Source organism: Brassica napus, chromosome C9 (genome assembly GCF_020379485.1).
Source record: "Brassica napus cultivar Da-Ae chromosome C9, Da-Ae, whole genome shotgun sequence".
Lineage (NCBI taxonomy): Eukaryota > Viridiplantae > Streptophyta > Magnoliopsida > Brassicales > Brassicaceae > Brassica > Brassica napus.
In genome coordinates, this window is record NC_063452.1 from 9,307,827 (window position 1) to 9,379,734 (window position 71,908).

A 71,908-nucleotide genomic window follows, 5' to 3' on the forward strand; every position below is an offset into this window, starting at 1 on the left:
AAATTTAAATCGTATTCGGATATTTACAAATTTTAGTTTGGATTCTGTTCGAATAATTGCGGGTTCGATTCGGATTTGAGTTCAGATACCTATTTTAATTATGTATTTTTAACAAAATTCCAAATATACTTAATATTAAAATAAACTAATATAAAAATATAAATTAGAATAATGTAAGACTAAATATTTAAATTTACATAAAAATTAGTTCAATTTAAATATTTGGATGGAGAACAAATAAATATTTTCAGTATTTTGAATATTTTATGTTATTTTAAAATATTTACTTGTGACTATGTTGATAATTTTTAGATATTTTCATATTTTTAATATCTAATAGATATAAAATTTAAAATAATTAACATATTTAACTATATAATTGTGATTTAGATATATTTGGTATCCAAAATATTTTAGCTGGATCAGATTCGTTGGGCCTGGTTATCTGGATACTAAACGTTTCGATCCATCTGAGTAATTAATGAGTTTAATTTGTGTTTAGTATTGCTTTCAAATCTAGTTCAGTTCGGTTCTTTCGATCCATATGTTTTATCCAGACTTACTTTCTTCTACTAATATAAAGCAAAACAAAATAAATGTAAAACAAATATTCTCGGTTTATTTAACATACATAATTATTGGACTATACTTTAAAAATACCAATAAAAATGATTGAGAATCGTGTTAATATTTTTGGGTATGTTGCAAAATTATGTAGTCTAAAACCAATAACATGTACTTTCTTATAATGTGATCTCTTCACCCAACACCTAAATTCTATTTTTCAGTCGATTTCACGAATTTTCTTTTCTATTAAAACTTTTCTGATTTCTGATTTCTGATTTTTTCTTGCAATATGATTATGTTTCTAATTTTTTGTCTGATACGAAAACTCCGTAAAGAAAAACAATATTTGGCTTAACTAAATATCATGTTAAGATTTGAGAGAAGATTTGTGAAAATGTGTTGTATAATTTTTATTGCTTACACCACTATATATAGTGGTTCATACAAGGTGGAGTCAAAGGGAGAATTGATTACAAAGATACTCTACATAATGACATGGTCAAACTCATAAAGACTAAGGTTGAATGGGTCTTCCATGTGGCTGGATGCAAACCCCCAATGGACTCTAGTCTTGAACTTGTATGGTCTAGGTTATGGACCATCCACTTCATGATTCATAACACTTCCCCTTGGATGCCATAACCATATAGGGTTTGTAACATGCTAATGTTGCCTCATTAAAACCTATCCCGGAAAACCCAAAACCCAATGTGGTAAAAAGGGAAACCAGAGAAAGGAAAAAGAGTACAACACACATTACTCCCCCTGATTTGGACTTCACTGAAGGTCCTTGAGTCTACGCGTGCCAATCTTGTTGCGTGAACTTCCTGAATGTGCAAGAGGGCAATGATTTGGTGAAGAGGTCGGCTGAGTTTTCACTAGACCGGATCTGAAGGACGTTGACCTCTCCAGCTTTCTGCAACTCATGGGTAAAGAAGCACTTGGGTAGAATATGTTTAGTTCGGTCACGATATACCCGTCTTTGAGTTGAGCAATGCAAGCTGCATTATCTTTATATATGATGGTCGGACCCGTTGGGTCGCATATGGACGCATAATGTGGTCCTATACCTTTTGTTCAAAGATGAACTTCGATCTTATAGCTTATCTTTATGATAGCTTATTCATTCATACCACAACTTGGTTGGTTCATGCTGAGAATTCGACCAACCATAAGTATTACCAAAATTTGGCTAATTTGTGGTGATGGTCTATAACCTTTTCTAAGGTTTAATGAATAACCATTTAACCTATCTTAGGCTGGTTAGTATAAAACACAAGGAATTTAAAATTCCTCTATGGACTGGTTTGAATTGTTCCTATAGAACTCTTCACTTGCTTACATGTAGTAATTTAATTCAGTCCATGAACAACTTTAGGAAAATGCTGTTCAAGAGAACTTCTTTTCTCATCTTTTGATTCTGAGCTCAATACCGTTTGGTAAACCTTTTGGTACCAATAATATTATCATCATCATCCAGTGAGTCATATATAGCATACTACATCTTTTGAATTTCTTCCAGACATCATATGTAGTGAAATATGTAGAAGTATCCACCACATTGGATTATATAGACATTTTCCGGTCTGTCTCACGATTTATCCTTCTTTCAGGATTTATATATTCACTGGGCATCATATGGCGTTTACATATTCATGGCCAATACAATACGCCTTTTATATATCACTTTAAACCCCACGTTTCTTTCATTATTCATTATAAGTACTCTTGTGTGGGTTTATGATCCTCGATACATATCTTTGTATTCATGTGCTACATACTTGCGCAATTTCTATGAATGTATGTGTCGACACACTTATATATATATAGTTCCTTTTAGTTCCAGACATGGTATAAATCAATTTGAGATTTCATTATCTAGGACCTTAATAACCTTATAACTTGGCGTCCCAAGCTATATGGTATGGTACCTAGTTGTTCAGCTGGCCAGCCTTATATCTCAATGTCTGGAATGGTTTTCTTAAATAAAACTTGGATTTTATCTCATGCATCTTTCTTTCTTTCCGAGGTTCCTTAGAATTTATGGAACTTTATTTGGAACATTTATTTGGTCTATCTTATATAGACGTTGTAGCAACTTGGTTGTGTCTTTAAGACATCAAAACCGTGTGGTGCTAAGCTGGGATGACATAGTCATTCTTTCTCTCGGGTCAATGTGTCTGGCATTTTATTTTGCTATCATTGTAGCATATGGATGTCTATAAATTATTTTCTAGTCCGAAGATCTTTTTTTTTTTTGAATGAATGTAAAATTTATTCAAACAAAAACAGTATTACATCAAGTGCTTCTTTGTTTTTATGAAATATAAACTTCCCTACTCCAAAGGAAATAGAATCTACTTCTTCATAAATCTAGTCTTGTCTCAAACCAAGTAATCAGCCCTTCTTCTAAGTAATTTCCCTTCCCTTTCACTGCAAGTAGCTTTAGTCTTATATTTTTATCTACAAGCTGTGTCAGAGTAGCCATGGTTTTAGGATCTTCCCCATGCCTACGAGCATTCCTCTCCCACCAAATTGTGTGCATCGCAGCCTGTAGAGTGTATCTGAGGAGGAAAGTCATGATAGGCGTTAGCCAAGGCTTCGAGACAATCCTTATCAGGTTACTCCAATCAGTAGTGAACATGTCTTGCATAAGACCTCCAGCCAGGTTCCTCCAAACGTTCTCTGAAAACCGACATCCAAAGAAGAGGTGTGCACATGATTCAGATTCCTCATTGCACAGGACACATTCTGTATTTATAGAATTATTCCATCTCATCATTCTATCAGTTGTCTGCAACCTCCCCTTCAATGCAACCCACATCATGAACGAGTATTTCGGAGTAGAATGAGAGAACCATGATCTTAGATGGCATTGATGATTGATACCAGATGGTAGATACCATTCTTTATCATTCTTTATACCAGCTTATTACTTTTCTCCTTTAATTGTTGGATATTTGGATTCATAAACTTTATGTAATCCTTGCTCCTTGGTCTATAATTAGATCACCCATTTTGCCTCAAGGTTTCTTTTAAACTTATGGAGAAAGTATATTCATAATATATATCCAACATATATTCCCAATCCTCTTTATGAGATTCTAAGATCACATGATCTTAGATGGCATATATATTTGTGGTGGATTCTTTCATAATATCTTAAGATGATATATGTCTGGACTCATGACCCGTATCAGTCTGAGGTGGGAATATCTATGATCACTTATATGGCCTGATATAATTACTATGGCCTGATGCTGGTTCATTCTTTTATAACTCATGGTGTCCCCAAGCATATGGACTTTTAGAATTTGAACCTTATAGGTAATGGCCTTTATATCAAATTCAACCAATATGTAATATGGTTGTGGACCATGTTTCACGGATTTTAGTATGGTCATGTATCATGGGATTTGTCCTCACTCCCCTTCATGAACATACTCAAATTCGTGGTGCTTGGGACAATAAATTCTCTTCTGCATAGATATATTGCACACACGTGAGATCTTATGGGATAACATTTGTGCCCTTTTAAATATGTGCATCATAATCCGAATGGCTAAGTATGGTAATGTCATCTAAGTGATAAATTTCGTGGGTTAATCAAACATGATTGCCCTGGCTATTTGCCTAATATCATATTGATCACTAGATCAATAGAGAATGTAGTCTCGACCACTTAGGCGATTTTAATTTAGGTACTCTTATTCCCTTTTGTCCATTGTTGGAAACCATTTTTTCTTCTTAATTCAATGGACCTTATAGGGTGAATATAATGCCATTTAGGCAAAGCCTTGGTCGAGCTTCTTTTCCTTTCTTTCAAGGAATGTCCAGTTGAGTTCAATAGTATTTTATAACTGAGCCTGGATGGCAAAGCATGTCGTGCCATTTGTCAAAGGCTTCTTTGAACTCTTTGGAAAAGTGAGTTGGGGTATTAATCCTCAATCATATTTATCTTGGCACAATAAAGGCATATAGATATAGTTTCTTATCAAACAACAGTTTGAATAAGATAATGATGAACTCAAAGTAATTCATTTTATTAATGAAGTCGTGTATAAAGCAAAGTATCAAAGCAATTCATGAAACATAAACTCAGGAAACATGAAAATGAGAATGTCAAAAGACAATTATATAATATGGCCTTCACAATGCATGTGTTGCCATATGGCGCTCAACTTCAGCTTCATCAGCTATAGGAGGCCTCATCTCATTATTCTTTAGCTCAATGTATCTTTTCTGAAGCTTGTCAAATCTGTTGATGGTATCTTTGATTTTCTGCTTTCTTTGTTCAGAAGCCAAAAGATATGACAAAAGGTCATTATAAGTGGTGAACTTCTTAGCCGTGTGTAGCAACAGCACATCCTTTGGATGGAATGTGGAGTAGGTCTTATATAATAAAGAATAATATGTTATCCTTTCACCACATAGTTCAAGACTATAAGCAATATCCATCAGAGCAGAATTATATTTGTCCACGGATTCAAAATCCTGGAATCTGAGGATCTCCCATTCATGGTTGGCCTTTTGCCACGATACCGGTTTGAACCTTTTCCTTAACTGTAACCAAAGGTCACAAGGATCCTCAACATGGAGATACAGGTCTCTTAATTCCTCAGTGAGATGATAACGAATAATCGTTATAGCTCTCTGCCTTTCACTGTCAATGATATCATTGTACTCATTGATGCATTGTCCGAGTCCTCTGGATCTCAGGGCAACAAGAGTATTCTTTAACCAATCTAGGTAATTATCTCCAGAGAGATTTAGGGCAGAGTAATCTGAGGGTTCAAATCTCGACATCTGAATATTTAACGAGTAATTCAGGCACTCAGAATTCTATGTAAGCAATAGAATAAATCAATGTATATGATTTCAATAAGGCTTTCCCCCAAATCATATAATCTATTTTTTTAAGCAATCTTAGTATGAGAATGATCAATTGATCATTGCATCTAGTAATCCTTTTAATTATAATTCAAATTGGATTTTGATTATATATACAGGGTATTAAGGCCCTTTAGAATTTGAATAAGGATCAATCATCATTTTATTAAATGAGATCAAGCAAGATGGATGAAATCAAGCAAATGCATGGATCAAGAAATAGCTGAATGCATGTTCAGAACTAAGCATTGGACTTAAACAATCTATATGTGATTCCTAATGCATGAGGATATTTGGTTTTCAAAGATCATAAAGCAAAAACCGATTTCTTCCCCCTTTTACAGGGTAAACCAAGACAAGAAAATTTTATAATTTTCAGGATATGTCTAGAACAAATTCAATTAGATTTTCAATCAATCGGTTTCAAAGCTGGTTTATGTTTTCATATTAAACAAACATGTTTAACTTTAAAAATAACCGATTTAATCTAATTAGATGCAAGCAATATGAACCAATTTAGATTTTATTTTAAATGCCCCATGATTAGAATGATCTATTATATGTATGCATGCTCAGTTTTAATAAAACTATATGACAAGCGGATGCATGGAAATGATCAGTTCATGATATGTGTATGTTCTAACAATTTACTAATTCATTTTTGATCTAATAGATGCTATCAGGTATGTATATATGATCAGTATATAATTCAATCATCACAAAATCAGTTTTTAAGGTTGGTTTTTAGATCAAGATAAATTTATATCATATGTTCAAACTATAATGAACCGATTTCAAGGCCGGTTTAGATTTAGATAAATTTTGACAAACAACTATGTGATCAAATGATTTCAACTTAGTATTTATTTTAGCCTATGTCATAACTATTTAAATCAAGACTATATGTTATAATATTTTGATAAATACTACCTAGTCAAAGATATGCATTTAAAACAATCATAAAAGTTTTAAATTTTGATCAGTTACAATATAAAACATCAATGGTCAAAAATATGCATTGATTACGATTTAAGTTTTGATATCTTTGGGTTTGACTGAAAGATTATGGCTGAAAAGATTGTGGCCGGAAAATGTCATGGGCGGAAAAAAAATTATGGCCGGATTTGGATTTAGGGGTTCAGCCGATTATTGCTTAGAGTTTAGGGGATTGATAAAAATCAAGCAAAAAGGATTTAGGGAATTGATATGTATAATGGCCATCAAGATACATATCCGGTTATAAAACAAACAAGGGGAACAAACAAGGGGATTTGAGATTTTGATGTGGATAAGGGCCGATTTGGATTGGTAAGCACATCGAATGGGATTAAGATTTTGATGGCCAGCTTATTCATCCGGCTATACAGCCGGTAATACGGCCAAACAAAGATTATGGGTTTCAATCCTTTAGTCAATCCGGATTTAAGGCCGGATCAAAATAGGAGAAAGGAGAACCGATTTTAAGGCTTGCTAGCTAAAAGGGGTTTATGATTTTCTCTAATATCTTTTATAATTTCAAATAGTTCTTAGAAACAAGATTCATATAGATCTTAGATTATTAATAAGTTTTATAAGTTTTTAGAGATTCTTAGATCTTTAGAGATTCAAATAATTTTAGAATCAAGATTCATATAGATCTTAGATTCAAGATTAATATTTGTGATAATTTTAGATCTATTGATTTTTATAAGTTTTATGATTCAAATATATTTAATAATCAGGATTCAGCTATGTGGTGTTCTTAGATTTTATGGATAGATTAGTTTACCTTTTAGAAAACACCAAATTGATCTGAATGGACCACCGTGAGAGAGAGCTGATCCGCGGATGAGCTGGTTGAGAGAGAGGTGGAGGAGCTGGCCGGAAAACCGTGAGAGGGATAGACTTGGCCGGCGGAGCAAGGCTGAGGGCCGGAAGAGATGGCCGGAAAAGAGATGATCGCCGGCGGATGAGATTGCTCAGGTGGAGAGAGTCTCGTGCTGATAACATGTTAAGATTTGAGAGAAGATTTGTGAGAATGTGTTGTATATTTTTTATTGCTTACACCATTATATATAGTGGTTCATACAAGGTGGAGTCAAAGGGAGAATTGATTACAAAGATACTCTACATAATGACATGGTCAAACTCATAAAGACTAAGGTTGAATGGGTCTTCCATGTGGATGGATGTAAACCCTCAATGGACTCTAGTCTTGAACTTGTATGGTCTAGGTTATGAACCATCCACTTCATGATTAATAACAGATCCGACTTTGTGTGTGGTATTTTTTACCTCAAATTTCTTAATTCATAACCAATCACAATTATTTATTGCCTTCTTGTACAAAAACCTCAACCATGGCTAAGTTTGGCAAGATACAAAACTTTCAATTTCTAAAAACATTCTCATTCCATCATTTTAGTTGATGTGAATCTTAATCATTTTTTAATTTCTTTCTTTCGAAATGATATTATTCAGTAATTGTGAGAGAGCTTTTGTTCACTAATACAAAGGTTAAAAATGCAAGAACTAAAAATGAGATGATTAAAAGAAATTAGTGTGAACACATTAAATTAAATTGTTTGCGGTAGAATTAAAAAAAATAGTATGTGAACATATTAATTGTTAAATGATTGTGAAGCCGACATGTCAGCAAACTCAAATTGAAATCGACATGTCACAAAAATTTTATTTTTTGTAATTATCAAAAAAAAAATCGTATGAATCCACTATGTTTAAACTTGGATTTAGAACTAGAGAGTCTTGGTTTATTTTTTTTCCATTTTTGGGTTACTAATCTAGCCCATGCAATCTGAGGTAAATTATATTGAGAATGACTTCGTAATCATTTTTTCCATTGATTTATTTCGGAATTTAAAAGGGTTTTATCTTTTCATTCATAATGAAAGATTCCTTGTTCTTGAAAAAAATCTTTTATTTGATTCTTAACAAAAAAGGATGTTATGTATATGTTATATTCTTTCGACCCTCATTTGAAAGAAAGCGTCCACTAGATGTATAATCAATCATATAGCCATAGTTTTGTACGGGCGGATATTAGCATTATAAAAGTTTTACGAGGACCAAAAACGAATTTTAATAAACAGCTTATATCTGACTCGGGTTATTGATTTAGGGTTTTAGGCTCCGAATGGTGACTGCGGTTTAAGCGGTGCGGGACAAGCGGTTTAACTGCGGTACGATTTTAACAGTTATAAAAATGTATAGATATATGGTATATGTAGAAATTTTTGTTACTGTTAACTGCGGTGCGGGGCGGTTGTAAACATTCGAAGCCTTAGTGTTTGAGAGAGAGAGAGAGAGAGAGAGAGAGAGAGAGAGAGAGAGAGAGAGTTTGAAAGGTCGGAAGCAATGGCGAGCACAAAAGTTCAAAGGATTATGACCCAACCTATCGTAAGTTCTCTGTTGTTTCGACTACTTTCCTCTCTGTTCCTTGACTGAGTTTTGCTTTTGTTTTCCGGTGGCTGCTACAGAACTTGATTTTTAGGTTTCTTCAAAGCGTAAGCTCCCTTCATCTATCTCTCAGTTTGCAATGGATTTTCGTGGGTTTAGCTTGATTCGTCTTGTCTATATGATGCAGAAAGCTAGGATCCAGATTTGGCTGTTCGAGCAGAAAGATTTGAAGATTGAAGGAAGAATCATTGTAAGTTATTATACATTCGCCTCTCAATACAAAACTAGTTCTGATTCTTAGGGAAAGTCTAAGTTTGTATTGCTATACTTTTACTTTTCTCGAGTTAAGGTTCAAGCTGACTCTCTACTCATGATATTTGTGATGGTATCAGTCTCAGGCTTCGAATGTTTACAACCGCCCCCCCCCCTTCCCCCGCAGCGTAGTTAACAGTAACAAAAATCTCTACATATACCATATATCTATACGTTTTTATAACTGTTAAAATCATACCGCAGTTGAACCGCTTCTCCCGCACCGCTCAAACCGCAGTCATCGGAGCCTCATTCTTTAAAATCTTAGTGTTGCTTACTTAGACGTTGGGTGTTCCTTGTTTCATTTTGTATTACTATACTTTTGGTTTAGGGTTGACGCTTTTTGTAGGTCTATGGTTAATTAGGAGAAATCTCAGATTTGTTATTATGACATTCTCATTGATTTCCTTGTTACAATATCTCTCCTTTTTGCAGGGTTTTGACGAATACATCATACATGAACCTAGTGTTGGATGAAGCTGAGGAAGTGAGCATCAAGAAGAACACCAGGAAACCACTTGGTGAGGACTCATTCTTTTGTTAACAAGTTTCTCATTTGATTTGTTTGCTTTTGGCTCAGTAAACCCGAATGTAAATGCAGGAAGGATTCTACTTAAAGGAGACAACATAACTCTGATGATGAACACGTAAGTAATCACATCCTTCTCTACTCTGTGGCCTTTCTCTTTATGATATGTGTAACAACTTGGTTTGTCACTTTAAAAAAATAATTGAAAGCATAATCATCCATTTCTATGTAAACAGGGGAAAGTTATATTTTTTTTCTCAACGCAGTCTCTTGAGGATGCTTTAGATTATCTCCAAAGCTTTTCCTAAAGATATGTTGAGTTGAGTCTTCTTCTTCTTGAGTTAGCTGACAATACTTTCTTCTCTTCATTAATGTGTAAAATTGCAATGTACTACTGACAATTTTGAGAAACCTTGGTTGAATCTAATGGATGGTATTGTCCAGTTTGGTTTGCTGTAATGTGGAGTTTTCATTACTTCAATGAATATGCACATTTCTTTTTAAATTAAAACTCAATATTTTGCTGGACTTTTCAATAATTTTTTTTACACAAAATATTTAAAAATAAACCCATTTGATTAAATTAAATTGCTGTCTGTATTTGTATCATTTTATATGTTTGGTAAACCTAAAGAAGATTGAAGTTAATTATAGTCCAATCAGAATATGTAAATGTTACAAACAGTAAAGATTGTTTTTAAAAAATGTTGTGCAAGTTAAAACATATAAATAAAGAAATCTATGGACCTGATCTCTTATATTGCAGGTAGATCTTATATTCATGTAATCTATATTATAAACCCATGTTGAATCTTATCCCTGGTGATGTGATGATGTGTTTTGTACTTTTGCACTATTATAATCGTGTAAAATATGAAATAATTAGACTTTATATACAAACTCCAAAGTTTTAATTTTTATATTTTCAACTAGAATAAAGCATGTGCTAAAAATACATAACACTAGCCGCCGGCCCAACAATGTCAACCAATAAACGAACAACAAAGTGGCGGCAATTCAAGCCTACGGTGGTCTCGCCCGCACCAGATATTTATCTTAATTTACTACAACCAGTCAAAGTAGTCGACTAATCACATACCAAGACAAGTGCTAGAAGTAAATTAATTAAGACAGAACATTGGTGTTCAAAAAAAAAAAAGACAGAACATAACCTCTTTTGATTTTCTCTCTCTCTCTCTATCCAAACCAAACACCATTTCTGAGGTATTCTTTTTGGTCTCTCTCTCTCCTTCAAATCGAATCACAGTTTCTAGATTGGTGAAGTGTCTTTACTTTAGCTTGTCTCGTTCTTACAGATCTTTTAGCTTTAGGGGAGAAAAGATGCAGACAAGATATATGGAGAGGACTAATAGTATGAGAGAAAAGAGAAAGCTTGAGGAAGATGATGATAACAATAATCAGCAGCAGCAGCAGCCTGAGCGTAAAAGACCCGCTCTTGCAAGGTAATCTATGCTGATACTTGTCTTAGTGTCAAACCCTTTTAGTTTGTGTTGTGTTCTGAGTTCAGATTCTCGCTTTTCAAATCTACAATTGATTGATTATTTGTGTGAAGTAGAAAGTGTTGTTTAGATGTTTTGATTATTGAATTTGAGAAAGCTTGTGTATGTTCTTTGCAGTGTAATTGTGGAAGCCCTGAAGATGGATAGCTTACAAAGACTTTGCTCGTCTTTGGAACCTATTCTTCGCAGAGTGGTAAGCGAAGAGGTGGAGAGGGCACTGGCGAAACTAGGCCCCGCAAGACTTAGTAGTGAAAGGTCCTCTCCCAAACGAATAGAAGGCATCGGTGGAAGGAACTTGCAGCTGCAGTTCAGGTCTAGACTCTCTGTTCCTCTCTTCACTGGAGGGAAGATAGAAGGGGAGCAAGGCGCTGCCATCCACGTTGTACTGTTAGACGCCACAACGGGACATGTATTAACAGTAGGACCTGAAGCTTCTGCTAAGCTTGATGTTGTTGTGCTTGACGGTGATTTCAACAACGAAGATGAAGAAGGCTGGACCGAGGAGGAGTTCGAAAGCCATTTGGTGAAAGAGCGTCAAGGAAAGAGGCCGCTCTTGACCGGCGACGTGCAGGTGACGTTGAAAGAAGGCGTGGGGACGTTAGGAGAGCTTATCTTTACGGATAACTCGAGTTGGATAAGATGCAGAAAGTTCAGGCTGGGGTTAAAGGTCTCTTCTGGTTACTGTGAGGGGTTGCGTGTGCGCGAGGCGAAGACAGAAGCTTTCACCGTCAAGGACCATCGTGGAGAGTGTAAGTTCTTGCTTTCTGCTTTCATTTGAGTCACATTGAAAACATTTTTTGTTACTCTCTTATTAGGCCCGGGCATTTGGGTACGTATGGGTACGATGAGTATCGGTTTTGGTTTTGAAAAATGGTCCCATTCGGATATTACAAAAAAACAGGATATTACCAAAGAAAAGGGTCGGGTTCGAGTCTGGTACTCCTGGATCCGGGTGGGTTTGGGTTTTAGCTAAAGTAACTAAACTACGGGTATTTATATCTAAACTACTCAAACTTATCTAAAAATGATTAAAAAACCAAAAATACTCAGATATATGGTTTGAACGGGTTACAATGTTTTTTTTCTGAAAGCAACCATGGATACAATGTTATTTGGGTGTTTTGTATCCAAAACAAATAACTAATATTTGATTTATAATTTTAATTTTAGGTATTAATATTAGTATTAGTATAATTATACATTAGGGACCCTAATGGTTATTTTCCACAGTGTACAAGAAACATTATCCACCTGCTTTGGATGATGAAGTGTGGAGGCTGGAGAAGATCGGTAAAGACGGAGCTTTCCATAAGAAGCTGAACAAAGCAGGAATCTACAACGTTAAAGAGTTTCTACGTCTTATGGTGAAAGACTCTCAGAAACTAAGGACTGTAAGTGCACCATCTCCACTATCCATTGTATCTTATCAAGATGTTGAAAGATTCTTACTTACTCATCGAGTTTTTTTTTTAATCAGATTCTTGGGAGTGGAATGTCGAACAGGATGTGGGAGACACTTGCAGAACATTCCAAGACATGTGTCTTGAGTGAAATGCTTTACGTCTACTATCCTGAGGACTCGGTTGGTGTTGTTTTCAACAATATCTATGAGTTTAGTGGTCTTATTTCAGGGAAGCAGTACTATCCTGCGGATTCTCTTTCTGACAATCAAAAGGTTTGTGCTTCTTATAGATATACACTTGTTTCTTCTCTCTTACTTGGTAAATAGTAAACTGTTGATGTATTATATGCATGGTTCTAAAAATCGGTCTAGGTGGCAGCGCCTAGGTGCCCGCCTAGACGACAAATCGGTCCTAACCGAAACGATTTTCTTAAAATCTGATTCAAACCGGTTTCAACCATTCTAAATCAGTTTAAACGGTTCTAAATCAATCAAAATTAGGTTAAAATTTTAAAATTAAATAATAAGGTTAGTATAAATCCAAAAATTTGTTTAGTTTATTTTGTTATGTATATTTAATTTTGATAATTCATCAAAACATTTTTATAATTAAACCCAATAACTAAAAATATCTTATATAAATGTAAAATATATTAAAGATAAATAAAAACTTTGTTAAAGCGCCTAATCCTGGCTTGGACCCCGAATAATCCGTCAAGTCGCTAATTCTTTATAGAGCGCCTAGTTACAGCCTAAGTAATTCTTAAACATTGATTATATGTATAGGGTTATGTTGATGCATTGGTGAAGAAAGCATATGAAAACTGGGATCAAGTTGTTGAGTATGACAGCAAGTCACTGATGAACTTCAACCAAGTTAACAAGACAGCTGAGATAGATTACTCAATGCCAGTTTCTGTTCCAAGCCAACCTTCTACATCATATTCAGACATAACTGGTGAAGGTGAGTTGATCGTAGAATCCATCTTCCTTTTTTTTTTGTTGTGAAACCGAATTAACAGTCATTCGTTGGGTTTTACAGCATCAGTGTACAATCAGATTCCGGCTTCAAGCTTCCCAGCTCAGTCTGATACTACCTCTTACATGCACTATGGAAACGCCTCATTTGCACCTCAAGACCAGCTAGTTAGCAACACTCATGAGTCACAAGGCATGATGAATGGCAACGGTGGTGGGAGATTAGGACTAGGTCCACCGTCAGGATCCCAAAACAACCACTTGGTGCAGCCTCATTCTGAGATGAACCCTTTTAATGATTGGTCGACCAGAGGAGGTGATGGGTTTTTATCAGAGGAAGAGATTAGGGCTAGAAGTAACGAAATGCTTGAGAACGATGATATGCAGCAGCTGTTGAGACTCTTTAGCATGAATGGTGGTGGTGGTGGTGGCCCTCAAACTCCGATGAACATGGGGGAAGACGGGTTTGGGTTTCACTCTTTTGGTCAGTCTTCGATGGGTGATTATGAAGAAGAGCGTTCACAGTCGGGTAAGCCTGTTGTTGGATGGCTAAAGATCAAAGCAGCTATGAGATGGGGCTTCTTCATCAGGAGGAAAGCTGCTCAGCGACGTGCGCAGATTGTTGAACTCGAGGAGGACGAGTAGGAATCAAGAACTAAAGGGTTTGTTAAAGAGTTTCCCACAAGAAGAAGGAAGTCTTTTGTGGTGGTTTCTTCTTCTTCTTGTGGAGCTTCATTTGTATAGTGTAAGCTTTCTTCTTGTACTCTTCTACTTGCTTGTGCTTTATATGTAATCTCTACTTTGACCAGTTTATTTTCAAAAAACTATAAAAAAACTTTTGTTGTAATTTTATTTTCTCAGTTGTGTTATTTGTGCTACTTGTGATTTGTTTTTTTTCTTGGGAAGATTAATGAGAGACTGAACTCTAATTTCCGCAGAAATACAATGAGTAATAGTTATAATAGATACATCAATGAGGAGGCTCTCTATAACTCTATGTGTTACCTTGGGGAGGATCTTTTCTACAAAAAAAAAATAGTTCACTTATATAGATCAGGTCATGACCTATAAAAATAATCATATGATATCTTATATTTCTTTTCAAGGAACTCATTAAGAGTGATAACTAAGCTTCAAGATCAGATCGATTGTTAGGTTGAGCTCTGCTAATGACTGCATCAAGACAACACCATTATGATAAGCTATGGTCTGGTCTTTTCTAATCCTTTAAAACCATATAGTTAAAATATTAAGCTTAATAAAGGTAACCAACTTGACACATTTCTTTTAATTAAACAAATAATTAACTTTTTTATATTTTTCTTATTATTTAATTTGTTCTATATGCATTATAAAAGCTCTTCTTCTCATTAGTGATCCAAAATTATATTAAAAAATAATTAAATATGCGTTGACTCAGAGAGGAATACTCCTTGGTAAAGTCATATTTGTTATGTATCTGAAGAGAACTTGCAACGTGCTTTTGCTGAATGATCATTACATTAATTGCCTCAACGAAGCTTCTTTGCTTTGCTGAATGATCATTGCATTGTTGTTGTAATTGTTATGAATCTGAGGAAACCAAATGGAGAAGAACGTGGAAGATTTGAAGATTCTGGCTGAGCAGTGGTTCCATCAAGGAGTCGAATTTGCTCAACATATACCAAAGAATCAGCTTTATGCTGCTGTTGGTGCTATGTTACTAACTACCATCTTCTTATTCTCTCGTAAGTAGTGGACATCACATCTTTCTTCTCTTTCAACTCTGCCGAGGATTCTTCTAGGCTTAGATTTTTGATATAATAGTTTTCTTGCCTTCTTGTTTGCGGTTGAGGAGTTTCATGTCTACAGGGTGCCTACTTTAAACTTGGGATTAATCTTTAGTATAAGCTCATTTAGTGTACAGTTGCTTCTATGTTTTTGATGTCTCACCTTGATTATACATAAAGAAAACCAAACGCTTTGGTGGTTAATGTCGTCACTTTTGGTGCAGTTCGCTTGTTCAGCCGTACGAAATCCAATACTGTACTCCTGTCTAGGCTTAGCGGAAGTGGCAAAACAGGGCTCTTCTATCAAGTTAGTGTTTATCGGTTTGTATACCAAAAACATCCATTAAGTATATTCGGTATTACCAAATCCAAACAACTTTAGCTATTTGTTAATACCCCTGAGTGTAGATCTAAACAAAGTACCCAAAAGTCTTTTCTAAATCTTTTTAAGGTTTCTTGGTACCTAATTTGCTTGTTAGCAGATTGAGTTTTTCTTATATCATTTCTACATTACCAAATAATGATATTCACATTCTTATAAAAAACACAATAAGCTTTTTATTCTTTACTAAGCGTTTTTCTTTTGTACATAAAAAAAAATTAAGAACAATAATTTAAAACAGAAGACAATAATTATTCAGAATATATTATCGAGAATATATTACCTCCATGGAGGAACAGAATATATTTCCAAGATAATTTTTGAATACTATATTGTATTGACAGCGTTTTCGACAACCATGGCAGATGGGTCGGCTGAGACGGTTGTTAAGGATGATCTCAACTTTGCGTCCGTAGTATGTATATAGCTCATTTCCTTCCTTCAGATAGATGTCATTTCCCAGTACACATTCTGTATGGAATGTGACTCTACACTCACTGCATGTGTAGTATCCTTTCTTCGGATCTGTTGTCTCCTCACAAATTTGGCACCAACAAGGACCACTTGCAATTTTCTCATAAGAAAGGGTGAGCATATGCTCATCATGATCATACTTAACCTTGTAAGGAAGACTGGCACAACGACAGCACAATACAAAGTCACGTTCAATACAATTTAAACTTATACTTACTGTTCTTTCACATGCCGAACATTTTTGATAAGATTTTCGTTGATAGAATAAGAAGAAAGGATGTGGATGAGATGGATGATCGACCAGTTGTGATAAGGAGGCACATCTTACGTCCAGGTAGTAATCTAGACACCCTTCGCCACACGTGTATCCGAAACCGCAAGAGTAGCGATCGCAAAATCGACAACAAAAATAGCTTCCTCCTTTAACTAGAATTAATCGGTGGCGATGTTCAATACGTTTTATGCGAGGAAGATTTGCACACGTTCCATGGAGAAAAAAATCACATTCCATACATGTATAAACATTACCATCATAAAGAGGAAATATGCACGCTTGACAATGTTGTTGTTTTGCATCAAAAACTCCTTCAATATCTTCAATAAATTTCATGCGATGGTGTGCATGCCTAAAATGTCGTATAATTCCATCACCCATCTCCTCAAACGACGGCTTAATATTATCATCTTCCAGCTCTGGTTGGTCCTTGAGTTCCTTACCAGCCCATATATCAAGCAAAGTAGCACAGTTAGTGTGCACTGCATAGGCGCAACTCTTTGTGCAAGAATATGATCCATAGTTTTCATCCATCTTCTGGCCACAAACTCCGCAAAACCAAGAATTTCCGAAAGGAAGAGAACTAGTAAAAGAAAGACGGTGGCTGTGACAAGATATTCGTATGACGTGTGGCAAGTTGATACATCTTCCATGGACAATAAAATCGCATTGAAGACAAGAGTAGAAGCAATTTTTGGTATCATCAGATGCGCAAACATCGCAAGTAATTGGTGCTTTTCTAGGAAAGTAATGGAGGGTATGCTCATGCCTTTCTGGATTGTGTATAGTAGAAAACTCTTGTTTGCTTGCGCAAAGAGGATCCATAAAAAGATCAGAAATAGAAGAATGATAAACTAGTCCGTAGATTTCTAACCCACAACAAAGACATTCCCGTCTAATACCCCTATCATATTTGAGAAGCTGAAGAGGATATTTTGGGTGGTAAGAGGAAATGAATATAGGAGGAGACTCAACACATTCTTTGTGGTAATAGTTATTACACTCGTTGCAATAATAAAAATAGGTGGTACCAGTTTTATAACTTCTACAAGCCCAGCAGTAGTGGTCGCTTCGTTCGCCTTCTTTATTGTTGCATCCAAGAACCGATCGGAGATGGTGAGAATTTAAAGTGTCCTCGTATTGAACATCAGAGATTATGAGATAAGTTGTTTCGCCAATTGTTTTCTTTGGGAACCATTGTACTGCTCTCTCATTTACGACAAGGCATGTGAAAGAAGAAGGAGGAGGGTTGTCGATGGAACTCATGAGTGCTATATTGAAAACAGTTTAGATAGATGGTTAGATAGATGTCGAGAGTTCAATCTATATATAAGACCAACATTGGAGATAACTTCATTTCTATACCTTTATTTATTTTTATTTGTAAGGCAAATTCCTCACCCAAAAGCCAAGTATTAATACTAGCCTTATATTCTATATATATATATATATATATACACGCAAAGTAATAATAAAGTGTCGTTTAGGAGACAATTCTATATTCCCTTCTTGATTATTGCACTCTCTGTCACGGTTCAAGACTAAAATCAAAGTCTATGATTTGGAAAGTTCACACGTACACGTGTTAGAGATAGATTGCATCCCTTTACAATATAGCGCATCTTTCAACAAAGTCCATTAATGAATAAGAGAGTTCGGTCCATGAGCTCGGCCCAAGAGTTGGCCCGAAAGCTTAGCCCAAAAGCTTGCCTCGAGAGCTCATAAGGAGACGAACGATCATGATAGTCTCGCCGAGCAAACCGCCGTCATCAGGCCCCTATCTGGCGAGCGGTCATGCGACGATTAGAAGACAACTCTTCACACAGAAAACCCTACGACTGGTGGCGGAGAGTTGACGACAAGTCAACAAATCGCCTATCTCCATATCTCGATGCAAGTCATTAACTACCAAAGAACGGGCTTGGCCCCATAGATTAAGCGCATCTTCGCCACAACCCTAATGTTCCCTTTGTCGAAGAGGATCACTGACATCAAAATCCGTCAAACATACAAACTTCGCATCCTATCCTATTCCGACGACATATATCCCACCGACCATGTGACTGCGTTCAATATAGTCTACATCGTAACTTCTGTCACAAAAGAAATTTTAGTATAAAACTCAATGTACAAAAGAAAAAACTGTGCTCGTTAGATATAAAATGCGAAGCTTTGTTTCGGAGCCTTAAAATGTATGCAGATCCTACATAAAAACGATAGTGTTCGAGACGGATTACTTGAAAATTGTACATCTAATAATGTCCTTTTGTTAGTGTTATTGTGGGGTTAAGGTCCTGTTGGAGCCTGTAATGTCCTTATTTTAAACCTTTGATACTCTGTTTCTGATCAATGAAGTTTTCACACAGCGTTAAAAAAGAACCCTGTTTTTAGGAGGTGTTATTTTTTTCAAGTTGTCAAAATGATTTACGGCGGATTTTATGTTTACATTTATTGGCTTATGATGGAGAATGTGTCTAAGAGTGTTATTAGTTCTATGATTTTCAAATCTGTATTAAAATCATGTGTTATTCGTTTAATGGTTCATAAATTCTATATCAAATCAATTGTTATTCAATCGTACGAATTTACTAATAAATTTGATGTTATAATGGATTTGAATGGATTTGTTTGTTTGTTTTTTTTGTTAAAAATACAAAGAATCAAATCCGAGAAAAAACCTTCGGATTTGTAAATACTAATCCGAAAAAATTGAAAATTTGTATATTTTACTACATGGATTTCTAAATCAATCAAACTATATATAAACCAATAACAGCTCCTTAGGAATAGCTCGGTACTAATTCGTAAATATGTTAGAAAATGGAGCATATTGCCATGTCATTTTCATTTTCAGTCTGAAACCATGATGTCGCTTAGTGATTATTTAAAAATCTTGTTAATGTTCTTGACTACAGACGTTAGTGGGAGGAGGCTAAATGGTTGTTCAAATGAATTTGTTGTTTGTTTTCTAGATCTTTGGAGTGCAAATGTTGAGTTGAGAGATTATGTTTGCTGTATTTATTTATTTTGGGCGGTGAACGTATTTTACTTCGCAAAGTCTGAGACAGAGATGTTGTGAGATCATGGTCATATAATATATTTTACCTGTCTTTTCGATTGCTTAAGGCTACTTGCTCTGGTTCCTCAGCATGTGGTTGCTTAAGGAGTGTGTCTTATGATGTACCATTGAACGTGACAATAGGGCATAACTTCAACATAATAGTTTAGCAGAATTTGTGGATTTGACTCTCTTTTTTTGACTATATGAGTCAACTAACCAAACTTTCGACACATTCAAAAAGAATTCTTAATAAAAAACTCCACACACCAATCCCAAAACGATCATCTACAATCTAGTTTCATAAGTATGTATCAAATACCTTTCTATACGTAGTGTAAGCATGACACGCTGAGAACCATGTGCTCCATCATTGATTGTGCTCCTGATAGCAGTTAACTCACCAAGAATATCTTGTAAGTTTTCAAGACAAGTTCAATGAATAATATGATCACATTTTAGGAAGCCGCCAGATGTAGAATATCAAAAGCATACGTGGTAGGTGTCTATTGGTATTTGCCAGCGCCAGTAACTGGTCGTAGTTGCGGAATCGAAACATCTCAGTTGGTATCGACTTATCAGAATCTGTTAGCTCCTCAAATGTTGTACCATCGGTAAATCGAATGGAGACATGGGCATCAGAGAGAGGAAACGTGTTGTAACTTGTTGTCGCTCCGTGTAACGTCAAAACCACTTAGCGAGTACACAGATCCTTCAACGAAACGTTCTCGATACGTGTGGGATGATCGTCATCATGATAATGACGATCTTTAATTCATACATAGTGGGATGATTAGTGGGTGAGAAGTAATTGATGAAAATAAAGAAAGAAACGGAGACGTTATGGAGCTAGTGTACCAGACTCTGGAAGAGGAAGAGGATGGATGAGGAGAGGACGACGACGGTAAAACACAGAGAACCAGAACCCCTAAATTTAAATGGGCCAAATAACAAAAGATTAATAGAACAGTTCAGAACCCAGAGCCAAAGCCCAGGAAAACATTAAAATAAGAAAAAGGACGGAACAACACACTTATCGAAAACAAACGGATGAAACTAATGGGTGTTAAAATGCGACACGTGTCACGATTTTAGCTAGGGAAGGCTGAGGTGGTGCATTCTGGAGCCTTTCCCTTTAAGTTTATTTAGGAAAGAGAAATTACCGAAAATGACACATATTTTACTTGTAACTAGGTGGACCGCCCGCACATGCGTGCGGGCATTAACATTAATATTAAATTAATAATTACATATCTACAACTATATAATACTTATGTTACATGTATGTGGTTAATATGAAAGATTCGATGTTACATATTGATATTTATACTATATTCATATGAACAAAGAATACATTAGAACGTTTAGATTAAAAATTTCAGTGTTTCGTATAAACAATATGAGTTATGGAAAATACAAAGTACCTTAAGTCCATAAAGTAGAGAAACCAGACCTTAAGACCAAGGCTTCGAGTTCTGTCTAGATTAAGGTAAAACTCACACATCATATAAGATCATATTTCCCATGTCTTGAGCGCTAGATCATCATGAAGAGTGCACTCGATTTTCTTAGCACCAACATCTTTCCAGTCTATTGAAAGCACTGTCCCATTAGATTCCACCTGTTGATTGTGCAAAACTACAAAAGAGTCAATCAAAATGCCAAAAACATTGTAATTTCCATGAGAGAAGAAAGACTAAATAGGAATATAGATAGATAGATACTCACAAATGATTTGCTCTAGCACTCCTCATATCCTCATCAGAATTCAAATATATCTCACTGAAGAACTTGTTCAAAGCAGCGTCTCCTTCAAGCTTATCATCATTCTATTCTTCTTCACTTCATCTTCAAGCTTGTCATATATAGTCCTTTACTTTCTTGGAAGAACGATAAGCCGGTCTCATTGAAACCTTTGCACAATTACACAAACAAATAATAAATTTTAAAATGTCAAGAGTCTGTGATTCAAACTTCTCATCAGGTGAAACTAAATAAAAAGAAAAAAGAAAGTAGAAAATATGTTTAAGAAATTCGGGTCTGGCAAAACTGCTGGCTGTTTGCCATGTTCAAGAGAGGCCCATGTGATTATCTCTGCTTTTAAAAGACTTTTCTTAATTTTGGTTGATATTACTTCATATCTGCACTTCACTACTGCTATTTGAATACACACGGCAAGGAAAACAAAGGTCAATACAAGTGTACAACTCAGAACATGGCATTGTTTGAGTTTAAAAGGACTGCTTGGTACTATCTAATAAAACGAATCATTTATATCTGATAAAGCGTATCCTTTAGATACATAACTCTTTGAACTGCTTATAGGTTAAGCATGATTATTCTGTTAGTTCAAAAAGTAAGAGTTCAAAAGGTTTAAAATGACTGCTTGGTACAATCTAATAAAATGTATCCTTTAGATGTCAATTATCCAATTACATCTATAAACCAATTACCTTTCCCAACAATCTCAGTTTGAGATGATACGCTTTCTCTCTTGGAACATCAGTCGCAATACTCAGATGCAAAATCACTAACATAATTGACACAAATTACATAGAAGTGTTTATCATGGAGGTGTGTTCTGAGAATGCATTATGCTTCAAACGATCACATTTAACACTAATCTTAAAACATCAGAAAAATATAATTGAGAAAAAACAAATATTTCACGCATAAACCACATAAAAAAATCAGCCATGAAATATAAAAGAGAGATTTGAATTACCTGAGATTTATTATCATTGGTTTCATTGTAACATCATAGATGATTTACAGTTTCCTTCTCTAAGCCGTGAGTCAGAAAAGAGGTAATTCTAATAAAAATATTTAAAGATGTAAACAATCCCGAAAAGATAACAAATTATATAATTGATAGTACAACGTCAATGAGTTTCAAAGTTTTTAAAAAGCTTTGAGATTAGTTTTTAAAAAGCTTTGAGATTACCTTTGGCTCTCAGACGTACCGAAGAGGATCACGCACAATAAATAAATTGCACTTGATTAGCATACACATCTTATATTATATTCTTGATAAGTGATTTAACTTTATAAAAAAAAAAGAATTACCTTTTTTGAAAGGGATGATCAGTTCCTGGATAAACAGAGTCGTCTCTTTTTGTTAGTTGAATCACTACTGATGCAAAAATATAGATAGATACAACATGGAGAGGAAGAGAACAAAAATAAACGGAGAAGAAGAATCCCCCATAAAATTACCAGTAATGATGTTCACGTCTATGAGTTACTTATTGATTATCATACACCTGCGCAAGATCACAAAAGTAGAATTTAAAGTAGAGAGATCAAAAAAATATGAAAACTTAAAAGATAGATGCGTGAAACTAATGGGGGTGGCGTGATATTTATATAGCAAATTAGTTTAAGTTTCTAAATGACCTAGTTTTCAAGAGAAGCTATGAGATAGAATATTCTCTAATAAATTTTAATTCAGCTATGAGATAGAATATCTTCTAATAATTTTTTTAAGATATTCTGGTTATAATATATACATAATTTTGGTAACTCAAATCTTGCTATATATATATATATATATATATATATATATAAATATTAAATGCATGATATTAGAAAAGAAGATATCTCGTCAGTTGATTGCAACTAATTTTTGATAAAACAAATCCCACAATAAGGATTTAAATAATAGATAATAAGGAAAGAATAAGAAATTTTAACGTTAAAACCCCTCAACTAAGTTTTTTTTGTTTAATTTTCCCAAACTAAGTATTTAACGAAAAACCCCATAAACTAACTTTATTTAATGAATTAAACTCTAACATATCATAATTACCATTATTACCAGTAAATCTTTAGTTTATGGGTTTCTACACTAAGTAAACATAGTTGAGGAATTTGACCATTAAAAATAAAAAATATGAAAAATATTGTAATAGAACGATAAATTTTCAAAATAAATTTTATAAATTAATGTATAAGCTTCTATAAATGACTTAGAACCTCTTATAATAATATAAAATATCTGATAAGCCAATATAAATTTTTTTATAAATGTATTTATAATTTTATAAATGTATTTATAATTTTATAAATGATTTATAAAACATGCATTGAATTATTAGACATTAATAGTTATTATGATACTTTATATACAAATATAATTATTTCTATACGAATATAAAATCATTATATCAATTCAAATAAACATTTTGGTTTATTATTTTATGTAATTTATAAATATATAAAAAAATTGATCGCATTATTACTCTTTCATAGTTTCAACAATTAGTTACCATAAATAATTATTTCTAATATTATGTAGATTATTTGGAAAGTGGTAATTGAATTATCCTTTCTTTTTAGATATAATTATAATAAATAAAATTAAAAATCATCGGTCAATCAAATTATAACAATTTGAAGAGTTAATTTATGATCAACACGTAATAAAAAATCACTTATGTGACTTCTCAACCAATATATAGTAGGATTTATATTTTATAAATAATTTATAATATTATATAAATAATTTTAAAATTCTGATATATTTATTCTGTAAACAACGATAAATAATTTAAAAATCATATTATTAAACATGTTTGGATTTTGTAATATTTAAAATAGTTATTATATAATTATATTCGAATACAACTCATCAAGTAGAGTATAAAATTATTGTAATTATCTTATATAAAAATTCGTTTATTATATTTTATAGTTTATAAATATTAAAAGTAATAAATAAAATATTATTAATCTTTCTATAATTTCCAGAATTAGTTGTCATAAATTATTATTTATAATATTCTTTAGATTATATGGCAAGTGATGTTAAATGTTTTTAGACTTACTTTAAATTTTTAGATCTAATTTAAATAAATAAAAGTTAAAAACAATCGACCAATCAAATTATAACATTTTTTTTGAAACTTCACCTATGAGCGACACGTCACCAGACTTCACTAAAGTGACTTCTCTTTTAATATATAGGGGGGGTGACTAAAATAATGCATATTATTTTATAATTACCAGAATAACTTTTGTAGAAATTCAAAATACACAATACCCTTGAAATCTTATTTACGTGCTGTCATTTTACAGTATTTTCGAAAAATTAAAAGCATTTTCTAAAAAACCCTAAAAACATTGTTTCCTCTCTCGCGTCTCTCCGTTTCATCTCTCGGATCTGATACTTTTTCTTGCGGCGGTGCTCTTACATGTGATGTGAGAAGGCCTCTATGAGTCCTCTTTACTTTTAATCGATGTTTTAAGGTCTTCGGCTGTACTAGAAGGTGATGGAACTTTTCTCAATGGTGATATGGTGTGGTTGAGCGACGGTTGGTTTCTGCCTTGTGACCAGTGAGGTCGAGTTCGTCATCAGGGCGTGATCTATCCGCATGTGGACAATGGTGAATCTAACTGTCCGGTGGGGTTTGAGTCCGGCTCGGTGGTTCCGCGTCCAGCGGGACCTCTGCTTTCATCACTTAGTTGAATTTGTCTGTGATTGGCGTATCCTGCATCAGTGTTGAAGATCTGGGTGCAAGGACCAGTCGCTTGTCGCAGTTCCAATCCTTTCTCAGCTTGGGCTTCGTAGTTTTATGTGTATTGCATCAATGGTAGTCTGATGCTCATTTCTTAGTTTTATGTGTTCTACATATTTAGTATATTTTCATTAACAGTTTGAGTTAGTATAGTCGTGATAGTAACTCACTTATTCATTACGTGTTCTACAATTTTAGTATATATGTAGAAACAATTTCCCTTAATTGACTTATAAGGTATACTAATTGTGGTTCTTGTGCTAATATCTTGTTCTTTCTCAGTTCACTTCAGGCTTTTCATATTTTTGGTTTCTTTTAGAAAAAGAATGTTGTCGGCATTGCTAAGCTAGATGTTGTCTCCTAAAATGTGGAAGAAAAGTGAGAAGCAGTTCAGGGTGCAAAGAAAGAAGACAATATCGCAAGAGCTGAACCTCGGAGACTGTGGGTCTATACACTTTGAAGTATATTCACTGTTTACCAATAGGGTGCATGTTTAACGACTTGAATGACAATACTATTCCAGTTCTACATCTGAAGATGGTTGTAGAAATCTACGAGGAGGTTCCTTAAGTTTACTAAGTAGTATGCATGTTGTTTTCAAATTGCTTATGTAGTTTTTTGTTGTTTTTTTGCAATGTACAAGTATTCCAGTATACATGCTGATGTTCTTTTAGTCGGATTATTGTATATGCCAACCGCGAGTGCTTTTACACCAGCTCTTATAGTTTCATGGAGAATCTCATACAGATTTTTTATTTACTTTGCCCCTAGTAACACTATTTATAGAAGCATATTTGTATTTACAAAATAATCGTGCACTAAGTTAAATCTAGACCTTAAGCTTCTGGTGATGAAAGAAACTTGGACAATTATACGTGAGACAATTCTATATGTATACATATACACAAAAAGACGTCAAATATACCAACGAAAGAACTTGGATTTTGTTGATACTTCATTATTTGATACCTAATTCTGATCTTAATTAACCTAAATATAAACCAGATTCAAAATTAATATAAACCCGGTTGAAATTGAATATTAAATTAAGTTTGGTTTACATAAACCCAGATTTCCGTCAACAAATCTGCCACAACATAAATTAAAAAGTCTGTCACTATATAAAATATAAAGTCTACCAACACTTTTAAGTCGGACATATAATTCTACCATAAGAAAATAAGTCGAACAAAAAAAATAAGTCGATACATAAGAAAATAAGTTGACCACAAAAATCTACCATTTATAACAAATCTGCTACCTCAGTCGCCAGACATATCTTTAAAAGTATGTTATCTATTTAAATCGGATAATTAACTCTGTCATGAAAACAAATCTGACGTTTCTTAGAAAGTCTGACACCAATATAACAGTAGATTTCTTTTTCTATACAGATTTTATAAATAAATTTATTTTTTTGAAAATAAATCTGCCAACGAAAAAATGGTAAGGACACTTTGGTAATGTTTTTTTGTTATAACTATGGGTAGGGGCATTTCGTCCATAAAATTTTTATAATAATTTTCAATAAATATGAGTCATTCTAGTAATAACACAATTAATTTGTATCATTTTAGTAAACTTCCCTTAAAAAAGATGTATAATTTTATAATATTCTATCAGCGGAAATACATATTTATAGCGTACATCTAATAATTCGTATAGATATTAGGTAGTTGGAAAATATTTCATCTGTGTCATAATAAGTGTCATTCTGACGTTTTTTTCTTGTTACACAAAAAGTGTCACTTTACAATTACAATGCAAATTATACTTACTTTCAGCTGAAAATTAATTGCAAACTGCATTGATTTTATAAATAATTTTATTTATCTCAAATACTATTGGTCAGATAGGTGTAATTAATAATAATTTACATATATTTCAGAACCTTTTTTAATCTGTGTGAAAAATGTCATAGTGACACTTATTAAAAAATGTCATAATTGTTCACATGCAATAAAAAATTGGTGATAATAATTTTCATTTGTAAATTTGGAACAAAATGATATTTTATATTTTATATAGTTGTTATTAAACCCTAACTACTCATATAACCCAAAATATATAACGTTTTGTACATGGAAATTGAAAAAAAAAACAAGAAGTAATGAAAAAATTTAAACAAAAATGCAATGAAAATATTGCTAGGCACTATTCCAAGAACTAGGGTTGGACAAAATATCAAAAATTTTGATTTGATTTGTTCTTTGTTTCATTTGAAACAAAAAAATCTTGATACTCTATGAAGCAAACCAAATAATAATATACAATATTTGCAAGAAATAATGTTTTTTTTTAATTTCCAATAATCTAGGAACGGATATCCGATATGTCATATGCATATATAGTTATATACATATATTTTAAAAATTACATATATAAATTATATAATTATTATTTTAAGTAAGTTTACTGTATTTATTTATTAAATTTATAATTTTAGTTTTTGAAATTTTAAAAGTAAATAACTTGTTTAAAATCGTATATCTTGTTTAAAATATAACATTTTCAGATATTGGGATATCCAGTATCCAAATAGGTAAAATCGGGTATACTGAATAATTAATTATTAGACAGAAGTCAGAAAACAAGTCGAACTATTTATATTTCCAATCCGGATATTTGAATAGTAACCACCCGTAAAAAAAAACTGGAGTACACGGTGTCATGATATAAAAATATTTTATTTAAATATTAATTCTTAACTTTTTTAGTTAAAAATTAAAAGAAGATTTTTATATTCCAATAAAAATCCTATCCTAAAAACCCCCAGTAACCGCGCTCTTGCTAGTCCTGGAGTAACGAAGAAGAGATTGCTCGACACGACTCCAACGATCAAAACTATGCTGTAGTAGTCCAACGTGGCATCTCCCGCCCAATAATCCAGCAAGTTAGTTACCGAATATCGCACGTCATACAGAGTAATGCGATAGACCCAAAGAAATTAGATCCAACCACTAATAAGACGACACGTAAGCAAACACGCGAAATCAACCGCAACACTAACTAATCACGTGAAGAAGCACGGAATAATTGAGTGCACCGTAACGTACACAATTAAAACAAATACAGATAAATAATATTTAATTTTAATCTCGCACTGTACACTTCCCCCAAGATAGATCTATCGGAGAGAGACACACATTCACTTCCCTTTTTTTCGACTTCCAACTTTGTAATAGAGGTGAAAAAGCTGTTTTTGTCTCTTCCTACTCTTCCGGCGTCAACGGCGGATCCTTCGTGTGCCAACGATGTCATTCACTGCGCCGGAATTCGATCACAGAGTAACGACTTCCTCTCTCTCTCTTACTCACGAATCTCCGATTCTCTCTCTCTCTAAGGCTCATTGTGTTTGCTTCTTCTTCTGCAGTTTGGTTTCTCAACGATCGGGTGAGTTTTCTCCTATCGTTTCTAGGGGTTTTTGTTCTTCGATTTGACTCTGTTTCAACGATCAGGGAGGAGCATAGTTTCGCCGATGTCGATAACCTGGAGCACTGTGTGAAGTACTTGAACCAGAGCTTAGTCACTTACGGATTCTCAGCCTCGCTCGACCTCTTCGCTACCGATCCTGTGCGTCTCTTTCTCTTTAATAATCTCTTTTTTTTTTTTGTTTGGTTATGAATCTGATTCGATAGGACTTGTTATTATGATTAGGTTTCGATCGCGAGGACTTGTAATTGCATATACGCTTTGATTCAGCAGAGGCAGCGTGATGTGGAGTTCAGAGAATCTACCAATGATCAGAGACAACGGTGACTCTTTTCTTGCTTTGTGAAATCTGCATTGTCAAGCTTTTTCTTCTACATGTATATTTGCTTGTATGGTAAGTCAAATCTATGTGCTATGAACGAGATGGATCGTTGTGTGATCTAGATCTTGCTAATGTTATGTATTGTAGAAAAATGTTATCACTATTTTTGGGTTTAATGTGTCTATTTTGGAGTAAAATCCTTCTGTGGGGGAAAAAAGAAGACAAAATTTTCTGACAGAGATTCTAAAATGCTACATTTTGCTGATATGCCTTGTCTGAACGAGATGGATTGTTGTGTGATCTAGATCATGCTATGTATATATAGAGTATCTTATCACTGTTATTTTTGGTTTTATGTTTGTTTAGAGTATAGTTTAAGTAAAATCCTTTTTGGGGACAATTTTCTGACACAAAGTTACTGGAAAAGCTACCTTTGATATGTCTGTTTGAGAACATTTTTTTTTTTTTGTTTTTAAAACTAGTTTCTTGTTTGCTTCAGACTTTTATCCGACATGGCGAGACTGGAGGCGAAAGTTGAGAGGCTTGAGAATCAATTGCAATCCAAGGAGAGGGAGCTTGGTTCTGTCACAAGAACGGAAGCCAAAAACACAGCCGCTTTAAAGGCTCAGAACGAGAAGCTACAGAAAGAGAGAGATGAGTTTCAGCGGATGGTCATTGCTAACCAGGTTTTGATCAAATAAGCTTAGTGTTGATCAATGTTTTCAAACAACTTTTGAATGCTAATGCAATGCTCTTTTAACATTTATTTTTGTGTGTATGGAAGCAAGTCAAGACTCAACAATTACATGAAACAAAGAAGAAAGAAAAAGAGTATATAAAGCTACAGGTATGCTTTCGGTTCACTCATGTGTCAAGTGTATATATGTAATATAGGTTGCGTCTTACTAAACTGAACATGGTGAACATTGATCTTGTTTTAGGAGAGGTTAAACCAAGTCTTGATGGAGAAGAAGAAAGAAACAAGATCAGGCATGGAGATTATGAATCTTCTCCAGGTACTATTTGGGTTCTTGAAATGACTACTATCCAGTTTTCTGAGGGTAGCGGCGAAATAATCAACATTTTCGTGTACAGAAAGAAGGGAGACAACGTGGAACATGGACTGGGAAAAAAACTGATTCTGATTTCTACAAAAGGATTGTAATTACCATGACTATATTATAGCTTTATGTTGGATGAATGTTGTTATAAAATGGGTACAATATGATCTTGCTAGGTAGATGCATACGAGGCTAAAAATCAAGAACTAATGGCAGAGAACACTGACTTGAGAGCGCTATTGCGATCCACTCAGGTTATATTTCTTTTCTTTTTTTTTTTTGAAAAGAGAGAAACTTTATGATCCTATTATTAAAGATGATGGTCATTTTGACAGGGAGACATGCGTTCTTTCTTGAATGCTAATGGAAGAACGAGCTTAGACCCGTCTCAGTCTCCTTTAGGCGGGAAGACGGTACGTAAAATTTCATTATAAGCTAAATCAAGATTCAATTTATAAACATTGCATACATATAACCAAAACATCAGTATCAACAAGGAAAAAATTATCTTTAATTGACAGGATGTTTTCGACCTACCTTTTCGTATGGCTCGAGGTCAGATAGAAGATAGTTTACGCTCGAAGATGGTTAGCATCAAGGTAACAGTGGTAACCTGAAGTTGACACTTCCGATCTATTTAATAGCGCTTCGTTTTTATCGTTACATGTTCTTTTGTTCGGTTAATGAAGGAACGTATGGGTCAGTTAGTAGACGCACAAAAAGAAGTAACAATTACTTCAGAAGCGTCAGAGAGGGAACTTGAACTCGAAGCACAACTCGTCGAGGCACGTAGTATTATTCAAGAACAGGTACTCTTATTAGATTTCTCAAATACTATGTATCTTCTAGAAACATTACAAAGTTTTATAATCGTGTATTTTTTATTTTACGTAGGAATCTATAATGTCTAAGCATTTGCCAAAGACAGACCGGAGAAGAAACTCAGCTCCTCCTTCACAGTCTCTCAGTGGACTTCGTGGCTGACTTAGATTGTGGACCTCTCTGGTACAAAATATATCAAATCTCTTAACAAGGAAATGTCTCATGTCTTTTCTAATCAATTTACAGAAGAGTTTATATGAATTATTAATGGATGTGGATTCGTATTTGTAACATTGTACAGAAGAACATCTCGGTTGTTTATTTTTGGAGATAGTTACATGATAAGACACTTTTCTAATCAATAACAATTTGGGTACTTTCCGACACCCACCCACTTTTGCTAACAAAAATCTCTGAAAATCCAAAAAAAAAAAAAAGTCTCTGAAAATCTAAAGTGTGATTGGTTATGGATTAGAGTAAAATGGTGAGAAAATATGGTGAAAATGAGAGGGATAGAAAATAATAAAGTTGAAGTAAACTTTTTCATCTCGTTAATAGTTGAGGTAAGATTTATTCTACTTTTAGGTTCTTACTGGTGATAATTAAAATATGAATATGAATAAGTAAGAAAAAAATAAACATGAACAAAATAAATGGAATAAAAATGAATATTTATTTCTTTTGTTTCATATCAATTCTGATAAGGAATATTTTTTTTCCTATAGTTCCTTAAAATTCAAGGAATGGCAAGGAATCAAACGCAGCGAAAATTTCATGAATGGCGTAATTTAAAAAAATGAGTAAGAATTGACTATTCCTTTTATTCCCTATATCACCATTTAGACCCTTACTGTTTTTCTCACTTTTTAGAGTAAAATAGATGAAATCATATTCCACTTGATTGGATGAAAAGTAGAGTAAATTGGATGAAATAATTTTCCACCCACTTTAATTTAATCTAATTCTATCATACAGTAATGTAACTCTAATTAGTTAGGAATTAGTTATATGCTAAACGACAACTACACTTCCCTAGTTCTAACTAGGCCTGGGCATAAAAATCGAGAATCAAAAATCAAATCGGAACCGAACCAAAAATCAAACCTGAAAACGAATCGATGTTCAAAAATAACTGAACGGTTCCTATTTTTCTATAACCGTAACCGGACTGAACCGAACCGAACCTAAGACCGAATGGATACCCAAATATCCAGAATACAATTTATATATCTAGAAATATTAATTATATACAGTATTAAAATTAGGCAATTCCCTCAAATTGTCTTTTTAAGTTTTTATCACCAAAATAGCCATACAAAAAAAAAATAATACCAAAATAGCTTTTTTTATTTTTAAAAATTTTAATTTTAATTTTTTTTATTTTTTTAAATAAGAAAATAGCCCTCAACCGGGTTTCCAATGTGTTACTATATTCGAACAGAACCCGAGTAAACCCGAACCGATACCAAACCAAATTTTTATGATATCCGAATGAGATTGAATTTGTGCTCCCAAAAATCCAAACCTTAATTGACCCCGAACTGAAACCGGCTTGACATCCGAACACCCATGATCTATGCATAGTTTCTCATAAAGAAATGCATTGAAAATGGAGGGTGTAAAAAAGAATGTCCACCGAAAAAAATGACAGCTATATGCATCGTTTCTCATAAAGAGACTTTAGTCCAAAATACCGAAAACGGCCCTGGATTTTTTATATACTAAAGTACAAGTCCGTTGTCCACTAAAATGTTAACACACTGGCTATTGTTTTACAAAAAAAAAAAATTAGAAAAAAGCTATCACGTAATTTCCAAAATTTGCAACTTCAAATATCTAAACTCCTATATTTTCACCACTTCAAACATTTTTTTCCTACATAACTTTTGATCTACGAATCTGTTTCACGTCATATATAAGTAATATAACCTTTTTTTTTTGAAAAAAATATAAGTAATATAACTTCTCAAATCATGATATGACTTCAACCTGTTTCATCTTCTAATATATAATTTTCCATAACTGGCTTTTTTTCTCTCTTCTTCTCCATCGTTTCATATTCTGTTTTTCCAGCTTTTCAGTATATATTAAGTTAATTAAAAAACTTTTCAGTATATAAACAAAAATCAGTACAGGTCTGTGACTACTCTATTCATATTCCTTTTTTCTATTCTGTTCAAATTAATATCATTTGATTGGTTTAACATGATTCAGATAGAAGATGTAACTTGAGTATTCTGTTGTTTCAGAGCTTAATTCTTCAAAAAGACAGGGAAACAAGAGCAATGTTTGCAAATCAGGTAAAAATAAGTTAAGGCTTATCTTTAGGAATGTATATATACTTCAATCAAAAATTTCTAATCTTTAGAAGTTTTGCATGTTTTCGTGATGCTTCTATATAGAAAAGGAGTGAACACGTGATTAGTGGATCATTAACACAAGTATTATGCAAAATGTGAAGAGCAAATAAAAACAAAAACAAAAAGATAAAGCTAAAAATCTAGGAATTAACCATATGGAAAACAAGAAGATATTAGAGATTCAATTATGTTTCCCACCTTTTTTGTAGGCACTAATAGCAAAAAGAATGTCCTCCCATAGATAAGGTAATCAATCATGCAAACTTTACAGTTTCATCCTTGCTTTCTTTTTTCATAACTTCGATTTAAATTCGTAAACTATCTTTAATTTGTATTCCCTACATGCATTGATCTTCATTATATGTTATGTTTTTCTTTAGTTTACATTTTGTTCAATGTTATTATCAAGCTTCGTCCCGCCAAGTCCTTTCAGTTACCATTGCTACCTTTTCTTATATTGTTCATCATATTTCTGTGCAACAGCTGAAATGAACTACGATGCAATACAGCATATGAGGCCTCAAAAAAGATGTTTGTTTTAACCATTGGCTCAAACAAGATGTGACAGAAACAAAGTCAGAGGGACTCATTTCAAAGTTGGTGCACAATGGTGTCAGATAGTCAAAAAACGATGTGCATACAAGTGAGTGAATTCTTCTACCACAACAATATACTAGAGAATCCACATCATTTTACTGGATCAGATTATAACAACAGTATATCAGGTACGAAATTTTTTTTGAGGATCTCATCAGTTACCTCAATGGATCTTCCACCAATTTTATTGTACATATTAGAGTTTCATAAGATATGCATATTAATTTTTGTGGCCGTACGTAGTACGGGACAGAACACTAATTAAAACTATAAAGCAAAGGCTTTAACTGCTAGGATTTTGTTTTTGGTGTAGTGTGGTGTTTGTAAATTCTCCTCCTAACCCGTAGGCGCGAGTTCAATTCTCCCTCAACCTGTATGTTTGATCCGAGTCTAAACGGGTACCCAAACCCCTAGGATCGTGGCTGATATATATGGTTATGGTTTGTAAAGCACTTAAACAGGTATTTTTGGTGTAGTGTGGTGTTTTCTTTAGACAGTATATAGATTCGGATCGGCACAGAAAATATCTGATCCGAGTCTAAACGGGTACCCAAACGCCTAGGCTTAATAAGAACCTAAGCCTTTCAAACTTAAAGAAAACTTCTTGTAAGACTTCGCTTGATTAGTCTGAAAAGTAAAAAAAAAATATATATATATATATATATATATATATATATTGTATTTTTAAGAATGTTCTGAGATACGATAGCTAAATAAGTCTTTCATATTCTTTTATTTTTTTTGGTTGAAGTCTTTCATAATTTATGGAATGATATTAATGACATCAAAATAAATATTATATGTAAACCAATTTGAAATAACAAAAAAGCTTAGCTACCATTAAAATGTAAGGTTGTTGTCACTGTCTGATATAAAACGAATCGTGGTCTCTCAATGGATACTGGCGGGACTTGGGGCTCGTAAAGACAAGTAAAACGTCTCCCTCTTGATGGCTGTGTATACATGTAACAGTCTAACAGATGTACTCCTCAATCTGATATTTATATATTATGGTCATCGACCGACGGTATCCTTTTTCTTAAATATATGTGAATTTGTAAGAAAGAGTTTTGGTCGTAGAAGTTTCACTGAAAAATAATCACAAGTTTATTTCAATTTCTTGTCATCTCTATATATCAGTTCCACTTCAAATCTTTTATAAACGAGAACTAAAGCCTATTTTCTTTTGCTTGATGATAAATTAAGAGCCTGAAACTGACTGAGAATTAATTTGGGGAATTGGAACATGATTTTTTGTGGAATCTAATGATTCTAATAGTTGAAAGAATTTTACCAGTTAACAAGATTTAACAAATTTTACCAAAAATTTTTACATGAACTTTTATTACTTGTGTATAAAATTCTATTGATTGTTATTAACTTTTAAAGTAAGAAATTGATGGTGGTAGGGAAAAGGGAATGAGAATCATTTCAATTACTTCGTTCTCAACAAATTATGGTAAGAGCCCAGATTTTTTGAGTTTTTCAAAAAATTTATGTAACTTCGAATTTTTCAAATACTAATAAAGAATACGTTATGATGACATGTTTTTTTTCTTACACATCTCATATAGTTTTCTATCTTTTGTTTATTTATTAACAAATATATATATATATATTACTATTAGTGGTTGTTTAGTAGTTTATGCTCATTTAGCTTTGTATAGTTTGTTATTTGTTTTGGTTTGAGTCGTACATGTAAAATTATAGAAAAGAACTGAAATTGTGTTAATGTTAAAGTTGTGATTTGTATTATTTTATTATTCAATTTTGTGTGGTTTTGTATATGAGTGTATTTTACTAAATAGGTTTCAAAAATTTTATGTGTGTAGATGACATTCTCAAAGTTGAGTTTTATGAGTAAAAACAAAGAAAATTTACATTCCAATAACAATAGATTTTAATGAAAAGTAAAATTTTCCAGTAACAAAAAAATTTGAGTGGAATTTAAAAGTCTCACACCCCAATAACAATGGATTTTATTCAGATTTTAAAAATTTATAAACCAATAACAACGGAATCTCAAAATTTAATAATTTCTCTACAATTCTACTACCAATAACTGTTAGCTATTTGTGAATTCATAGTTTACGAAACTAATATTTATTTGAGGATGAATTATTCTCATTTGTATTTATATTAGTTTAGAAATATTATTCATATACTTCCATTTCTGTATTAAACTATATATCTTGTAACTTATTTTGTCATGAGGGTTATGAATAACGCCCATGACAATTATCTCAGTAAACATTAAGTAAACACGTTCCCTTCACAGACATAAATAATTACTTGCTATCAATCTGTCATCACCGATTTATCACTTTGTTTCATATTGAAATTTTCAAATCCAATACATTGACTTTTATTAAAACTCCTTATGAAAAAGACATCTCGAAATATAACTAAGTTAAATTAAATTAAGTTAAATTAAAATGTTATGGACACAATCGATCACTAATAATGTACTTTTGTCGATTTGTTTATCGTTATATCAATTTAGTTAACAACCCTTTAAAACTAAACATCATCACAGTTGGCATTAAGTAAACTGTTCCATTCACAGAGATCAATCTTGTCCAAGTTAGTGCCATGCGTCTTCTTCTAGATGTTTTCGAGTTGATGTGAGGCCGTAATATTTAGCTATACAAAAATTAAGAAGCCAATTAATGTAATATCTAAACAAGCCAATAAACTTTAGACACTGAAATAATGAGGTAGTGAAGACAATCAGAAAAAGATGAAACATTCAGTTGAACTGAACATGTTTTGCTTCTTCACTTGTTCTGGTAGTTAGATCAATATATATATTAGTATTATAAATTAAAAACGCGTGACTAAAAAGGTTCTAATTGCAATATAGCCCAATTTTCTTTTTCTTTTTTTTTGTCAAACCCCGATTTTCTTTCTTATATCTCTGAAATAATATATAATCTTGAAAAATAACTAAAAAGCTATACTTTAAAATGGAAAAGATTGACAAGAAATTGATCTTATTGCTTTGTGGTATACCAGATTTGAAGAAATAGATTTATAATCTTCAAATGAACTCAAGAGGGTTGACCTTGTGTTCATTAATTTTATTTGATATACCTATGCTTAAGTCTGAATTAGCCAGTCCTCTTTTTTTATGAAAGTTTTGTAATGATAGTTTAGATTCTTCATTTTTGTTTAAGAAACTCCGCTTAAAATTAAACGAGACGCCAGAACAGTGAAATACTTATAGTCCAGATGCAAAAAATTGTTAAAATGATTTCTGTTTGTGTGTAAACTTTTTTTACATAAGAAAAACCAAATATTTTGTTTTTCATATAACCATTAGATTAACTTGCGCAGAACGGAAGTATTATAGTCTTAGTTTGTTTGTCTTGTGATATGCATTTAGAGTATTAAATATACATGTTTATATGTTAAAGTAATATTTATGATAAAAACACAGTATGTTGTTTTTCATAATCAACCATCATTTTCCACTTACAGTAAATGGAAATAATTATTTTCTTGTATAGTTGAGTTTTGATTTTGCATTTAATTTTGAAGAAATAAAATGCTGGTAAAACAGTATCAAATATATAATTTATTGCATATACACTACAAGAAAACACACAACATTCTGACGGACAATATTTTCGTCGGTTTTCTTTGATGACATTCCGACGAGATACCGACGAAACATATAATTTCATGTTCGTCGGTATTTCGTCGAAAAATTCTGACGAAATACCGACGTAAGTCAGGTTGTCGGAAATATCCGACAAAATTCCGACAGAATATTATAATTTTGTGGTTTCGATAGGGATTTGAAGTTCGTCAGAATTCCATCGAAATATTCCGACGGAAATCCGACGGGTTTTTGACTTTCGTCGGAATGTCGTCGGAATTTTCTACGACGAAACAGATTTTAGATTTGCAAAGTTATTATAAATGTATAATTTGATACTTAAAATATCCAAATAACACATTTATAAATTTATAATATGAAATTAGTTCACACCGTTAAAGTTTTTCATATAAAAAAATTATTTACGTATACATATCAACGTATTCGTAACATCCTCCAATAACACTTATATACTTATACAAACATATTACGGTAATATAAGAGTAGATTTTGATTTTGTATAATATCGAGTGAAACAAGTAATTATTTTTGTTAAACCTCTTATAAATCATTTACATACTATCAAATATTTCTATGTGATCGTTAGACTGTTGTTTTGAAACCTCAAATTCTTATTTCTCTAAATTCCGTCGGAAATCCGTCGAAAATTCCAACCATATTCCGACGGAAAATACCGACAAAATTCCGACGGACTCTAACCCCGACCAATCAAAAGACATGCAGAAACTCATAGTTTCTCGAGGCTTCCTTTGGCGATATTCTCGAAACATTCCAACGGAATTCCGACGAAATAAATGTGACGAACAGGTTTCGTCGGAATTTCGTCGGACTTTTTCACTTTACCCGGGAAGAGAATTTGCGAAATTTATATGATTAACCGCTTAAAATAGAACCGACCGAATTCTGACGGAAACTCTCCGTCGGTTTATTTTTAATACATAAACCGACCCTTCTTCTTCTTCCTCATTTTTTCTCTTCTCCTCTGCAATCTTTGCGGTCTTACTCCTCTCTCTCTCTCTCACAAATCTGTGACTCCGACCCCAAATCCTCCAAATCTCTTCCTCAATCATGTAAGTCATCTAAACCCTTCTTTAAATTACATTTTTTTAGGTTGGAATGTTAGAATTGTGGATTTTAGGTTTTGAATCTGAAGATTTAGGATAGAATTGATAGTTTTAGGAGTTATATGTTGTTAGATTTTGTTTTAGGTTGTTGTTTTGTATGTAGATTGAAACTTTTAGATGTTAAGATTTTAGAATTTATATGTTAAATATTTTTATAAGAACATTTTTTGTGTATTTATAATGCTTTCAAGTTTTTACTATCTTTTATTGTTTCAAAACGTTTTTATAATTTTATATAACGTTTTAAGCTTTTTATAAAACATTTTAAGTTTCTATAAAATTTTTTTTAAGTTTGTTATAATTTATAAAAAGTTTTCTGGTTTCTAAAATTTATCAAAACCTTTTTCGCCTTTTTAAGAACCTTTTCAATCAATAAAATGTTTTTGTGTTTTTTTTTAGATTTAATTAAAATGTTTTCAGTTAGTAGAAAAAGGTTTCAATTACAAAAAGTTTTTTAAAATTTTTAAAAATGTTTTCTCTTTGTTTTAAAATATTTTCAATTTCTAAACCGTTATATATTTTAAAAATTTATAAAAACATTTATTATAAAGGATTTTAAAACAATTATACTACAAAAATGTTTTTCTAATTTTAATTATATATATATAAAGAATTAAAAATATTTATTATAAATGATTTTTAAAAAATAATTATCTTAAAAAACGTTTTTATAATTTTAAAATTTTATATATATTTAATGAATTAAAAATATTTATTAAAAATATTTAAATAAAATCTGTTTTATTTTTTTTTTAAATAATTTATAAAGTCCGCCGGAATTTTGTTGGAAATCTGTCCGTCGAAATTTCGTCGGAAATATGTCCGTCGTTAAATGTTCTTTTGTTCGGTTAATGAAGGAACGTATGGGTCAGTTAGTAGACGCACAAAAAGAAGTAACAATTACTTCAGAAGCGTCAGAGAGGGAACTTGAACTCGAAGCACAACTCGTCGAGACACGCAGTATTATTCAAGAACAGGTACTCTTATTAGATTTCTCAAATACTATGTATCTTCTAGAAACATTACAAAATTTTATAATCGTGTATTTTTTATTTTACGTAGGAATCTATAATGTCTAAGCATTTGCCAAAGACAGACCGGAGAAGAAACTCAGCTCCTCCTTCACAGTCTCTCAGTGGACTTCGTGGCTGACTTAGATTGTGGACCTCTCTGGTGCAAAATATATCAAATCTCTTAACAAGGAAATGTCTCATGTCTTTTATAATCAATTTACAGAAGAGTTTATATGAATTATTAATGGATGTGGATTCGTATTTGTAACATTGTACAGAAGAACATCTCGGTTGTTTATTTTTGGAGATAGTTACATGATAAGACACTTTTCTAATCAATAACAATTTGGGTACTTTCCGACACCCACCCACTTTTGCTAACAAAAATCTCTGAAAATCCAAAAAAAAAAAAGTCTCTGGAAATCTAAAGTGTGATTGGTTATCGATTAGAGTAAAATGGTGAGAAAATATGGTGAAAATGAGAGGGATAGAAAATAATAACGTTGAAGTAAACTTTTTCATCTCGTTAATAGTTGAGGTAAGATTTATTCTACTTTTAGGTTTTTACTGGTGATAATTAAAATATGAATATGAATAAGTAAGAAAAAAAAACATGAAAAAAATAAATGGAATAAAAATGAATATTTATTTCTTTTGTTTCATATCAATTTTGATAAGGATTGTATTTTTTTCTATAGTTCCTTAAAATTCAAAGAATGACAAGGAATCAAACGCAACGAAAATTTCATTTATGGGGAATTTTCGCTGCATTTGATTCCTCATGAATGGTGTAATTTAAAAAAAATGAGTAAGAATTGACTATTCCTTTTATTCCCTATGTCACCATTTAGACCCACTTTAATTTACTCTAATTCTATTTTAGAGTAAAATAGATGAAATCATATTCCACTTGATTGGATGAAAAGTAGAGTAAATTGGCTGAAATAAATTTCCAGCCACTTTAATTTACTCTAATTCTACCATACAGTAATGTAACTCTAATTAATTAGGAATTAGTTATATGCTAAACGACAACTACGCTTCCCTAGTCCTAACTAGGCCTGGGCATAAAAATCGAGAATCAAAAATCATATCGGAACCGAACCAAAAATCAAACCCGAAAACGAACCGATGTTCAAAAATAACCGAACGGTTCCTATTTTTTTATAACCGCAACCGAACCGAACCGAACCAAACCTAGGACCGAATGGATACCCGAATATCCAGAATACAATTTATATATCTAGAAATATTAATTATATACAGTATTAAAATTAGGCAATTCTCTCAAATTGTCTTTTTAAGTTTTTACCACCAAAATAGCCCTACAAAAAGAAAAAAATACCAAAATAGCTCTTTTTATTTTTAAAAATTTTAATTTTAATTTTTTTTATTTTTTAAAATAAGAAAATAGCCCTCAACCGGGTTTTCAGTGTGTTACTATATTCGAACAGAACCCGAGTAAACCCGAACCAACACCAAACCAAATTTTCATGATATCCGAATGAGATTGAATTTGTGCTCCCAAAAATCCAAACCTTAATTGACCCCGAACTGAAACCGGCTGGACATCCGAACACCCATGATCTATGCATCGTTTCTCATAAAGAAATGCATTGAAAATGGAGGGTGCAAAAAAGAATGTCCACCGAAAAAAATGACAGCTATATGCATCGTTTCTCATAAAGAGACTTTAATCCAAAATACCGAAGACGGCCCTGGATTTTTTATATACTAAAGTACAAGTCACTTGTCCACTAAAATGTTAACACATTGGCTATTGTTTTACAAAAAAAAAAAAAAAAATTAGAAAAAAGTTATCACATAATTTCCAAAATTTGCAACTTCAAATATCTAAACTCCTGCATTTTCACCACTTCAAACATTTTTTCCTACATAATTTTTGATCTACGAATCTGTTTCACGTCATATATAAGTAATATAACTTTTTTTTTTTGAAAAAAGTATAAGTAATATAACTTCTCAAATCATGATATGACTTCAACCTGTTTCATCTTCTAATATATAATTTTCCATAACTGGTTTTTTTCTCTCTTCTTCTCCATCGTTTCATATTCTGTTTTTCCAGCTTTTCAGTATATATTAAGTTAATTAAAAAAAGCTTTTCAGTATATAAACAAAAATCAGTACAGGTCTGTGACTACTCTATTCATATTCCTTTTTTTCTATTCTGTTCAAATTAATATCATTTGATTGGTTTAACATGATTCAGATAGAAGATGTAACTTGAGTATTCTGTTGTTTCAGAGCTTAATTCTTCAAAAAGACAGGGAAACAAGAGCAATGTTTGCAAATCAGGTAAAAATAAGTTAAGGCTTATCTTTAGGAATGTATATACTTCAATCAAAAATTTCTAATCTTTAGAAGTTTTGCATGTTTTCGTGATGCTTCTATATAGAAAAGGAGTGAACACGTGATTAGTGGATCATTAACACAAGTATTATGCAAAGTGTGAAGAGCAAATAAAAACAAAAACAAAAAGATAAAGCTAAAAATCTAGGAATTAACCATATGGAAAACAAGAAGATATTAGAGATTCAATTATGTTTCCCACCTTTTTTGTAGGCACTAATAGCAAAAAGAATGTCCTCCCATAGATAAGGTAATCAATCATGCAAACTTTACAGTTTCATCCTTGCTTTCTTTTTTCATAACTTCGATTTAAATTCGTAAACTATCTTTAATTTGTATTCCCTACATGCATTGATCTTCATTATATCTTATGTTTTTCTTTAGTTTATATTTTGTTCAATGTTATTATCAAGCTTCGTCCCGCCAAGTCCTTTCAGTTACCATTGCTACCTTTTCTTATATTGTTCATCATATTTCTGTGCAACAGCTGAAATGAACTACGATGCAATACAACATATGAGGCCTCAAAAAAGATGTTTGTTTTAACCATTGGCTCGAAAAAGATGTGACAGAAACAAAGTCAGAGGGACTCATTTCAAAGTTGGTGCACAATGGTGTCAGATAGTCAAAAAACGATGTGCATACAAGTGAGTGAATTCTTCTAACACAACAATATACTAGAGAATCCACATCATTTTACTGGATCAGATTATAACAACAGTATATTAGGTAGGGAAATTTTTTTGAGGATCTCATCAGTTACCTCAATGGATCTTCCACCAATTTTATTGTACATATTAGAGTTTCATAAGATATGCATATTAATTTTTGTGGCCGTACGTAGTACGGGACAGAACACTAATTAAAACTATAAAGCAAAGGCTTTAACTGCTAGGATTTTGTTTTTGGTGTAGTGTGGTGTTTGTAAATTCTCCTCCTAACCCGTAGGCGCGAGTTCAATTCTCCCTCAACCTGTATGTTTGATCCGAGTCTAAACGGGTACCCAAACCCCTAGGATCGTGGCTGATATATATGGTTATGGTTTGTAAAGCACTTAAACAGGTATTTTTGGTGTAGTGTGGTGTTTTCTTTAGACTGTATATAGATTCGGATCGACACTGAAAATATCTGATCCGTGTCTAAACGGGTACCCAAATACCTAGGTTTAATAAGAACCTAAGCCTTTCAAACTTAAAGAAAACTTTTTGTAAGACTTCGCTTGATTAGTCTGAAAAGTAAAAAAATATATATATATATATATTGTATTTTTAAGAATGTTCTGACATACGATAGCTAAATAAGTCTTTTATATTTTTTTTATTTTTTTTGGTTGAATTCTTTCATAATTTATGGAATGATATTAATGACATCAAAATAAATATTATATGTAAACCAATTTGAAATAACAAAAAAGCTTAGCTACCATTAAAATGTAAGGTTGTTGTCACTGTTTGATATAAACGAATCGTGGTCTCTCAATGGATACTGGCGGGACTTGGGGCTCGTAAAGACAAGTAAAACGTCTCCCTCTTGATGGCTGTGTATACATGTAACAGTCTAACGGATGTACTCCTCAATCTGATATTTAATATTATGGTCATCGACCGACGGTATCCTTTTTCTTAAATATATGTGAATTTGTAAGAAAGAGTTTTGGTCGTAGAAGTTTCACTGAAAAATAATCACAAGTTTATTCAATTTCTTGTCATCTCTATACATCAGTTCCACTTCAAATCTTTTATAAACGAGAACTAAAGCCTATTTTCTTTTGCTTGATGATAAATTAAGAGCCTGAAACTGACTGAGAATTAATTTGGGGTAATTGGAACATGATTTTTTGTGGAATTTGATGATTCTAATAGTTGAAAAAAATTTACCAGTTAACAAGATTTAACAAATTTTATCAAATATTTTTACATGAATTTTCATTACTTGTGTATAAAATTCTATTAATTGTTATTAACTTTTAAAGTAAGAAATTGATGGTGGTAGGGGAAAGGGAATGAGAATCATTTCAATTAATTCGTTCTCAACAAATTATGGTAAGAGCCCAGATTTTTTGAGTTTTTCAAAAAATTTATGTAACTTCGAATTTTTCAAATACTAATAAAGAATACGTTATGATGACATGTTTTTTTTCTTACACATCTCATATAGTTTTGTATCTTTTGTTTATTTATTAACAAATATATATATATATATATATTACTATTAGTGGTTGTTTAGTAGTTTATGCTCATTTAGCTTTGTATAGTTTGTTATTTGTTTTGGTTTGAGTCGTACATGTAAAATTACAGAAAAGAACCGAAATTGTGTTTATCGTCTATGTTAAAGTTGTGATTTGTATTATTTTATTATTCAATTTTGTGTGGTTTTGTATGTGAGTGTATTTTACTACATAGGTTTCAAAAAATTTATGTGTGTAGATGACATTCTCAAAGTTGAGTTTTAGGAATAAAAACAAAGAAAATTTACATTCCAATAACAATAGATTTTAATAAAATCTTACAATTAATGAAAAATAAAATTTTTCCGGTAACAAAAAAAATTGAGTGGAATTTAAAAGTCTCGCACCCCAATAACAATGGATTTTATTCAGATTTTAAAAATTTATAAACCAATAACAACGGAATCTCAAAATTTGATAATCTCTCTACAATTCTTCTACCAATAACTGTTAGCTATTTGTGAATTCATAGTTTACGAAACTAATATTTGTTTGAGGATGAATTATTCTCATTTGTATTTATATTAGTTTAGAAATATTATTCATATACTTCCATTTCTGTATTAAACTATATATCTTGTAACTTATTTTGTCATGAGGGTTATGAATTACGCCCATGACAATTATCTCAGTAAACATTAAGTAAACACGTTCCCTTCACAGACATAAATAATTACTTGCTATCAATCTGTCATCACCGATTTATCACTTTGTTTCATATTGAAATTTTCAAATCCAATACATTGACTTTTATTAAAACTCCTTATGAAAAAGACATCTCGAAATATAACTAAGTTAAATTAAATTAAGTTAAATTAAAATGTTATGGACACAATCGATCACTAATAATGTACTTTTGTCGATTTGTTTATCGTTATATCAATTTAGTTAACAACCCTTTAAAACTAAACATTATCACAGTTGGCATTAAGTAAACTGTTCCATTCACAGAGATCAATCTTGTCCAAGTTAGTGCCATGCGTCTTCTTCTAGATGTTTTCGAGTTGATGTGAGGCCGTAATATTTTTTTTTTTTTCATCAAATTTTGATTTAATAAAAAGAAACGGCCAAGCCCAACGGCCAAATCCCAAATACAAAGGCCCATAATACTATTTGGCCAACCAAAAAACAAACAAAAGCCTAACCCCAAATTGGCTGCACCGGCCCAAAAGCCACATCCTCGAGCCCAGCACCGACCGGCTCTGGAACGCGTGCGTCGGGGAGGCTGAAGCGAGACACGTGTGGAGATCCTGACCGTCTGTGCGCCACGCATCGCTCCGCCTCGATCCAACCTTCTCCGTGTGAGGCCGTAATATTAGCTATACAAAAATTAAGAAGCCAATTAATGTAATATCTAAACAAGCCAATAAACTTTAGACACTGAAATAGTGAGGTAGTGAAGACAATCAGAAAAAGATGAAACATTCAATTGAACTGAACATGTTTTGCTTCTTCACTTGTTCTGGTAGTTAGATCAATATATATATTAGTATTATAAATTAAAAACGCGTGACTAAAAAGGTTCTAATTGCAATATAGCCCAATTTTCTTTTTCTTTTTTTTTTGTCAAACCCCAATTTTCTTTCTTATATATCTGAAATAATATATAATCTTGAAAAATAACTAAAAAGCTATACTTTAAAATGGAAAAGATTGACAAGAAATTGATCTTATTGCTTTGTGGTATACCAGATTTGAAGAAATAGATTTATAATCTTCAAATGAACTCAAGAGGGTTGACCTTGTGTTCATTAATTTTATTTGATATACCTATGCTTAAGTCTGAATTAGCCAGTCCTCTTTTTTTATGAAAGTTTTGTAATGATAGTTTAGATTCTTCATTTTTGTTTAAGAAACTCCGCTTAAAATTAAATGAGACGCCAGAACAGAGAAATACTTATAGTCCAGATGCAAAAAATTGTTAAAATGATTTCTGTTTGTGTGTAAACGTTCTTTACATAAGAAAAACCAAATATTTTGTTTTTCATATAACCATTATATTAACTTGCGCAGAACGGAAGTATTATAGTTTTAGTTTGTTTGTCTTGTGATATGCATTTAGAGTATTAAATATACATGTTTATATGTTAAAATAATATTTATGATAAAAACACAGTATGCTGTTTTTCATAATCAACCATCGTTTTCCACTTACAGTAAATGGAAATAATTATTTTCTTGTATATTTGAGTTTTGATTTTGCATTTAATTTTGAAGAAATAAAATGCTGGTAAAACAGTATCAAATATATAATTTATTGCATATAAGCACACAAAGTATCAAATTAAGCACAGGTCTAAACACGAATAGTTATCAAATCATAGTCCTTAAAAGTCGTAGAAATAAACAATCTATAAGCAATTTAAAAAATGTATATATGTAATACACATATAAACAAAAGGAAGTTAAATAATGACTAATTGTAGTATTGATTCTTTAGGATTGGGGCTAACATATAACTGACGAGTGTTAGGCCAGAAGAGCTTAAGATATGGACTACCTAACAATAGTTTCACTTAATTAAGAAAAATATGTTAGGCTTGACTTATTACAATTTAATTTGAAAAGTTTAAAGAAGTAAAAAAAATGAGAAAATGAAAAACAAAGTAAAATTGAGAACATGGACATCCTCCAGCAGAGCTACCTGCCTTGTGAGATAAATAAAAAAAGCATTAAAGTCTCACCCATATAAAGTTTGCTTCATCTTTTTGTACACTTCATTACCACCAAAACGCAAATCACCAAACGCTAAACGCAGAAACTCAGTTTTCGGTTACCTAATTATCTGTGGACGCCCTCACCGTAAACCTTCACCAACCCAAATTTAATTCTTCTGTGTTTTTATTCACAAACTACATAAAGACAGAGAGATAATAATAACTTTCTCTTCTCTGTCCCTTCCTCTTCCTCTTCCTCCTCCTTTTTCTTCCCTCTGTGATTCATTAGTTGCGTAAAACCTCGAGTTTCTTCTGTTCCATTAACACAATGAAGTACATTCGAAGCAACAGCCTGAAACGTCTCTTCTCTTTCAAACGACGCAGTTTCGACTCCGACTCTGAAAACTCAACTCCACATGCCAAATGCGTGGAGGGTTTTCAAGAAGCAGAGCAGTTTCAAAGACCCAAGTGGAAATGTTTCTCCTTTGAAGAAATCTACGACGCAACCAACGGTTTCAGCTCAGGTTCTGTCTCCAAATTCAAGAAACTTTGATTCTCTCTCTATAATGTCTTACTTTCACTAAAAGGGTTTTGTTCTTCTGCAGAGAACTTGGTAGGAAGAGGTGGATTTGCAGAGGTGTACAAAGGGATTTTGAGTAAAAGTGGTGAAGAAATTGCTGTGAAGAGGATAACGAGAGGAGGGAGAGAAGATGAGAGGAGAGAGAAAGAGTTTCTAATGGAGATTGGAACAATAGGACATGTCTCACATCCTAATGTCTTGTCTCTTCTTGGTTGTTGTATTGACAATGGTCTCTATCTTGTTTTCATCTTCTCTTCAAGAGGCTCTGTTGCTTCTCTCCTTCATGGTACATATAACCCACAAACCTTAGAACTTGAACTTTTATGAACATTTGATGCTTTTCTTGAACATGGTTTCAGCAAATTTTGCTTAAAAATTGATGCTTTCATTATGTTATTTGGTGTTTTTGTTTTGTTTTGAAGTCTGTTTTTTATAATAATGTTTATGTAGATTTGAATCAAGCACCATTGGAGTGGGAGACAAGGTATAAAATTGCAATTGGGACAGCAAAAGGGCTTCATTATTTACACAAAGGTTGTCAGAGAAGGATCATCCACAGAGACATTAAATCCTCCAATGTTCTCTTAACCCAAGATTTTGAACCACAGGTACCCTGTTTATTTTCTTTCTCTTCCATCTTAATTTCCTAACTGTTTCACTGTTAAATATATTTTTTATTTTATTATTTAATAATTGTATTCAAAGAAAAAATAATTGTCTTTGTATTTTTAGATATCTGATTTTGGGTTGGCAAAATGGCTGCCTTCTCAATGGTCTCACCATTCCATTGCTCCAATCGAAGGCACATTTGGGTATTTTTGTACTCAAATTTTATTTCCATATTTAAACTATATAACAAACTGCATGTGTTTCCTTTAAACATATTGATTGATCATTTTGAATAAAAACAGGCACTTAGCTCCAGAGTACTATACGCATGGGATTGTGGATGAGAAGACTGATGTATTTGCCTTTGGAGTGTTCTTGCTTGAACTCATTTCTGGTAAAAAACCTGTTGATGCATCCCACCAAAGCCTACACAGCTGGGTAAATCCAATTTAACCCGAATTTATTTACTATTTACTGGTATTTTTTTACTATTGACAACTTTTATTTCATATTTTTAAAGTGTGATTGGTAAAGGTCGTAGAAGCTCTTTATAGCTTTTCCACTCACTTCTTTATAATACTTTTACCAATCAGAACTGTATGAAATTAAAAAAAAACTTCGATGAAGTAAGTTATTTTTACATAAAAAGATTTTTTTTTAGATCAAGAGCCAAACGGACCCTTGGCCATATATTTTTCCATCTAGTTACATAGAAATGAATTCATAGTGTAATTACATATTAATATTGTAACAGGCGAAAACGATAATAAAAGATGGAGAGATTGAGAAGTTGATGGATCCAAGGATCGGTGAAAACTTTGATATCCAACAGCTTCATCGCATAGCTTTCGCTGCGTCTCTCTGCATCCGATCATCGTCTCCATGTCGGCCTTCCATGATCGAGGTATTTTAGTTTATTTGGCATTTTTTACATATTTGGCTGTTCCTTTTTCTTCTAGCTAGGATGCTTATTTGTTTTTTTATTCCGTTCATTTTAATAATTGAAAACCTACTTTGGGCAACAGAAGAGTAATATGTATTATTATTATGAATTTTTGAAAAGCTAAAGTAATTTTTATGATTGGTTCATAATGAGGCGTAGTATCGTGTCAATATGTTACTCAATGATTCGCTTTTCAGTTAGATAATTGGCTGCGTGACTAAAAAGTATCTTTGTTGTTCATTATGTGAACTAAAAAAACTACAATTCTTAGAAAAATGTAAAGAAAATAATCATAATTTTAGTACCACATATAACATTCACATTTATTTTGTGTTCATATAAAGCTGTTTTTTAATTTATTGTATAAGATATAGGAACCTCTTTTTAAGTTTAATATAAAGAAGATTAGTATTTAGTCCGGACGAGGTAGTCCAAGTGGCAGGACGGGCCTGTGGTGGCAACCATCATCCGGGTTCGATTCCCTCCCCATGCGGAAACTACCCTGCCTTTTTTGGACACCAAAGTGGTACTGGGTTCGATCCAGCCCAGGTAAAGCCCTCCCGGATGAAGTGGACCGCTGCCTGACCGGACCCAGGGGAATGATCCGCGAAGCGGGGAACCCCTAGATTATCAAAAAAAAAAAAAAAAAAAAAAAGAAGAGTAGTATTATATATGAATAAGCTCCTTTACCGACACCTAATCTCAATCACAGTCGCATACAAAACAAAACAAGCACTATATTTTCTCTTTTTGGGTCCAAACAATATGTTTTCTAAAACCAGATTTTGATAGGGTTATTGAATAAAGAAAAGTCATGTCATATAAAGAGGCTCCTTTACCGACACTTAATTTTGATCAATAGTACAAAGAAACTATTAAACCAGATTTTCTAGATCAAACACACATAATCACAGCATCATTACAAGATTGGTACTAAGATATGTTATTTTCTTGGTTAAACATCTAAGATATGTTATGAATCTTTCCTTTAGAATGAACTTTGTGTTTTTGAATTTGTGGCACATTAGGTATTAGAAGTACTACAAGGAGAAGATATAGAGAAGGAAAAATGGAAAATGGAAGAGGAAGAAGAAGTGAAGGAAGAGTTTTGGGGATACGAAGATCTTGAGGATTGTGAATGTGATTCTTCAATCTCACTTTCCCCCCCCCCCCCCCCCCCCCCCCCCCCGGCTCTTTCTCTAATCGAAGCTCTTCCAATCGTAGTCGCTAGGTATGAAATTAGTTGTACAATTTGAAATATCAATTTTGTTTACTGTATATATTTGTTTAGACTTGTCTATTTCATGAACACTTGTAGTATTCAATGAGGTGTTTTATTTATTTTTCGATGTGGACAGTTAATAATATTTAAACCAAACTCTATCCAGAGTTTGCAAACCCCATATGATCTGATATCATCCCAGTAGATGGCATTAAGAATTAGGGTCCCATTGCATGCATTGAGTAATTTTATTTTTTGATCAAACATGCATTGAGTAATTAAAATTTTTCTTATTAAAGTAAACATAATCATTTTGTTTTTTTATGAAATATCTTCAGAACATTTTAAACGCAAATATTTTTTTATTATTTTACATTTCCAAAATATTTGATAATAATGACATAATGTTATATTTCTTAAATTAACCTCATGTAAACAGACTAATAAATTCCCTCCATTTTTCTAAGATATATGCTTTGAACTATTTTTTAGTTTGATAAAATTATATTTTCTGGATTTTTCAATGAATACATGATGTTTCAAAATATATGCATATATAATTATTAACGTTTAACCATAACTATTCATTTTCAAAACAATAATCAATATGTGTAAAACATCCTACAATATTAGTCTTTGACAAACTGATGTTGTCCCTCCATGTGACAATAATCTCGTTCATATAATTTTTTATAAGGAATATCTTTTTAAAATATTTTTTTTTGTTTTATAGGAGTATCATACTAAAATTTTCAAAACAATTTTGACCTTAAACCAATTTATTCATAGTTAGAATGTAAAATAGCATATAAGTCATCCATTTATATATCAGTGACATCATAAAAATTAACTTGATTTCTTTGTATGTGTAGTATTAGAATGACTCTTATATAGTATTAGAACGACTCTTATACTGAAACGAAAAAGTAGTGACAAGATAGATATATTATTCGAACAAACAAACAAATAAACAAATAATTATTACATGAGAACAATACTCAAACTATTGTAGTAAGGGAAATTCTACTTATTGTAAAACAAGTTTTTTTTTTTGTCAACAATTGTAAAACAAGTTAACATATACATTTTAGTACTTCAATAACCACATAAAGTTTTATATATATATATATGTTCATACATCTGTATGGTTTCTAAAATTTACTTGTACATTATGAGATGCCATATTCTTAAACAAAATGTTTTAAACAATATGTAATATAATTAAGATTGTCAACTGTGGAAGCACGCCTATTGGTTAAGGTTTAAAGGATTTTATATCCAGATCTGGGATTCAAATTCTAAACTATGCAATTTTTTGCATATTGCACGGTATAGGAGGTTCATGTTTAAAAACTAATCTTCGTATGAAGGAATCTTCAAGATCATTGAATTCACATGAGTATGCCAAGTCCTCGAATGCCAATTTGATGATCACTGATTTGATCTTAGATTAAAAACATTAATCATTGTTTTTAATCATAATAAAGCATGCTTGGATCAATGCAATGACAATAAGTTAAGTGTGGATACTTGTTTAGTGGCTGCCTATGCCAGGTGTAAGGCACAGACAATTATCGTAGTATCACTCTACAGTTATTTAAAATTTTACGTTACATTTTTGGTACCTAATACTGATAATGCAATAAACTTTTTCACTATATTACAATAAACTTTTGATATTTCAGTCCTCAGTCATCATGAACTTGAGTACTACAAGAGATTTACACATGGATTAAGATCCTTAAGTTTAATATAAAATTTTTGTTTGTTAGTCTGAGTGTCCAGTTAGCATAACAGGTGATTAATAAGTTTCCATATTAAAATAAGAGTACGTTGGATATAGAGTAACGTAACACAGAGGGAAAAAAAAGAAATTAGGAAAGAGAAAAAATAGTTGAGTAGATTTTGTTACTCTAACAAAACATGGAGTAAATATTAGTGTATGTTTCTCATTCTTTCAACAGTAAAGAGAGTAAATGTCAAAAGTGAATATATCACTTGATTCGTGAAATATAAGTTAAATAGATAATAAATGTTATTTTTTCTCGAAGTTTCTCGCTATTGAAACAATATAGTTAATGTTATAAAAAAACTAGAATTTTATTGTATCGAGGAAATTTAAATAAGGGCAAAATTTTATACCCGTATGAGAAGATAACACTGATAATAAGAGAGGATGTGTTATTAGAAGGAGAAGGAATGGTGTGATTACAATCGATCGAAACGATCGTTTATATAGAAGAGAAATTCACTGTGCAAATAGTGCAGCGGGCCCCATATCTTTTATATTTTTCAACGTTTGCGGCTAATCTTTCATAACACTCCCCCTTGGGGACCGGTGTCACCATCCACTCTCGCTTAACGTCTATGTTGCCTCGTTAAAAACCTTTCTAGGAAAACCCAATGGGAAAAACCATAGTAAGGTAAAAAGAGTACAACTACGTAAGCTCCCCCTCGAATGAGCAGTCATAGATCCTTCTGATGACGCATTCCAATGTTACGAACATGTTTTCTGAATACTGAAGTCGGAAGTGATTTTGTGAAGAGGTCAGCAGCATTGTCGCATGATTGGACATATCTTATTTCAATCTCTTTCTTCTTTACGAGCTCTTGAGTGTATGAGAAGAACTTCGGATGAATATGCTTCGTTCTATCGCTTTTGATATATCCGTCCTTTGTTTGAGCAACACATGCTGCATTATCTTCATATAAAATAGTTGGCTCCGTATTTTCGCCAATTCCGCTGCTTGAACAGATGTGTCGGCTCATTGATCTCAGCCATACACATTCTCTACTTGCTTCATGGAGTGCAATGATCTCAGCATGATTTGAAGAAGTAGCCACGAGCGTTTGTTTCTGGGAACGCCAAGATATAGCAGTGCCTCCGATCGTAAAAACGTATCCTGTTTGCGATCGGGCTTTGTGTGGATCTGAAAGATATCCTGCATCTGCAAAACCAACCATTTGACCTTTTGAACTTTTAGGATAAAATAAGCCCAAATCAATGGTCCCTTGGAGGTAACGAAAAACATGTTTAATCCCATTCCAATGTCTTCGAGTTGGAGATGAGCTGAATCTTGCCAAAAGATTCACAGCAAATGATATATCAGGCCGTGTACAATTTGCAAGGTACATCAGCGCTCCAATTGCACTTAGATATGGTACTTCCGGACCAAGTATCTCTTCTTTCTCCTCAGGTGGTCTAAATGGATCACTTTCAATATTAAGTGACCTAACGACCATCGGGGTGCTAAGAGGAGTTGATTTATCCATGTTAAATCGTTTCAACACTCTTTTAGTGTATGTGGATTGATGCACAAATATACCATTTTGTGAATGTTCTATTTGTAGGCCAAGACAATACTGTGTCTGTCCAAGATCTTTCATCTCAAATTCTCCTTTGAGATAGTCTGATGCCTTTTGTATTTCTTTTTGAGTTCCGATAATGTTAAGATCATCAACATATACCGCGATTATTACAAATCCGGATATTGTTTTCTTGATGAAAACACATGGGCATATAGGATCATTCACATATCCTTCTTTTGTTAAATGATCACTGAGACGATTATACCACATACGTCCAGATTGCTTTAACCCATATAATGATCTTTGCAATTTTATTGCACATAACTCTTTAGGTTTGGAACTTAATGCTTCTGGCATTTTAAATCCATCAGGAACTTTCATGTAGATATCAGTATCTAATGATCCATATAGATAAGCTGTAACAACATCCATGAGACGCATCTCTAGATTTTTATCAGCTGCTAGACTCATCAGGAATCTAAATGTAATGGCATCCATAACTGGAGAATACGTTTCTTCATAATCGATTCCAGGTCTTTGAGAAAAACCTTGAGCCACTAGACGAGCTTTGTATCTCGTAATCTCATTTTTCTCATTTCGCTTTCGAACGAAAACCCATTTGTACCCAACTGGTCTCACATCTGCAGGTGTGAGCACAATAGATCCAAATACTTTTCGTTTATTAAGCGAATCAAGTTCAGCTTGTATTGCATTTTTCCATTGTTCCCAATCATGTCTCTTTTGACATTCATAGACAGATTTTGGTTCTGGATCATCGATTTCTTCATTTATTTCACTTGACACAATATATGAGAAAGCATCATCAAGGTCATTTTGTTCATTTCTATTCCATATCCTTTTATTATGGATGTAATTAATAGAAATCTCATGATTATCTTTCGATTCATGATGCTCTGATTCATGATGCTCTGATTCATCAGAATCCTTATCATTTATTTCCTCCAAAATATTTTCTGCTATTTTGGGTGCATCATATATTTCAGCTTTCTTCTGTTTCCTAGGATTCTTATCCTTAGAACCAACAGGTCTACCACGCTTCAGGCGTGTTTTTGGCTCTCGTGTGTCATCCTCCTTTTCTTGTTCATTTGGCATTTTGATACGAGCAGGAGCATTTGCAGCTGGTATATGAGATTTAGTTACCGTCTTGGTATCTACAAATGCATCAGGTAGCTGGTTAGCTATACTCTGTAAATGCATAATTCGTCGAACTTCTAGTTCTGACTCTTTAGTGGGAGGATCAAGATATAACAATGATGGTACACTCCATTTTATATCACTTCCAACATTTTTGTTTTCTCCCCCTAGAACTGGGAATACATTTTCGTCAAAATGACAATCAGCAAAACGTGCTGTAAAGACGTCACCAGTCTGTGGTTCTAGGTATCTTATAATCGATGGAGAGTCACAACCAACATATATTCCCAATCTTCTTTGTGGTCCCATCTTTGTACGTTGTGGTGGTGCTACAGGCACATATACCGCACAACCAAAGATTCTAAAGTGGGAAATGTTTGGTTCTCGACCAAACGCTAACTGTAGTGGGGAATACTTATGATATGCACTCGGTCTGATCCGAATGAGTGCTTCTGCATGCAAAATGGCATGTCCCCATACAGAGGTTGGAAGTTTTGATCTCATGATCAATGGTCTTGCAATCAATTGCAGACGCTTAATTAAAGATTCAGCCAAACCATTTTGCGTATGAACATGAGCAACCGAATGTTCAACTTCAATTCCCATTACCATACAATAGTCATTGAATGCTTGGGATGTGAATTCACCAGCGTTGTCTAGTCTAACTCTTTTAATAGTATAATCAGGAAACTGTGCTCGCAGTTTGATTATTTGAGTTAGAAATCTCGCAAATGCCACATTTCGAGATGATAATAGACAAACGTGTGACCATCTACTGGATGCGTCAATTAATACCATAAAATAGTGGAATGGTCCACAAGGTGGGTGTATAGGTCCACATATATCGCCTTGAATTCTTTCAAGGAACTTTGGTGATTCTTTATCGATTTTGGTTGGCGATGGCCTTACGATCAATTTTCCTAGAGAACATGCAACACATGTCATTTTATTCCCTTGAGAAATCTCCTGGATTTTCAGTGGATGACCATGTGAACTTTCTATGATTTTACGCATCATTGTAGTTCCTGGGTGGCCAAAGCGATTATGCCATAATGTGAACTCTTCTGGGTTCTGTTTTACCAAAAGATTTGATTCGATCTCATCGATATAAGTATGATGTAACCCCGAAGGAAGTTCTGGAAACTTTTCCAATATGTGTTTTCTGCCACATTTCTCAGAAGTTACATACATGTATTTCTTTCCATCCTCAGTTGCAGACTGAGTATCATATCCGTGAAGATATATGTCTTTAAAACTCAACAAATTCCTTTTAGAACTTGGAGAATATAGAGCATTATTTATGGAAAATTTTGTTCCATTCGGTAAAGTAAAATTTGCTTTACCAGTTCCTTCAATCACGTCTGCAGGACCTGATATTGTATTGACGACAATTCTTGTCGGTTTTATATCAGAGAAATATCTCTTTTGTCTCAGAATAGTGTGCGTTGTTCCACTATCTGGTATGCATATTTCACGAATCCGTTTCTTGGATTTTGCTTCATTACCATTCTGATCCATTTCTGAAATTGTCATAAATATTAATAAAAGAAAAACATAAAATTCATTCATATAAGGAAACACATAATTATACAATAAGATGACGTTAAAAACATCATTATTTTTTAAAACATGAAATATAATAATTATACATGGTAATACTGAAAACTATTCAATACTCTTATCATAGGCATTTCGATTCTCTTCAGGAGTAATCTAGTCCAGCTCATTAGCGAAGTCGGAGGATTCAAGGTATGAGGTCCCTTCAACATTTTCCGTGAGGTTCACCTCTTTAGCCTTTCCTTTTATGGACTCTTGATATAACTTGCACAAATGTGGGGGAGTACGACAGGTACGGGACCAATGTCCTTTACATCCACATCTGTAACATACAGTCTCACTTTTCTTTGTGGTATCCTCTTCGGTTTCTTTGCCTTTAGGAGGTTGTTCAGATCTAACCCATTTGTTAGATCTAATACTTTTAGGATAGTAAGGCTTTCCACGTTTGTTGTTGAAACGCCGACCACGACCTCGGTTGGTCTGGTTTCTCCTTCCCGAATATTCTACCGCCGTAGCATTCACTTCAGGAAATGCCTTGGCTCCCGTAGGTCGGGAATTATGGTTTTTGATTAGTAACTCATCGTTCTTTTCAGCCAACATGAGTGTTACCATCAATTCAGAAAATTTGGTGTACCCACATTTTCTGTAAATTCGGGATAAGACGTTGTGTTCTTTGTGGAAAGTATTATATGTCTTGTCAAGCATTTCTGCTTCGGTGACAGGGTTACCACAATATTTTAATTGTGCAACTATCCTCAAGATAGTGGAATTGTAATCTCTAACCCTTTGGAAATCCTGAAACCTCAGGGTTTTCCACTCTTCAAGAGCGTGAGGGAGATTGATTTCCTTTTGATTATCGAACCTATCTTTCAAGGCTTGCCATAGTACGGCTGGGTCCTCAACGTCTCCATAGTCGTGAGTTAGATTCTCATCTAAATGCTTCTTCAGGAAGATAATCGCTTCGGCTATATGCTCGGGTGGCGATTTGTTACCGACTTCTATCGTTTCAGTTATCTTTTTTATTACAAGATAAGGTTTCACATTTGTGACCCATCTGACATAATTTTCGCCGGTTACTTTCAGAGCCGGGAACTGGAGTTTCTCGATGTTTGCCATTTGTATTTCTAAAACACAAAATAATAATTTTATTAGAACTTCATAATTTAAAAACCGTTTACATTAATCATACAAGCAATTACAAGGAGAAGCGATGTAAAGAAAATTAAACCGATATTCATCTTAAATTCACTCGGAGTAAATTCTCCAACGAATAAACCATAAATAGAAACACAAATAAAAATGGCACATAAAAACAAAAGTGCGCGAATCATCTTTCTTGAAATGAAAAATCGGAGGAGAGCGATTTGAAATTTTTTGAGAGAAGATGAAATGTTTTGGATGATGAAATGGAGTGAAAATGAGTTGTATTTATAGATGAAAAACACTGTTCATAACCGTTGGAGAAAGGGGAAATTTTTGAAAAAAAATCTTTGTGACCGTTGGGGTTAAATCGAGTGCACTAAAAATCAGTCTGAAAATATCGTATTAAACAGTTAATCAAATCTATAAAATTTCATAAAAGTAAAAATTATAGCAATGAAATATTTATGTTATGACAACAAATCATGCGACGGCTCAGCCGATCAATGCAGAGTAGTAAATAAATTATACGGCGGCTCGGCCGACCAATTAATAATAAACACAATATAAGGCGGCTCGGCCGACCAATAAATAACAAACACAATATAAGGCGGCTCGGCCGACCAATAAATAAATTAAATTAATAGTAAATAATATAGGCGGTATTCCGGCCATTATAACATGATATAAATAATAGTAGAGGCGGTATACCGACCATTATAACAGGGTATAAATGATACAAATAAATTTTACCGAATCGCAGAGTGATCGTGCTGATAACGTGTTATAAAAAAACTAGAATTTTATTGTATCGAGGAAATTTAAATAAGGGCAAAATTTTATACCCGTATGAGAAGATAACACTGATAATAAGAGAGGATGTGTTATTAGAAGGAGAAGGAATGGTGTGATTACAATCGATCGAAACGATCGTTTATATAGAAGAGAAATTCACTGTGCAAATAGTGCAGCGGGCCCCATATCTTTTATATTTTTCAACGTTTGCGGCTAATCTTTCATAACAGTTAAAACCTAAATTTGACAAATAATTATCATATTCGAATTTGAGTCATTGGACCAAAGCAACATAACTGAGTAATATAAGACCGCCTCAGGGCCGGGCCAGAATAGAGACAGGTAAAGCATCTGCTTTAGGGCCGGACTATAATTATTAATTTTAGGGGTCAAAAGATACATAAGGTGGTTTTTGGTTTAGCGGAAATGATGCATTATATTATCTAATGGGGGCCGGGTTCGAATCTCCTCTCTACACTTTTCAGTAGTGCTGGGCATTCGGATTTTCGGTTCGGGTCGGTTCGGTTTATTCGGTTTTCGGGTTATTCGGATTGGGATGTTTTGGAACCGTTTAGGAACCGGACATTTTTCGGATCGGTTCGGTTCGGATAGTGTCGGGTTCGGGTCGGGTTTCTAAGGGCCAAAAAGTAAATATTTAAAAGTAAAAGACCAAAAAAAAATATTTTGCTTCTGAGCCGGTAATTCTCAGGCCCGACCCTGGACCGCCTACATCCTTAACATTAGGAAGGGGGTTCCAAAAATAATTAAAATAAAATAAGAGTTATTAAAAACTTGAATATAACTATGTAAAACATTCATACCAAAGAAAAAACTATGTAGAACATGCATTCATAAACTCCAAGTCGCTGCTATGCATATCCATTTTTCAAACTTTCAGTTAATACTAATAAACAATCCAGAAATTCCTAATTTATGTGATACAACATCTTTTAAGTCCTTTAAAGCTTAAACGTAACATGCAACGAATTATTATATTATTTTATCTTTTTTTGGTTGATAAAGTGTGTCTACAATAGTTGGATAGCCAATTCACCCACATAATAGAAAATTTTCAAACTTTCATTAATCTTGGATAAGTATTGTGCGTTTTCCTTTCTTTTCAAGGAATAAACAACGATATTTTTCATCTCTTTCTCGAAAGCAGAAAGCTTTTCTAATACGTAACACAAACTAGTAATAACTATTGTCCTACTTGCATGTGGAAAATAAAAATAAAGTTGATTTTCCAAAGCAAATGTACTAGAAGATAATTAGCTCAACATGTTGGACCACCTAAAGACCTATATATAATAGATAAACCTCGAATCATAGAACATTTATATATTTATTTGTATTGCCAACTTATTAATAATGCAAGATGTTTGTTGAAATATCTGGATAATGGAATAACTTCCTTTTGGTGGAGCAGGAGTACCTGACTCATTTTCTTACAATGATTGAGAATCCAAAACGGCCCCGAATGGTTTTCCTTTACCTCTCGATTCCATTTGGTACGGTCAATATTGATTCCGGTTCAAACCAAAGTTCCAGTGGAACTCGTTTCAATGGCAAATTTCGTTTGGTTTAAGAGAATTTATCCGGTTCTTAGCTGTTAATTTTTTCTTCCAGGTTACTACAGCATGCTGAGCTAAACAGCTGTTACATAAGATCCAAGCTAAAAACCATATATAAAGTGATACATTTACATTTAAAAGAAAATCAGCAAGATATATTCCTCATCAAATTATTCAAGTTCTTACTTGATTCACGTCGACTTTTTAAATATTAATTTCACCTTGTAGAAAAATAATAATTCTCTTTTTTTATTAAAACTATGGTATGGAATGTATTTTGAATACTCGTTTGAACTCAAATCAAATATTTAGTTTTTTATTAAGACTATGGTATGTACTAAACTTACAAATTCCTCTCAGATATTAACTTTTTATATCGAGATTCGGTTTGAATTGGGTTTTGGGTTTTATCTTAGCTACATATCTAAAATTATCCAAAACCTAGAAAATAACTATCCAAAAAACATTTTATCTAAAATCCAATAAACTATCCAAATTATCTAAAAGTATCACTCGGTATAAATAAAAACCATTTAACCTAGCCATTAAATCCCAGTCGTGGGTATTGTTGTTTCTCTAGCTAAATCTGTTGAGATGATGTCATGTTTTGCTGTAGTCCTTAACTTTATAAGATTTATACCGTAATAGAATTGGAGTGGGATGATGAAGTGGGGTAACTTTTTTTTTTGTGTTTTGTGTCGTGAATCAAGTAAAATATGTCTGATCTAAATGATTAGAATACATGCTGAATATTGTTATATTAAAAATGTGATTGGAAATCACGAAAACATGGTTTTTCTTGCAATACACGCAATACAAGCTAATTAGTGTATTTGTTTCCTCTTAAAATGATTGTTTTTGTCTTCTTCTATGTGAGTATTCCCATGTGTTCTATGGCAAATCTGGAAGTTGAAGAACGCGATGGTCTTTGAAAATGTCCAATACAATCCCATTTCAATCATTTCAAAAGCAGAGGTAGAGGCTGACATTTGGTTTGCTACCAATAGCCCCTCGGGAGGTGTTGAAAGAAGGAAGACGAATGTTGTTCAGCTAGTCAGGGGTTGGCAAAGTCCTCCTCGTGGGCTGTCAAAATGTAATACCGGTTCTTATTGGGATGCTATGAGAAAGATGAGTGGTGCCTCTTGGATTATTCTTGACCATTTGGTTCAATCTCTGTTCATTGTTTCATTTGTATTCTAGTGTAAACTCTGAAATGGAAGCGAAATTACTTGCAATGTTCTAGGCTGTGGACATCATGCGAAGTATGAAGTGGCACAACTTCATTTTTGAATCCACATCCACCTTTGCAAGAGTGGTTATGCTTTAGCTTCCCGTGGCCTGGTGCTCTTATATCTGAAATTATCCCTCGCCTTCATTCCTTTGGTCGATGGAGTATAGAGCACGTCACTAACAGCAGTAACAATGCAGCTGAAGCAATCACTGTCAAAATAAATTTGCTTATCAGATTTTAAATGAGCTTTTAATATAAATAGATATTTTTTGATCAAATAAATATCTATTTAGTTCCATTTAGTTTAATAGATTTTGAATTGGTAGTTCGACTAAGGCTCATTTATTAAATGGAGTTTTCTTTAAAATTAACATAGATCTTATTAACCTGTTTAACTTAATATGTTTTAATTAGTTAAAAAGATTTTAATTAAAAAAAAAAATCTAAAAAATTATATATATTCTAAAATCATTTTTTTCAAAATTTCGTTTTCCATTTCTTCAATTTTTTGTTTTTTTTTAAATAAAAAACTAAGTTTTTTTTTTTAAAAAAAACACTCTTTGATTTTTTTCTTAATAATTTTAATAATTAGAGTTTTTATTCCAAATAATATCACTTTAAATGGATTTAAACATTTAAATATAATATTTACGAATCTGAATAGGCCTAAACATGTTTTAAAAAATGAAATTTAAAATTTCATGTAAAAGCTCCATTGTAGAATTGATTCCTAATGATTAATCAAGAAGACACCTCTTTAGGACACACGACTAGCACTCGCTATTCTGTTACATCTTAGCAGTGTTAGCAGTGTAGAGTGTGGGAACTGTATGAGAGAAGTTTTGAAGTTGTTGTATTTGCAACCGACGTAGATAACATCATACCATATTTTCATATGCTGTGAAGGAGTTGTACGATCTTCATTTACACTCATTTTCTTGTTAAACTAATTTAAGAAGAGGAACTTTGGTTTAAAAACACTTAAAAACTATTTACTTCTCAGTTATAGGTTTATTAGTTTGTCCCGCTCTGGTTATCTTGCTCGCCTAGTTACTCATGAGATTTTTCTTCTTTAAAAAAGTTATCCACATTTTGTTTTTCTCCGTTAAATTTGCTATTTTACTAATCAGATTTTCTATTTATTTAGAACTCAGCGGTGTGATTTAACATGACAATGTTATTTAAAAGACAGAATTGAGCCTTAGGCCAGCAAACGTTGTAGCTTATTCCTTTTGTGATGTGGATGTAATGTGTATTTAAGCATGAACAAACCAGACATTTGTTGTGACAAATTACAAATACCCATCAAGGTTCCCTTTATTAATGTTGCCAAATTACTACACTCCCACTGGAAGCTTGATTGAAGGTAACTAAAAAAAAAAAAAAAAAAAAAAACTTAAAACATAGGAAAAGAGTAGTAGCTGTAGCTTATTCCAGAGTTTGTAGAATAGGGAAGCAAATCTAAGTGGGAACAAACGTTTGCTGAACTTGCTAGGATAACACACGTGGGCGTTTGCGGCTCGTCTCTTCGGCTCCAAAATTAAGTGGTATTGGTGGGGATCAACTTCCATTATGTTTGGAGTCTCATCACCGGAATGCGTGCAGAAGCGTGTGGTTCCTTAGATTGGAGATCCAGCTGAGGAGGGTTGCTGCTGCTTTCCCCCTGAAACAAATCAATGATGATCACGTGGGTCATTTTTGTTTAACCGGGTTACAATGTATTCGTACCTCACGTAGCGTACCTCTGACTGAGTTTGAGGAACAAATATCATCACTGATTGCAGACACTGTGAAGGTCCGGTGTCTGGGAGTGAAATTATAGAGCGTTATCCGAATTTGGAAAAGGTACTGCTGCCCATCAAGATCCGCAAGGCAGCTTGAAAGCTCATACCCTCCACTGCCATTAACCTGTCGCAGTTGTAAAAGTTTTTAAATGACAATTAACTATAAACAGGTGAGAAGCAAGAGATTAAATAAGTGTAACTATGGACGTTAACCTCCTCAAGAGAGACTGTGGTTACATTTTTTTTTTTTGTCCTCTTGGACTGACAACAAACGTATTACTTTTCATGGACATCGTCAACAGCCAACTCAAAGTGATACATGAGGAGTTTACGTTTACGTCCAAGTCTTATTTAAACTTGGATAGGTATGATTATGTAGGACTCTTTGTTACCTTAAAACCCAGGCGATCTTGGGTGATACACATTTGTTGCGGTATAGTTGAGTCCATGATTTGTCCAACTTCCTGCTGCAACCGGTGCAAGAAACGTACGACCAACCATTCTGTTGTAGCATACTTCCAAGCTTTAAAAAGGAAGTTAGCTTTCTGGGTCTTTACGGAGACAATGGAGAAAAAGTAGGTGGGACAAGTTTTATTTTTAAAGTTAAGAAATGATAGAAAATAGAGTTTTGGAAACCTGGTTGTTTGACGTGGCTATGTACGTGTGGAGGCCTGCTATTGAAACATGTACGTGGGAAAGCCTTGGTTGGTTCAACACCCAAGATGCGTCCAAAGATATATTTTAGCAAGCATGCCATATAGTTATAGCTAATATTGATTGGACAATAGACAGCAGAAGCGATGTACAAATGAAACGCAGTTGGTTATCTAAGCGTGGGTTAAAAAGTAGAATACTATGGTGATGCTCTGTTTGCATAACACTTTACACTGACCTATTGGTGAAAGCTTCGATGGCAAGGATGTTGGTGTCCAAATAAAATTTGGTCGCCGGGGTGGAGTTCAGATAGAGATTACCTAACATGACCGAGTGTGCGTTAGTGAGTGAGAGTTACACATAGCTAGCAATATATTTGCATAGAAAAGATTGACCATCTGTATATGCACAATGTGAAATATAGGTGACCATACCTCCAAAAACTTTGGGATTTGGTTGGAAGATGAAAGGGCTATCCGTTCTCTTGTACATATTAGTGCAACGTCCAACTTCGAAACCACCAACTTTCACAATGGCACCTGCTCGTAAAGCTCCATGGTATTCATTAAGAATTGTAACTCTTATTTTTTAACTAATTTGTTTCTGAAGTATATGTTGATTAATACAATTAGTTTTTATTGAGAGTTTATAGTTGTTATCCTCATACAGTTATATACTTTGCCAACCTATTATTTATTTTTTCTACCAATCCGAATTGTGGAAATCCATTATGGTAAAAGTCATTTTTGGCTTTCACCAGACGGAACTGACACAAATGACCATTTTAGAAGCTAATATCTCCACCAGAAGCTAATATCTCCGATGCGTCCACACATTCAAAAGCACTACTTACTCGGGCAGTATACCATAAGTTAAGGACTTTAGAGCCTTGTCTGAGTTTAGTTCCATAGATTCGTGGACTAAAATAGAACAGCCTGTCTTCTTCCACAGAGGTCAGCATTCTTGATACCAGCTTAAAGTGATCAGGTTCGATGGGTTTATGATTATATGTAAACCTAGTTGCTTGTTGATCAGTATGGAAGAAGTTGAACGCCCATCTCCTTCTATCTTTTTGGATAGTCTCTTCTAATTATATTGACACCTGAATACTATATTTGAGAGTATGTGATCGCCTTATTTGCTTTCTTGAAACTGATTTCCTTCCCCCGTTGCTAATATGTTCTCATCATCTGCAAGTATTTGAACACTACTTGTTAAAAAATAAAATATGAAGCAGAGTAATTCTGCAATCTTTATGGATAGGACACTGTATAAGAGTTACCTTTCTGATGAGAACCAAACGGAAGAGGAAAAAGCTACCCCTTGGCTGCTGAAACTTAGGCCGTTAACAAAACCTGTAAGAACCCAAAACATTACAAACTTCATAAGGCAAGATAAATTGCATTAGATTTCATGAGAAATAAGCAAGTTTGAAGAGCATCCAGATATTGGAGCAATGGAACACTACATGCAGCCTTCTCTTGAGTTTGGTTTCCATCCCTTTCTTTGCCACAAAATATCTGAAAAATATTGCAATGGCTGTTTCCACCTTCTATAGTTAGCTGTTGCAACAAAAGGCAATCAATGTTGTTACGTGAATGAGCTATAGGTTTTTGTTTTAAGTAGTTGAGAGAGCCAATACAAACCATGAGGAACACGAAAACCATTAGAAGTATGAAAGTGGTGTAATTCTTTTTCTTTAGGCAGTTATCGAGCCACTGATTACACCAAACATCCAAAGAGATAGAGCTTATGGATAACCAAACAAACAAAACAACAGAGTTTCAGATTCGAGAGTTAAACCACCAAACCTTACCCTGCAACTGTGAGCAAACCTTCAACACACCGTTTACATGGCTTGACACTGCGTTTTAACTTAAATAAAACACAAAGAAACCGTCTAGAGAAGTCAAACTTTCATAACAAAAGTGGTTCTGAAAAAAGCCAAACCTCTAAATCACAACGTGAGGCGATAAAAGATATAATCTTCCTCCTCATTAGGATCTGGTGTAACAGCATGATCTTTCATGGTGAAATAGTCCCACAAACACACACACCAGTCACTGCATTATAAGAAAAAATTACTAATATATATCCAAGACTACTGACGCTAAAATTGAATTAGGAATAGCATATCAAAGTATATCTTCCAATCTATCTAACAAAACCAATCCAGAGAGACGGAGCATTTGTTACAGGTGTTGTTTCCATGACAGAAGGGAGCATACCTGATAATCAGAAAGACACGTTCGTTAAGTTTTTCAGACACATTACCATTGCAGAGAAAGACGGATGTGTTTCAAGCGATTATCAAGACGGCGCTGAAGCAGGCGGTGTCGGGATTCCATGTCACCAATTTTGTTCGTTCACCATATTTGATGAAGTTCTGTACGGATCTTAACGTCAAACTTAGAATCTGAACAAAGTGGCTACGATTATGCCGAGATATCATTGAGATTCGTCTTCGGAGATTTGGTGGTGAAGGGGTTTATATAACGTGAAAAACAAAAGGAGTTGGAACGATAACGTCTCTTCTGATAACATGAGTAAAAACACAATTGAATGATCGAGAGTGGATGATAAATTCAGGGATGCGAAACGGTGACGACGAAGTGGAAGAGGCGGAGTTGATCTCCGCTTCCGTTGAAGATTAGAATGGAGAGGTGTGTTTGAAATGGGCCATATGAGCCCAGACGAATGGCTCAGTTTTTTTTGTACTGATTAAAGCAAATATGACGTGGCAAAATTAAAACCATTTTATTGGTTGATTTTTTAGTCCGACGTGAACATGCTCTCCTTTGAGCATATCTCCTTTTTAGTATTGATTCAACTCGCAACAAAAAGAAGCTACAAAATTTCATGAACGCACAAACTAAAAAAAAACAATTTTTGCTCACCAAAGATGGCTGCAAAATGAATTCTTTTGTATAAACCTTTTTTGTGTAAATCATCACCCATTCCACAACGACCGTTCTTTTCTCCATTAGCGACTCAAAGAACTCACCACATAGTTTCTGAAGAGGCGGGAAATTTAGCGTAGAACCGCTGAATATAGTTTCCCACGGTCTCTCTGACGATACAAAAGGTGTTGCCAACGACTCAACACTCTCCGTTCTTTTCTTGTCATAATCCGGCAACTGTCCGTACAGCGACGTGTACCCAAAATCTCCTAAAAAGATTGAGACTTTCTCTATTAATATAACATCAATAAAAGGACGTTAGAAAGACTTTGTTACCTGTCTCCTCGTCACCTGCAAGACCCTTCTGGGATCGAAAACAACATACTCACGGCTCCCATTTACATAAGCAAGACGAAGCTGAGACTTGTCGTCTCCTTCAAGAAATGAGATTGATCCTCTCTCAGCCTGCGAGTTAGATTATATTTCATTTTAGTCTCTCATTTAAACGGATGAACCATTACTTTTTTTTTGTGTCAGACCTTCATTACAGTCCATATAGATACATGGTTAGGATCTGATCCGTTGAACAAGAGAATGGCACCATCTCTACGGTGGAACATATTCTTCTTTTTTAAAGTTTCTGGGATCAGAGCCAAGACAGCAAAAGCTGATGAATCCACCGCAGATGTGACAGCTGCAGGACGAGAAGAAACCATTTACTAAGCTAAAACACAACAAGAACTTTGTGTAGGACCTTAATTTACAAAGGGACACGGTCTGAATAATTGTAAGATAGATTATAAAGAACATTGAATAAATACAAAAATACTGTGAATCAAACGAACTGGACAAAGAGTTTTTGCAGAGTCGAGACTTAGGAATCTCTTTCCTTAACTCAAAAAACGCCCCGTAGTGTAACAGTTATATGGCGATTAGAATCCCAGGATAAAACTGCATCTTTCTTCTATTCACATCAAGTCTAGCAAACCTTCATTCCATGTGTACTTTCATTGACAAATGAAAAAAAAAAAATAAAGAGAAGAAATGGAGGAGATTGTTATTATTCACTATTGCTCAGTGGAATGAAAGGGGTATTATATAGTCTAGGAAAAAGCTAAAAATGTTTTTGGTCTTAGTGGAGATAAATATTGCATTAATTTTTGGTATTAAACATAAAATTAATCACAAAATTAAAGAGATTTTTTACTTTGGTGACCAAGATTAATTCTTAACAAGAATTAATGACTTTTGACCAAGTTTTATTCTCTAAAAGACTTGTTTATATTTCTAATTAAGTTTTTGTTTATGTAGTGATCAATTACATAAAATAAAACTTTTATATAGAAATATAGGTTGTTGGATCATGATCCATGTATCCGAACCATTATCTAAACCGAACTCAAGTCCGAATTTACATTAACTTAACTTGGTGCGCGCGCTTGGTTTAGTATAAATTCACATTTCTCTATAATTGTCTAAGGTTATCAACCTTGTTAGACTTGTCCACACCGTCAATTTTGTGCTATTAAAGCAACAATCTTAAGACAAACATTTCTCGTTCAAACAAACTTCAATTATAACATATGTATTAAAATTGAGTTCCAACACTTTCTAGGAGAAGTTTTAAAGACTTACCTTCTATGCGTAATCCATATGAGCATGATAAGGATTGCTTTGATGTATTCCAAACAGAGAGTTCAGGTTTCGTAAGATGGGATGCAGCAACAAGGAACTCAGACTTTTCAGCGAAACAGAGCTTTGTGATTGGCTGTATAGTATATTGAAAGATCAAAAAACATCATCAGTTTTTATGCAATATATCCCTATACTTTTTAATTTTTTCCCATAGTTCTTTTTACCGCAAGAGTCGCTCCTAAAACAGACAAGAGAATGTTCTTGTCCAGGTTCCAAAGGGTAATAACATTCTCAGCCGCAACAGCTAGAACAGTGCCATCCCCAGAGAAAGCTGCAGCTGTCATCGGCTTTTGCCTGGATAAAATATTCAAAGGATAATTCATTTGAACGGCAAAGGCAGAACAGTTGTGAAGCGGCTGAATCTCCGGATGTGTCCACGCAACTCTTTGGAACCTTCTTCAACAAGACTTGTATCCTCAACGGAAACATAAGCTACTAACTTACTAGATTCATGTCGTTTATCAGCTAGTTGAAGCTCACTCAAAAGAGAAGGAATGACCTAGAGAACATAGAACATAGAACATAGAGTAATCAACTTTACTATCACAAAAGGGGTTATAAATGCCAAAGTAATCAACTTTGTTACTTAACATAGAGTAAATGGGAACTTGAGCATCAACGGTTTTCAAAAGCTCAGGCCCTGAGAAGTCCCAGTGACGAACTGTACCGTCGAGAGAGGCGGTCCAGCAGTAACAGAAGATCTTTTAAGCAGCGTTCGAAGCAGGAACAACAATGAGAGTGGTCACTGCAGCTGTGTGACCTTCAAGCGCAGTAATCTAAACAAAAAAAAAGAGAAAAAGAGAATAAAAGATTCGAGTAGAAAAAATAATGACAAGATTTTTCGAAGAAAAATGGTACCTTTAAGCCAGTGGCGGCGCTGAAAACGGAGACAGTGTTCCCAGTGCAGACAAGGAGCTTCTTTGCGTCGTTGGAGAACGAAGGAGGTGATGTTACGTAGCTGCTACCGCCGCGAATCATGGTTTTTGAAAATTAATTTATTTGGGGATACTCTTAACTCAGGGAGAAATATTGGCTTATTGCCTGACTGTCCTGGCGACATGTGTGAATTGGTTACAGTTAGGCCTTTCATAACTATCAGTCTTACCAGTAATCATCTTTCCTTGACGAGCAGCTTGGTTTTAGGCTACATATGAGTGGGATGTCTTCTTGTAATACCATAGATAAAAAAATAATAATTTCATCCCCTCCACAAATAAAATCTTTTGTTTATCTATGAAAGTTCTAATTTGGTTTTAGGCTACATGTGAGTGTTTATTTTCTTTTATTCATCCTTTACAACAGTTTCTAAATTAAGACACAAAATATGTAAATTATAATATAACGGATAGGGTAAACAATAACCAATGTGACTAAACTTACAACAAACCAAATGATCAGTGCAACTCCATTTTCCTTTGGAGATTTCACCACTAATACATGAAAAAAAAAAAACTACCAAGAGCTCTCAAATAATACCAAAACAAATCTATCATCTGAATAAAACTTTCGTCAAGACTCGAACGTTTTTTGTTTCTCTCTCAGATAAACAGGTTTGGGAAACTAGCCAAGGGGACAAGAAGTGGGGATATACATTGTTGCTTATACGCTTTGTACTTTCCCGGGCATCTCCTTGGCTTCCATTTCCTGCGTTTTATTTACAAAAGAAGACAAAAGATGAGAAACACATGAAATAAATCAATCGACACTTTTATGTTTCACTATTGGGTGACGACCACGCTTTAAATCACGGGAACATAAGTTTTGTCCCTTCCATAGCCTGTGTTCATTTAAGCTTAGAAGCATAACAAGAAGTAAAGAGTAAAAAACAAAAACACTTTCAAACTAGCTTTGCAACAAAGTTTGCCCAAAGTGAACAATGGGAGTTAATATGGATAGGAACTAGTAGTACGCAAGGATGAAGAAACTTAACATACCAAGAATCAAAATTAAACAACAAAACGCCCTTAATATATGGAAGAATTAAGGAACACTTACAGATCCTTTGCCTTCATAGTACTCGTCCAAAGCCCACTGGTACTTAGATTGGTTTAACCCAAACCATCTCACCAAATGGTCATCCACGCTTGAGTGTGCTGTCGTAAAATAATTCAGCACAAACACAGAACAATGTCAAAGTTAAAATCTTTTCATTGCTTGTTAGGACCAAACAACAGAAACCGTATGAAAATCCACAATTCATTGTACATTAGAAATATAGTCTCCACTTAAATCTACTTTCCAAAAATAGAATATTTAGATCAATTTCTTCATCAATCAATCAGAGGGTATCAGAAGAAAAAGGCTATCTCAAAAATCAAGATCCGAAATGAGAAACCTTTATCCTCAGATTTCTCTCGTTCCGTACCATTTTGAACCTTTGTGACGGCGTTTTTGAAGAACCCTAAAACTGAGCCGTCCTGCTCAGAGGAAGCCACCGATTTAAACTGCTGCGGAGGAGGAAGAACCGGCGGTTGAACGATGGGCTTCTGAGACACGGCGGAAGGAGATTCAGGTGGTTTTGGAGTCGCCGGGGGAGTCATGAAGACAGTGTACGGCCCGATTTTGCCGATGACAGGCGGAGGTGTTGATGGGTCTCTGTTGATCGGCATTTTGAGACGAAAATGAAGGAAGTTTCTCGGACAAGAATCTGGAAAAGAAGAAGGAGATGTGGAAGTTGCAGAGAGTGAAAGTGCAGGACGGTGGATATGTAAGAGAATCCGTGAGTCCAATCTATGTGCTTCAAGTGTAAATGTCCTTTACTTTTTCACACTCACCAAAGCGTCAGAAGTCACAGTTCATGTCTTCTTTTATAAGATATTGTTGTGTTTTGTATGATTGGTACAACGTTTGAAAATTATTGCGTTTGTGGGATATTTGTAAATGGTTCATTATAAGATATTGTTGCAACAGTTTAATAATAAATTACTTATATAAACATATTATAACATTAAAAAATATAAAAAACATATTATTGTAATAAAATATAATAATTATCAATATAATATGATTAAAAAAAATATTAGGTTTATTTATAAAAAAATCAAATTAGTTGAAAGTTATAATTTTAATAAAATTTGTTTTGAAGATTTATATTAAAAAAAATTTAAAAAAATATTTCATTTTATATATGTGTGTATAGAAATGTTTAAAAATTCTAATAAATAGTTAGTTTAAAGTTTTTATAAAGCAAATTATGATACTGATTGTGAATTTTAATTAATATATAAAATATGTATATATTTTATATAAAATATGTATATATTTTTATTTATAATATTTCCATTTTAAAATTTTCATTTTAAAATTTTATAATATTTTTGAAAATAATTTTATATTTATTTTTCCATCCGCAACCGTCCGCAACCGCAAACGCTAGCTGAAACCAGCTTTTGATTTTAAGAGGTTCGGAGCGGTTTGGAGCGATTTGTATGATTGTTTCAAAACGCTGTCAACCGCTAGCAACCGCAAAAGCTGCGTTTGCGGGTCGTAGCGGGAAAACCAGTCAGGCCCTAAGTATTAAACTCTCGCATGTTATAATTAATATTAATACTTGTAAATCTTTAGTTTATGGGTTTATACATTAAGTAAACAAGTTGAAGGGTTTTACTATTAAAAATAAAAAAAATCAACAAAATAATAACATTATCTAAAAAATTAGTAACTTTAATTTTCAAAATTAACATTTTTCAAAATTTATGTAAATATATGAGTCTGATTTGTTTTAAAATCAACATTATATATGTATAAATTAAAAAAATAAAAACCCAAAAAATATAATAAAATTATTTAAATATTTACCTATAATAAAATTACTAAAAGATTAAAAATGTAAAAAACAAGAAAATATAGTAAAAATTATATCTTATCTAATAAGAATGTAATAATAAATCTTTAGATAATTTTTATTATATTATATGGGTTTTTAAATTTTAAATTTATACATATATAATGTTGGTGTTAAAAACACATCAAACTCATATATTACAACAAAAAAAATTAAAAATGCTAATTTTGAAAATTCAAGTTACTAATTTTTAGATAATATTATAATATTTTGATTTTTTTGATTTTTTACATTTTTAA

At 33.2% G+C, this 71,908-nt stretch overlaps 4 protein-coding genes, 2 long non-coding RNA genes and 2 pseudogenes across 12 annotated transcripts; 5 read left to right on the top strand and 3 right to left on the bottom strand.

Annotated features, from left to right (window-relative positions):
- The first annotated feature begins 8,798 nt into the window (after positions 1-8,798).
- On the top strand, positions 8,799-10,137 carry LOC106405246 (annotated as a pseudogene).
- A 659-nt stretch (positions 10,138-10,796) lies between these two features.
- Positions 10,797-14,472, top strand: LOC106405927 (calmodulin-binding protein 60 C). Of its 2 annotated transcripts, XM_048769897.1 has the most exons (7): positions 10,797-10,918; positions 11,011-11,157; positions 11,332-11,963; positions 12,445-12,605; positions 12,692-12,889; positions 13,403-13,580; positions 13,659-14,472. In XM_048769897.1, exons 2-7 carry the CDS (start codon positions 11,036-11,038, stop codon positions 14,237-14,239), a joined length of 1,872 nt encoding a protein of 623 aa, XP_048625854.1. In that variant the 5' UTR covers positions 10,797-10,918; positions 11,011-11,035; the 3' UTR covers positions 14,240-14,472. The 2 variants fall into 2 exon arrangements, with proteins under 2 accessions (XP_048625854.1, XP_048625855.1); XM_048769898.1 differs by lacking the exon at positions 10,797-10,918 and having other exon boundaries at positions 10,925-11,157.
- A 3,555-nt stretch (positions 14,473-18,027) lies between these two features.
- On the bottom strand, positions 18,028-21,556 carry LOC125593375. The gene is made up of 2 exons (XR_007329286.1): positions 19,874-21,556; positions 18,028-18,586 (listed from the first exon to the last, which is right to left on the bottom strand). It is a non-coding gene; the product is annotated as an uncharacterized LOC125593375 (long non-coding RNA).
- Positions 21,557-28,159: 6,603 nt separating this feature from the next.
- Positions 28,160-31,092, top strand: LOC106402903 (afadin- and alpha-actinin-binding protein). 2 transcript variants are annotated; one of them, XM_013843726.3, is made up of 13 exons: positions 28,160-28,354; positions 28,441-28,460; positions 28,526-28,640; positions 28,725-28,822; positions 29,321-29,507; positions 29,606-29,668; positions 29,763-29,837; positions 29,917-29,982; positions 30,059-30,136; positions 30,218-30,295; positions 30,404-30,481; positions 30,572-30,691; positions 30,777-31,092. In XM_013843726.3, exons 1-13 carry the CDS (start codon positions 28,322-28,324, stop codon positions 30,864-30,866), a joined length of 1,101 nt encoding a protein of 366 aa, XP_013699180.2. In that variant the 5' UTR covers positions 28,160-28,321; the 3' UTR covers positions 30,867-31,092. The 2 variants fall into 2 exon arrangements, with proteins under 2 accessions (XP_013699180.2, XP_013699183.2); XM_013843729.3 differs by lacking the exon at positions 28,160-28,354 and having other exon boundaries at positions 28,725-28,893.
- Positions 31,093-32,847: 1,755 nt separating this feature from the next.
- LOC106405560 lies at positions 32,848-39,783 on the top strand. The gene is made up of 5 exons (XR_007329287.1): positions 32,848-33,004; positions 33,274-33,310; positions 33,548-38,353; positions 39,265-39,384; positions 39,470-39,783. It is a non-coding gene; the product is annotated as an uncharacterized LOC106405560 (long non-coding RNA).
- A 7,069-nt stretch (positions 39,784-46,852) lies between these two features.
- On the top strand, positions 46,853-50,212 carry LOC106402634 (annotated as a pseudogene).
- Positions 50,213-61,508: 11,296 nt separating this feature from the next.
- On the bottom strand, positions 61,509-65,814 carry LOC106404579. 4 transcript variants are annotated; one of them, XM_048769899.1, is made up of 6 exons: positions 63,665-65,814; positions 63,469-63,550; positions 63,213-63,343; positions 62,969-63,099; positions 62,521-62,700; positions 61,509-62,455 (listed from the first exon to the last, which is right to left on the bottom strand). In XM_048769899.1, exons 1-6 carry the CDS (start codon positions 63,720-63,722, stop codon positions 62,363-62,365), a joined length of 675 nt encoding a protein of 224 aa, XP_048625856.1. In that variant the 5' UTR covers positions 63,723-65,814; the 3' UTR covers positions 61,509-62,362. The 4 variants fall into 4 exon arrangements, 2 of the variants coding, with proteins under 2 accessions (XP_048625856.1, XP_048625857.1); XM_048769900.1 differs by having other exon boundaries at positions 61,516-62,455; positions 62,535-62,700; positions 63,665-65,808; XR_007329289.1 differs by having other exon boundaries at positions 61,517-62,455; positions 62,535-62,700; positions 63,213-63,276; positions 63,665-65,805.
- Positions 65,815-69,135: 3,321 nt separating this feature from the next.
- On the bottom strand, positions 69,136-70,619 carry BNACNNG22720D (actin cytoskeleton-regulatory complex protein pan1). Of its 2 annotated transcripts, none has more exons than XM_013843586.3 (3): positions 70,191-70,619; positions 69,821-69,918; positions 69,136-69,469 (listed from the first exon to the last, which is right to left on the bottom strand). In XM_013843586.3, exons 1-3 carry the CDS (start codon positions 70,432-70,434, stop codon positions 69,425-69,427), a joined length of 387 nt encoding a protein of 128 aa, XP_013699040.1. In that variant the 5' UTR covers positions 70,435-70,619; the 3' UTR covers positions 69,136-69,424. The 2 variants fall into 2 exon arrangements, with proteins under 2 accessions (XP_013699040.1, XP_048625858.1); XM_048769901.1 differs by having other exon boundaries at positions 70,161-70,618.
- Between the last annotated feature and the right edge of the window lie 1,289 nt (positions 70,620-71,908).

What these genes read in the sequence shown, in the direction of transcription:
- BNACNNG22720D (XM_048769901.1), bottom strand. Translation starts at nt 70,434, where the DNA reads ATGCCGATCAACAGAGACCCATCAACACCTCCGCCTGTCATCGGCAAA. An exon ending in AGAGAAATCTGAGGATAAAG is followed by an intron (nt 69,919 to 70,160) that starts GTTTCTCATTTC and finishes ATTTTACGACAG; the next exon opens with CACACTCAAGCGTGGATGAC. An exon ending in ACTATGAAGGCAAAGGATCT is followed by an intron (nt 69,470 to 69,820) that starts GTAAGTGTTCCT and finishes AATAAAACGCAG; the next exon opens with GAAATGGAAGCCAAGGAGAT.
- LOC106402903 (XM_013843726.3), top strand. Translation starts at nt 28,322, where the DNA reads ATGTCATTCACTGCGCCGGAATTCGATCACAGA. An exon ending in CGAAGATGGTTAGCATCAAG is followed by an intron (nt 30,482 to 30,571) that starts GTAACAGTGGTA and finishes CGGTTAATGAAG; the next exon opens with GAACGTATGGGTCAGTTAGT. An exon ending in GTAGTATTATTCAAGAACAG is followed by an intron (nt 30,692 to 30,776) that starts GTACTCTTATTA and finishes TATTTTACGTAG; the next exon opens with GAATCTATAATGTCTAAGCA.
- LOC106404579 (XM_048769899.1), bottom strand. Translation starts at nt 63,722, where the DNA reads ATGTACAAGAGAACGGATAGCCCTTTCATCTTCCAACCAAATCCCAAA. An exon ending in AAATCCCAAAGTTTTTGGAG is followed by an intron (nt 63,551 to 63,664) that starts GTATGGTCACCT and finishes CGGTCATGTTAG; the next exon opens with GTAATCTCTATCTGAACTCC. An exon ending in TAGCCACGTCAAACAACCAG is followed by an intron (nt 63,100 to 63,212) that starts GTTTCCAAAACT and finishes TCCTTTTTAAAG; the next exon opens with CTTGGAAGTATGCTACAACA.
- LOC106405927 (XM_048769897.1), top strand. Translation starts at nt 11,036, where the DNA reads ATGCAGACAAGATATATGGAGAGGACTAATAGTATGAGAGAAAAGAGA. An exon ending in CTCTTTCTGACAATCAAAAG is followed by an intron (nt 12,890 to 13,402) that starts GTTTGTGCTTCT and finishes TTATATGTATAG; the next exon opens with GGTTATGTTGATGCATTGGT. An exon ending in TTCAGACATAACTGGTGAAG is followed by an intron (nt 13,581 to 13,658) that starts GTGAGTTGATCG and finishes TGGGTTTTACAG; the next exon opens with CATCAGTGTACAATCAGATT.